Source organism: Natator depressus, chromosome 4, assembly GCF_965152275.1.
Source record: "Natator depressus isolate rNatDep1 chromosome 4, rNatDep2.hap1, whole genome shotgun sequence".
NCBI classification, from domain to species: domain Eukaryota; kingdom Metazoa; phylum Chordata; order Testudines; family Cheloniidae; genus Natator; species Natator depressus.
Genome location: NC_134237.1, coordinates 30,127,717 through 30,199,805, shown reverse-complemented (window position 1 = coordinate 30,199,805; position 72,089 = coordinate 30,127,717).

The window sequence follows — 72,089 nt, the reverse complement described above, 5'->3', positions numbered from 1 at the left end:
CCTCAACCTCTTCATCCCACACTAGGGCATCTCCTTCCTTTAGGGGTGGTGGCCAATTCTTGCTTGCAGGGCAAGTTTGAAGTGGCCATGTAGGCTGTACTCTGGGTCTGTCTTCCTGCCCAGAGAGCTCATGCTCTGGACTTGTTTAATAGCAGTGGCACATACCCCCTGCCTGATGCCCATGTATAGGGTGACCAGACAGCAAGTGTGAAAAATCGGGACAGGGGGTGGGGAGTAATTGGCACCTATATAAGAAAAAGCCCCAAATATCAGGACTGTCCCTATAAAATCGGGACATCTGGTCACCCTATCCATGTAGTGCAGTCTCTTCTAGTGTGGTATCCAATGGGAGGAGAGCTAGCTGCAGGAAAACAGGGGTGGGATTTCCTGCAAGTTCTCCAACCACTCTGAGCTCTGGTGGGCAGAGAGGCGGGCTCTTTCACAGTCATGCTGCTGACAAGTAGATCGGAGACGCCACAAAAGCTTTAAATTTAACTATGGAGAAATTAGTGGCGCACTAGAATAAACAGTTACACCTAAAAATCTGCCACTAGATGGCTACCTTTAGGCAGGATCTACTAGTTTCTGGACTTGTTAAAGGTCACCTCTAACATCACAAACACTTTCTGCTAAAGCTGCTCAAACACTCTGAATCAAAACAATGTTTTTAAATAAAAATGGCTTTTTCATTAAATGTAAGTTTTAGCCGAAAGTCTTCCAGCGTTTGAGAAATGTACAGGAAACAATCAGGTCTCTCTTCAAACAGGGAAAGGCATAAGTTCTGTCTGTCTCTTTTATCTCTCTTTCCTGCTTTTACAATCACGGTCTCCTGTCATGCACATGAAAAAAACCACCACCAACAAAACCCCATGCCCAACCCTGTTTTAATGCATATCCTTTTAACCTACTCACAACATATATGGAGAAACAGATTTGTGGCTGGAGAACAGCCTTCAGTCATCCAGGCTTCAATGGTTACCACGTAGTTTTAGCCATTAAAAATAACACAGAAAATATGATGCCACTGGTTTGATTGCAGGAAATAAACAAGCACCAAGCTCAGAAACTGCACTTCATAGAGCTCAGCACTCAGAGTGCACTATAGCAACTAAGGTATTAACATTCATTACAAACCCAGAGATAAACTCTAATATTGAAGGAGGCGGTGCTGAACCTATGGGACAGGACAGGTGCATCATCTTTGTCACCGCCACCCATTGAACTTGGGACCCCCGGAGCTGAAAGGATGAGCCTGTAGAGCTTGAGCTAAAGGACGGTCAGCTGCAGCAGATTCATACGCTTTGTGACTCAGACACAGAGGGGGATGCACAGCACAGACTGACGTGAACAGTGGAGTGCAGATGCATAGGTTCTGATTTTACATGCCCAATTTTGTACCAGTAAATAATTGCACCTGCAACTAAATGCAGTGACAGGACATAACAATTAGATATCTAGCTACCTGACTGAGGCCCCAGTTGAGCAAACTCAATGCAGCAGGCACTATTATTTGTGGGTGGAAAACTGTGTTCAGAATCAGAGGCCACGTCTCAGAACCAGGGCTTTATGCTAATGCAGTACTCTGTATGTTAAAGTTATCACTGCAATGTGTGTGTATATACACCATGTATAATAGCCAAGGAAGACTATCACTGTATATGGTGGTAGGTATTTTCCAGTCCCTGTCACATCAGCCACACTTTGATTTTACTACTGTACTCAGGTTGATATATTTTGGGCTTACTGGGATACTTTTTTCATTCAAGAAGCAATTTTTGCAACACTTTTTATAGTAGGAGATGGGTAAACAAGTTCCTTTTTCATCTGAACCAGTTATGGTTTGTAGTTATTTGGCTGTGAGTGCTGTTGTTTGCATGCACAAAAGTTACAAGTTCAGTGAACTGACAATTAAAACAGTAGTAAAACAATATTGTAGAGTGGGTGATATAGGCAAGGTCTCCTGTATATTTATTTGAAACAGCCACATGTGAAATGCAGGCCACGTGATACAGAGGTTGCCATGGCTAAAAACCATATTTGCTGAGTACTTGGTAAATAGTTGCACAACCTCCTGTGTAAATGCCAGAGAGCACATTAGAGTTTCTCCCGGGCAGTTTAACTTCAGCACAAGCCTTTTTTACAATTTCTCTAATTTTATTGATTTTGTTTCTATATGGAACCAGCATTCCATTTTTGAAAATCTCTCCTGCCTGTAGAAAAAACAGGAGGACTTGTGGCACCTTAGAGACTAACACATTTATTTGAGCTACAGCCCACTTCATCGGATGCATAGAATGGAACATATAGTAAGAAGATATATATACATACAGAGAACAAGAAAAGGTGGAAGTTGCCAGACCAGCTGTAAGAGGCTAATTAATTAAGATGAGCTATTATCAGCAGGAGAAAAAAACTTTTGTAGTGATAATCAAGATGGCCCATTTAGACAGTTGACAAGAAGGTGTGAGGATATTTAACATGGGGAAATAGATCCAATATGTGTAATGACCCAGCCACTCCCCGTCTCTATTCAAACCCAAGTTAATGGTATCTAGTTTGCATATTAATTCAAGATCAGCAGTTTCTCATTGGAGTCTGTTTTTGAAGCTTTTCTGTTGCAAAATTGCCACCTTTAAGTCTGTTACTGAGTGGCCAGAGAGGTTGAAGTGTTCTCCTACCAGTTTTTGACTGTTATGATTCCTGATGTCAAATTTGTGTCCATTTATTCTTTTGCATAGAGACTTCTGGTTTGGCCAATGTACATGGCAGAGGGGCATTGCTGGCACATGATGGCATATATCACATTGGTAGATGTGCAGGTGAATGAACCCCTGATGGCGTGGCTAATGTCTCCTGCTTGTCTCAGTTTCATGCCTCTCCAAGTGAGACAAGAAAGAACTTTGACATTTACTCAGAGGTGACGCTTGATCAAACAGCAAAAAGGGTATGGCAAAGAAGTCAATCAAGGGATGTGCTGTACTAAGGAGGACACTGTTTCTATCAGTTTACTATGGAGGGCCATTTAGGCATGGACCAGAACAAGGAGTGGTTCAGAGCTGCACTGCCCCTAGGGAAGCATGAGGCCTAAGAATACCTCCCAGAACTCCTGGTGTGCACAAAGGCTATGTGCCTACTAACATGCCTCTTTGTGGAACTTATTTTACCTTGCATGGCTGGCCAGTACAAGGTGGGGAGAAGCTATGTCTCTACCTCTAACCCATTTCCCTTGCCTATTTGAATACCATGCACGTGGGCCATTGTTCTGTCTGGCTCTGCAGAGGGCTGCTCAATGGGGAGAGGAATATTTACGCCCTCTCCACTGGCTGCACACCCCAGGAAGGCTTAGGCAAAATGTGGCCTCTAGCATTTAGTCCTTGTCCTTTGTCACATTCGTAATCCAGCATTTCTTTTTAATAACAAAAATCATCAATAATGATTTCACCTTCTTCCAAACCAACCAAAATGTGCTTTCATTTTCACTCATGTTGTATTTGCATTCCATCCTCCAGTTGTAAAGGAGACCCAAGGGGTCAGGCAGTACAGGCTTTCTATTTTTCACATCACTGCACGAGCAGAATGACAGAATTCCATGTCATTAACGTTATAAGAAAAAAAAAGTCTTTCCTATGCTTCCCATTTCCAAGAGCGTAGACTTCTTACAGTGACACTAAACAAGCCCTGCACCAAAACATCGTGCTCCAGGCCAAGACTCTGGTGCATTATGAATGAACATACTTCCCAATAACATGTTCTTTACTGTAAGATTAGAAATTGTGAATAGGAAAGCTGAAAGCGAGCGACCGGGGTACATACAACAGAACCATTTCACACATATATGACTGCTTCTTAACATGAAAGAGCTCACTGTTCCACTGTACGACTGGATATTTTCTTGTCTGTCACAACAACTACAGGACTTTCATAAATGCCATATGTAAAACAGCAACAAAATAAAATTATAAATAAATACATTACCAGCTCCTTGTGCCACATTTTTATGTGCTTAGATTGCACATCTTTGGGTGCTCTGTTAAGAAATATGTTACATTGTTACGCTGGGGGAAGCAAGCCACCTGAAGAGAGCTCTCTGCATCTTGTGTGACTACATATGCCTATGTACTCTCTCCGGTACTTATGTTATAAGTGTACTTGGACTTGGAATCAGATTGTTCTATTCAGAGTGGCTTTTAGAGCCAGCCCTTTTGTATGATGGTTGCCATCTTGTGCTCCAGAGTTTAAGCTTTCATTAAAAAAAATTGTAGCTGTTATGGTTGTGTATAAAAGTACGAAACAAATTTAAACAAATGCAGAGAGGTTCTGCAGCCTGGCACAAAAGCTCTGGAAGGCGTTAACTGTGCTCATTCATCTGAGTGTTTACTTTGATGCTTAATTACTACAATTTAAATGTTAAGAAGAGGGACAATTATATTATGAAAATCTGCATAATCTACTGTGATTGAAATTTAATTTTGGTGCCACAAGTAGGTGGAGTTTAGAGTAGTATTTGGTTTGCAAGAGGTGTCTGGGAGAACATCACTATTGCTGTATATCAATTCCACTCCAGTTCTTGGAAAGTCCTGCATTAGGGAGCCCATCTCTAGCATGCCTTGAGGTATAACACAGGCTGATAGGCATTTTGAATAAGGCAATGAATACTGCAGTAAGCAGTTTCGTCTCACTTCACTCCAGATCTCAGACCATTAAGAAAACAAAACAAAACGAAAAAAAAGCAAAAAGTGTTCCAAGGACCTTGAAGCATTTTGCAGTATTAATTATGTAAGCTTCACACCAGCCCTGTGGAGTGTTATTGCTGCGGGGAAACTCAGGCACAGAGAGGCTAATGGATTTTCCCCAGAGTCATACAGCAAACCAATGTCCCAGTAACGTCAAGTGGACAACTGAGCACAAGTCCTCCTTCTGCTAGACAATATGAATATTGAGAAGACAGTCCCTGCCTTTGAGAGCTTACAGGGAGCCAAACAAATTGAGACACAGAACAATACGCAACATATCAAAGGTTCTAGTAATTATCTGTAGTTGTAAATATCTGCATTGGAAAGAGTTATGCTCATCCAATCAGGGAGCAGAAAAATATCATGTGACCTACTTGCCCAATCAAAACAGTTCAGATTTTGAATATCAAATACGCTAAGCAATTATTCACAGTGAACAGCTTACCAGCAATTCAGTCTGGAATATGTTTGCATTACTTGTCAAATAATTTTGAGCAGTGGACAAATTCATGGAAATTGTGACCTCTTTAGGACAATTCACCAACAGGAAAAGGGCTAAATTAATCAATACATTCTTTGCTGTGAATAGCTCACCCAGAACTAGTCCCTGAGAATAAGGTATTGCATAGTTGTCAAATCAGACTCAAATGTACCTGCCATGCTTTTGCATGGTTTATTACTGGAAATTACTGATGTCATAAATACGGAATCTTGAAACTGAGGTTACAGAAAACTATTTTTGTTGACTCAATGAATCCCATGTCAGATCCCTTCCTCTAATATTTTCTTGCTGTCCCATGAAAATTCACAAAACCTCCGTCAGCTGGGCTCTGAGATTCTCTATAGATAAAGCAGGCCAAAATATGATGAACCTCTCCCTCATGTTTCTAGCAACCCATTCCCTGGGCCTGGGGCAGAGAGAGAAGGCCAGGGAGAGAAAGAAAACATGGATATGAGAGGAGAGAGAGAGAGAAAAGATGGGGCCATATCATTGCAGGGTGTGAGCCCCGCAAAATCCAAGAGTTAAGAACTGTAACTAACAATAGGGCAAAGAAAGAATTGAGACAATTGCTGAATGTTGCTCAACAAAAAATCCAGAGGTGAAATCTTGGCTCTATTGAAGTCAATGGGCATTTTGCCTTTGACTTCAGTCGGGTTAGGATTTTACCCCAGAAGTTTTTGTTCCGATACAATATCCAAAAGTCCAGGTCTTATCCCAAACTCTTTGCTCTAGAATTAGTGATAATGAGCTAATGATATGAGGCTTCATGGAATTTGCTGCACTGTGTTTTGAGCTGTGTCAGCAATCCCAGATGAATGTTTTTTCCCATGGTATTTATGCACTTCTATTTGTAGTCCTGGGTGAATTCAGGAACAGCTGAATGACAGGTAGGAAAAGTTAGCCAAGCCTTCTCAAAGGTTTACTTGAAAAGCTGGGGTATGTTTGAAAACTGCCACTTATTTTCTCCAGCTTGCCCATCCCTATTTTGTAGACAGTAAAAGGAACAGGAATTTCAAAATCCTTTGCTTCTGAGAACTGAAAACATATCTCCAGGACTATTTTATTTCCCTCCCGGCCCCCTTTCCCCCTGGCTCTCTAAATGTATAAGTGTCATTAAGACAAATGGCAAAGATTTCTCCTTTTCTTACATCTGTCAAAGCTTCAGAATCTACTTTCATGACATTTCACACAGAAAAAGAAATCTATATATTTTTTAACATACCATTCAAAGGATGCAGAATCTTAATTAGTTTTACTTTCATGATTTTCAATCTGCAGTGCGCTAGCGCCCTGCATAATAAATTAACAAAAGGGAATGGGGGAACAAGTGATATAAAGAGATACAGGGGGAAAAAAGAAAATGAGGACGGTACTCATGTAGGATTTGAAGACACTCTTTGAATTAAGAATCAATCTATTACAAAGAGGATATTTCTAGAGTACCTAGGCAGGGCACTTTTCAGCCTGCACCCCACAGGCAATGAATATGAGCTTCTTGATGGTAAATAAAATAGAATCAGCAAAGGAAAAGTCCTTCTGGCTTATGAGTAGTTTAGTGTTTCCAGCATTAGCAGAATGTCAAACACCTGAGGAATGCTTTAGTTTTTGTCTGTATTTTAAAAAATCCAATTTTTGTTCTTCTCTTGCCATCTCAGGTCTTGGCCTATATAATATTAACGGATGCACTTATTTTACTGCTTGTAAATGTATTACCCCCCTACATAATGGTTTCTAATAGGAGAATGAGAACACTATTTTTTCTTATCAAAAACATAAGGTAAATGCACCAAAAATTGTTTAAGTGACACCTTTATGGAGATAGAAAAGTGGACAACTATTTCTCTTAACTCAAAGCTGGAAAGTTGTCAGCTCTGGTTGGTCAGTTCTACCCTCCAGTCATTATAATACAAATAGCAGCTAGCTGGTCTCAGGCCTCTGTGCAAGGAGACGATCAGTTCATGTGGCCTGGCTGGCATGTAATCAGTTAAAAAGCTCAAATGTGGTTAACAAGATGCTGAACAAGCCCCTCTTAGCTTGTTAAATGCAGTGCATAAGACAAGGACCAGGCTACTCATAAGCATGAACCTGAACTGGGAAAAGCTTCTAGTTGTGGATATTTGAAAGTTTCTCCAAAAAGTTACATAGGCCCACATCATCTGCCAACTCCTCTACATGTAGATTGCCCCTTCTCCCTGCAGATAGAAGGCTTCGGTGTCTCCGCGGCACTGCCCCTAGTCTCCACTCCTCAGTACTCTCCACACGGTCCTCCAAGTGGTCTCGATTCCACGTGGAGGGAGGGGCTGGAGTCAGGGAGGGAAGAGATAGGAAGTTCTGGACCTGGGGTAGGGAGAGGCACAGCTCTCCTCTCTGGCCAGCAGTGTTTACTCAAAAATGTGAAGATAGCCCCAGGGTGAATTAATTCCTCCTGCCTCCACGTCCCCAGAAACTTCTCTCCCCAGAGTAGAGAACTGCTGCTTGGGTACTCCTCTTTGGAACCATTCTTCTAAGCAAACAGGGGGTCACTAGGTCCAGAACTATACTAGAGATTCAGAGCCTGTGAATGGTTGGCACTGGCCTCTTGTGGGTTCCAGGAGATTAGCCTGGCTAATTCCTTGTGGATTCCAGGCTAGATTAGCCTAGCCTGAAAAATTCCACCCTTTAGATTGGACAAGGAGGGAGAATCCCTGTAAAGTAATCCTTGAGGAGATCACATCACCTCCCATTCTTTTGTCACCAGAAAGGATAATCTGGGCCCCAACCCTTTTTGCTATACCCCCCATTTTAACAACCCAATAACAACCCACTCTCAGATGTTTGGTTGGCTTTATGTGTTAGGAATGCATGAAAACAGAGGTCCTGTGATTTTGTGGGTGACTAAACTTACTGTCACATGATATCTTTTCGTATGGGTCAATCATTGTAGTAGTTACTTTGTAGTAGTTTCATTTTTCAATAGAAGCTTCCATCCATTTAAGGTTAGATCCTGCCACCCTTAGTCACACAGAATTGTACCTTTCTCTTCAAGTAGTTCTATTGTCTTCAATGGGCATTCTCGAAGAGTAAGGTACAACTCACTGCAAGGGTGAAGGGATCTGGCCATTAGAGAGAGCATCTGGAGAGAAAACATCTCACCACAAATAAAGTGAGAAATCATATTCTGTCCAACTTGTTTTCTGTACAGGAAAACAGAGCTCTGACTTGCCTGTAAAAAGTGGCAGCTGGAAATAGGCTAGTTGTGAACAAAATGTTAAATAGAGAAAGAAAGAAAACTCAGCCTCAAAATGTCAAAGTAATGAAAAAAGGAAAACCATTAAGGAAGCAGCTGTTAAATATGAGATCAATCAGAGGGACTTGGACAAAGTGGATGTCAATAGATGAGCCAGCAAATGCTAATGTAGGCATGTGGGTAAAGCAGACTGTTGCTAGTAATGGCTTTTTACTGGACCTCTGTGAAGAGCTCTATAGTCTGGAAGGTAGAGCTGGCCAGAAAAGAGAATTCCCCTTCTGTGGAAAATTCTGAAATTAAAAAAAAAAATCCATTCTGAAACAGATGTTTCAGAATGGATTTTTTTTTTAATTTCAGAATTTTCCACAGAATGAAAAAAAAATCATTCCACAGAATGAAAAAAAAAATCAAAATTTCACGTGGAACAAAAATTCCAAAATTTTGTTTTGAAAAAGTAAAATCTATATTTTGTTTTGACCTTTTCAAAACATTTCCAAGGCTCTCTGAGCTGACCGTTGCTCCAGCAGCTAGCCAGGCAGGGGTCTGGGCAGCTCAGAGAACTTGGGAGCCAGGAACGACTACACCACAATCAAACAGCCCCTTAGCCCAACCCCCACGAGCCTGAGTCAGCTGGCATGGGCCAGTCTAATTGCAGTGTAGACCTATCCCTGCTGTGCTGGTGAGCCTGGAGCCTTAGCCTGGCAGGATGCCTCAGAGTTGAGCTGCCTGGAAGCTTGAGCTCCTCAGCAGCCCACCAGCCGAGCTGCTGAGGAGCAGGGAGCCCAGGAGCTGGGAATGATTTTCCATTGGAAAAATAATTTTTTTCAGAGAAATTTAAATTTTCCAAGGCAAATTTTGATTTTGTGGAAAGTGAATGAACGAACCACTGGAAAATCACTCTGATGGAAAATTCCCAACCAGCTCACCTGGAAAGCCATTTGCATAGCTTTATTCAGTGCAAGCTTCTGGGTGTGCAGCACTTTGAAAGTCAGTCTACACATTTAGGAGCCTAACTTTAGGCCCTCAATTTTTATAATCTTGGCCAAGATGTTTCTTTGATGCAATGTCCACTCAGTAACACTGAATCAAAGATCAAATTCAATTCCATCCTGATATCATCCTATGTTCAATAATCTCTCTTCCTATTACACACATGCAGGGCTATTTGCGAATATGATATTGCCTGCCAGTATTCATTTATCCAAAGTTCTGCATTCATGTCTATTAGCAGTCCCACGGTACAGCTAACAGTGATAAGCAACACCTTTACTACTAATTCATTACTGTGTAAATGGAAGTAAGCCCTTCACATGCATTCAGTATGCACCATATCCTTAAGGACAGGAACAGAAATTATTAAAATCATCAATATTTATATAACATGTGAAATTCATATTGTCCAACATGGTTTTGGATAGATGAAATTCACTTTGGATAAATGCTAGGGTAAAACATTGTGGTAAAAATAATCTAAACTTTTCTGTAAACTGAAGCTGATAGATTCTGAATGTAATATATTTTACAGTTATATGTTGCTTTTGGAGTTCTGTGTTTTATTCTAGTTGTTTCATCTTAAAAGAAAAAAACAACAACCCGCCCCTCAGATACTATGGTGATAGGAGCCATTTAAGTACCAATGTTAGATTATATAAAAGAAGTCGTAGCAGAAATTGGAAGAAACCCACAGATGGGCAACCAAGACATTCAGAGATATTGTAGGATTTACACAGGATGATAGATTATAAATAGGATTATTTAGCCTGATAAGGAGAAGATTTACAGGGGGCTTGATAGAAGTATTCAAAATTATTAAGGAATTAGTGAAAATTGGGCAATCTTCCCTTTTTCTCTGTTCTTATAGTTACACAAATGAAAAAACAAACAAATTGCCGTGTGAAAATGTTGCATAATACAGTGGTAATAAAATCAAAGAGGCGAGATACCCTGTTGGCCTCCTGAGGTACTACAGTGCTCATTCATAAAATTGTTTTTATCTTTGAGAGACATTTCTGCTGGTTTCCCTTTTCACTGCTGAGCTATTAAACACCTAAGAGTAAGAGCCAATTACCTGCTCTCCCCATGACATTGTCAAGGATGACAATCCATTTTAGGAATTTATTTCTAAATAGCTGCTGACCGTTTTGCAAAGTCATGGCAAAATTTGCTAAACAATATTACAGTTCAATGAAACTGGGAACATTTTCACACAGGAGCAAAAAGAAACAGGGGGAGGAGGTTGCAGCAGGGTCTGCTATAGATTTCAGTGTGTTAGTGCACCAGGCTTCCATTAAATCACAGTTCTCCGGGGACAGGCTTCCTTAAAGTCATCACACACTCAGATACAGATAAATAGGGAAAGTTGTCAGGCCAAAATGCAGCCCCCAGTTTAATGCAGACAACTCTATGGCCCTATATGGATGTCACTGGGGGCTGAACCTTGGCTGCTGCTGGCACTGTGAACTGTCACAGTGGGCCAGTTATGTCTAAAAGCAATGGCTTTCTGCAAGAGCTCTTCTTCAAAGTTTTTGTTCTCCTGAGTTGATATTAAATAGAAAATTGCTTAACAAATTTGACAATAATACAGGATTTTAAACAAACAGAAACTGAAAGGCCCTCTCATTCTACACAAAACCCAGCACTCCTCTGACTTGTCTGTCATTCAGCTGTCTCTAAGGCCCCTGGCTAGGTCTACTCCCTATTTACCTCAGCTCTCCCCATTTTGTCCTGCCGCTGACCCATTTTTTTAAATAGATGCCTCAGATATAAAGCCTTAGTTCACATATATCCTTGGTCAGCAACCCTCTTGCAATTCCCCAAGCCTTTCCACCTTTGTGGGAAGCCAGACACTGGCAAGAAAGAAGAAATACAATAGGACCCAGAGGTGTATGTTTTTAAATTCAGAAACAAATTATATTTCAGAATCTGGGGACACCTATGAGTGAAAAATCTGTGAACATAGTCCCCATCTCTTCTAATGAGTCTCAATTTACAAAGATTATTTTATTTGGAAAAATGCTCAGTGCTGTGTACTTTCTGCTTGTACTGTGCTACATCATTACAGGAACAGCTCTTTGTGCTCCACATCTTCAGATGGATGGCTTTTTCCATCATACATCACCAGCGTGACAGCAGACTGATGATCTACAACTCCAAGCACTGTAACTCTGATGATGTGGCTGTGGCTGTAGTAATAGCATGGGCCTACTCCAGGGAAAGGAACGCTGCATGTTTTCTTAAAGGTGAGCTGAAAAGCTTTAAAAAAAAAAAAACTGCTTAAGATCCCAAATCAGTAACAACAGACTATTCCGTTTTCAATGGACACAACTAAACTAGTGCAGGAAAGTGCATTGCTTAAGTTGCTCAATGAGATGTCAAGGAAAATGGAGATTTTGGCAGATACATAAAGGAGACACTGATTTTCAAATATTTTACTTTAAAATGGAAATACTGTAGCATCGGAGATATCCGAATGAGTGAACTGAGATAATTACGTTGTCCTAAAAATCGAACAGCTCTTCAGTGTGACTGCAATCTGTTCAACTCTCACACTTTGATCAGAGTCTCATGATATTTGGTGTTTTCATTAAAGCCCCAACTCCAGGAGTCAAGTGATTTCCTGGGAATCTCAGCTTTTGTTTTTTAAAACAAGTTTCTAACTATCAAGGCTGTGCAGAAAAGCTTGAAACCGTGACCTGAGGTAGCACCATCCCCCAAAAGACTAGAGTAGAAACTCAGAGTTACGAACACTTCGGGAATGGAGGTTGTTCGTAACTCTGAACAAAACATCATGGTTGTTCTTTCAAAAGTTCACAACTGAACATTGACTTCATATAGCTTTGAAACTTTACTATGTGGAAGAAAAATGCTTTAACCATCTTAATTTAAATGAAACAAGCACAGAAACAGTTTCCTTACCTTGTCAACTCTTTTTTTTTGTTAATTTTCTTTTTTTTTTTAGTAGTTTACATTTAACACAGTACTGTACTGTATTTGCCTTTTTTTTTTGGTCTCTGTTGCTGCCTGATTGAGTATTTTCAGTTCCAAATGAGGTGTGTGGTTGAGCGGCCAGTTTGTATCCCTGGTGTTTGTAACTCTGAGGTTCTACTGTACTTTGTTTTACTCTGCAACCACCTCTGCCTGCATTATGTTTGCAATTTTGAATAATCTACACAGAGATTCAATCACTGATTTGAGAGCCAAATTCTGGATCTTGCTCATAGACATGGCCATGGCCTAGTTAAAAATGGCTTACAAATGTTGCACTAGCATCCGTGCTACCCAGACCCTATGTCCCTGAATTCTCAATGTGCAGAGCCCAGAGATGGCATGATAAGAAATCATGGGATGAAATTTAGTGGTCTGGGGGTGCTGCCTGCCTATTTTTTTCTGTAGCCCCCAATCCCGTAGCCACGGCCATATTTAAGGGCAGGCAACCCAGGCAACCCGCTTTGGGGGTGGGACGCTGTGCTCAGGGTGCTGTTTTTGTTGTTAACAACAAAAAGGAAAATAGAATGTTTGAAGTAAAATGTTTCAGGTATTCCATATGTGAATTTATTTTACATTAAACTTCTAGAATATTCTGGACCTTTGTAGAATCTTCTGGAACCTTCAAGACTTTGAGAACTATATTTTCCTCGAACATCCTAGAATGTTGTTAGCCATGCCCTCGTGAGTGCATAAGGGATGGGGTGTGATCGGTCAGTCAGTGAGATGTAAGAACGTAGTGAAGTGAAAGCCCAGCTACAATATTGTGAACCTTGTTTTATTGTGAAAGTGCACTAGTGTTTTAAGACCTTGAAGAGTGTAAGTAGTGACTAATACATTTAATGAGATGTCATAGATAGCTATCGAACTGCTATCTACTCAACAATATAAAAGAAATACTGTTACTTCTTTGTCATGCTTAACACGTCATATTTGATCACTTTCTAAGATTGCGGAACATAAACTTTTGCTGTCCCTAATACTGTCTGTTTTCCCCTGTAGTAAATAAAAGTTGCCCCCCAAAGAAGCTGAGAAGGCAAGAAAAGCAATCTTCTGAACTAAAGGACTACGGTTAACATTCTACGGCTGTCACCTACTGTAACGCTCTTTAACACTGGTCTACCCAATGTTGGTGCGCAGTTCGATTTCTTGATGTTAGTACATTTCAGTTATTCTTAAAATTAAAAAGTTTCTATAAGCTTAGAGGAAACACTTTTTTATTTGCTTATATAAGGCAAGAATAAATACAGATTTACAGACCCAAGCATGCAAATGTATCATCTTATATGACAGGGATAAATCGTGCATGAAAACCATGCATCAAAGTCATGAAATGGGCTACAAATGCAATAAAAAATAAAGCATTCTAAAGTTTAACAAATGGAGGGGAGGGCACTGAAAATGCTCCTCACCTGGGGCGCCATTTGGTCTAGGGCCGGCCTTGCCCCTAGCAATCTCCGCCACTCATATTATTTGGCTGCAGCTGAATGCAAGAACATTCTTGTAGAGCCTTATCCAAAGCCCACTGAAGTCAATGGAAGGACTCCCATTGACTTCAATGGGATCTGGATTAAGCCATATCTTAGCGAGCCTCAGAACAACATTGCTTGAATAAATGGGGCAGCTGTCTTTTGCCCAACCACACCAGCTAACTGAGGAAATAGTAGAACACATTTTACCTGTTTGATTTAGTTTAAATTCATGTTTAAAATCACCTTACTTTGGTTGTAATACTTCCTTTAAAATATGACATAATTTCAGAATGTGTGGAAGTAAATTAATTCCACTTTTCCACTGAGAAACGAAGTGAAAACCATGTTTGCTGCTGTTCAACTGTTATTTGTTAATTAACCAGTATCGGTTACCATTTACATTGGATCATAGGTATGCATGGCGCTTTATAATAAATAAAAGGCCAGGGACCTTATCTTATAGTCATTTAACACTGATGTAGCTTCGCTGGGTCTTAACCTCAGCTGTAGCTGTGGAATGATCAAGCATCTTAGGAGGTGGGGCACAAGGGTGCCCGCTGCACTTTGTTGGTTGTGGACCATCCGGACACTACTCTGAGGCCTTCATGCTGCTTGAATGATGTTTGGAGGGGGCCATTACAGGGATCGAAGATTGCCAGCATACACAGATGCCCACCTAACCATGCTTCCTTTCCCTGAGCCATGCCTCCTGAGCTGTCCTGTAGGGAATGAAGGTAGGACAGAGGTCCACATCGTCAAAGGATCCCCACCTGCCATAGCCAGTAACTTGGCTTTGGGGCCACTTTATGTTAGTGATGTAAAATAATGGAGTCATTTGCTAAAAAGGAATTACCCCTACTTTACAGATCAGATCTTGAGATCAGACTCAGGCTCTGGTTCTCTGCCCCCAGGAACTAACAATAGTAGAGCCTAATCCTACACACATTTCAACACATGCATAACTCATCGATTTCAGTGAGACTACTCATGGGAGTAAACTTACTCACATGCATACTTTTCTTTTTGCAATATCATTCCCTAAATTAGATGGCACATACAGTACCAATGAAAGTCAATATGTAGAGGTGGTGGTGGTGGTAACTGAATGTCAGGATAGGATGGTGCTATGACAGTGAGAGGAACTTATTATTATATTCTGTACCCTATATGTTAGTTTTGTGTCTAAGTTAACATATTAGTGTTTGAGGATGAAAACGTTACAAATGGTAGCAAAACGCAGGGGTATTTTTTCCCACAGAAAACAAGCCGCATCTCATGAGTAATTTATTATTTTCGTAAACAGGCCTTCATTTTGACCAATTCTGTACCTTGAGAATGGAAAATATGGTACTGTGTGTTGGGTGCAGAAGAGTTAGCTTTCTTCTGTCCTGACTGTGCTTGACACCTCCATGACTGACTCCCTGTTCCGGTAGCAGATGCCAGCTTAGCCAGGTCCAAGGTATCCATGCATACTTCCAAAGAACAGTTGGCATTGTGATGGGACTCACTGGTCAGAACTGAAAAGGGCAGATTCACTACCCATGTGTGCTCTCTATGCGCTTCTGCTAGAGCAACATAAAAGGACTGTAAACTACATATATCTCAGATGGCAAATGGTCCTTTAGGGACTGTTTCTAGCTGGTGTATTTTAGAACAGCTCTTAGGCTGCCCCTACCTGTGCCAAAACTAGGACTAGGGGGAAGCCAAGCAGAGAATCAGGAAGTTATTAACCTGATGACTCCCATCTCTACTGCCCCAAGTGGATCAAGGCAGTAGCAGAGAGTCTACCCCATCACAAAGAACATTTTAGCTGAGTTGTATAGTATATGTTTCCTTGTTTCTATTCCTGCACTGATTGATTCCCTTTGGGCAGCGCTGATATCATAGTTACAGAACTATTTAGGTCAGAAGAGACCTCTAGCAGGTCATCTAATCCATCTCCCTGCATTGTGGCAGTCTGGATTGACAGCTTGCTCCACTGCCTAACTGTGCTTATAAAGTTTTTCCTGATCTTTAATCCAATTTTTCCGTGCTGCAGTTTAAACAAATTACTTCTTGGTCTGTCCTCATTGATTAATGAAAATTGGTCCCAATCCTCTTTATAAAAACCCTTAATATATTTGTAGACAGTTATCTAGCTCCTCAGTCTTCTTTTCTCCAGCCTGAACATGCCCAATTATTTTAGCCTTCCCTCACAGGTCTTATTTTCCAAAACTTTTATCACTTTGGTTGCTCTACTACGAACTCTCTCCAATCTGTCTTTTTTTTTTTTTTAAATGCAATGCTCCAAACTGAATGAAGCACTCCACTGGTTTTCCCTCCGTTGCTGATTAGAACAGTATAATTATCTTGCCTGTTTTCCCCACAACACTCTTACTGTGTCATCGTTATGGTGCCTACCCTGCCTCAAGTAGCACACAAGTCCAGTGCTCTCCAACGTACAAAATAAATTGGCTTTGAACTAGCTAATAATTTCTGCAGGGTGTTATTTTGTCAAGTCCCTTAAAACAGAGACAACGCATTTATACCGGAGTGCTGGATTGTGCCCTATGGCACAGCCCTGAACAAGGGGTGGTGTGTAAGATGCCTTACCTGAGGAATAGCCCTGGGGGTCATTATGCCTCAGAGAAACCCATCTCACAATTCCTCCCCTGCATTATCCTTGTTCCAAGGGGTAGTATAATTTGCTACAAGCCAAAGTTCTTACTCCTCTGGGTGGACATGTAGTCCAAATCACAATTTACCCCAGAGATTTCACCCGGATACCGCAGATTTTGCAGTCCCTACATTACAGTGTTCTTTGAAGTACTGATGTTTCATTGGAATGATACTAGTAACGGTGATGTGGTTGGAACAAGTTGAAGACAGCCATGCCAGCTCTGAAATGCTGACTTTTTCAGTGGAACATCAATACTTCAGAGTGCTGCAGTATAGCAGTGACTGTGCAGACCAGCAAAAACATAGCAATTTATTGAATACAGCAAATACAAAAGGGTTGCGTTGGTCACATTGATTTTACCATCTACTGCAACCCCCGCCCCCAACCATACTATAAAATCACGACCTGCAACTAGTATTTCCCTACTCTGCTTTACATTTGTGCATTTAATTATTGTTACCCAAACTACTTTACGTTGGTCTTTACTGAATCTCATTGTATTGGCTACAGTCTGTTTCTTTAATTTATCGACCACACATCATGCTGTATTTTAACCTTGTCCTTCCAGATATTTACATTTCCTCCTCACTTAGCCTCATCCACAAACCAGATTCTGCTTCTAAACGGTTAATAAAAACGCTGAGTAGAATTAGACACAAAATTGACACCTGTAGAACCCTGCTTAGCATCCCCTTTCAGCTTAACCATAGATCATTTGTATTTACTCACTACATTTGATTGTTTCAATACAGTTATTTTATATCTAACTTCTAGTAGCTTTCTTTCAACTTCAGGCCAGATTCTGCTACTCTTACTCGTGCTGCATTACACTGTGATGAAACTGACTCCACATGAGCAAGGGTGATAGAATCAGGCCTGAAGATTGTAAGCAGGAATTTCTTCTTACTCTTTGTCTGTAAATCTCTTTTGACTTGACAGTGCAGTATAAACGTTTTCTTAAAATAAAAATACATATTTTTCTAGCTTTTCTGAGTGAATGCCATGCCAAAGAGTTTCAAATGCCTTACAAACGCTTGCACACTGAAGTTGCACAGATTTAACTTAAATTGGATTAAAACCCAAATTAGTTAAACCAGCGCAAAACCCTTTTACTTTTAATTGAGTTTAAGAGTAGCTTAAATCACAGTTTAGCTTAAGATGGTAAGGAATTGCTTAAATCAGTGGAAGTTTCTGAGTAGACAATCTTACTTCAGTGAAGAGTGGTTTGTATCAATTTAGATAACGATATCAGTTTAGAAATACACTTTTAGTTAAACTGATGTGTGAGCCCACACGATGTGTTTCCTTTATCCAATAAATTGGTTTTCCTGTCAAAGTGCTAAATAGTGGAAATTAGCCCCAGGCTCGCATTGGTAGTGGTTTGGAGCCGGGCCTCCTCAGAGTGCACACTAGGAGCCATTTTAGCTCAGGCAGGCACAAGGCTTGCCAGAGCTCCAGTGGGGCAGCAGGAGGAAGCAAACTGCTACTCATGCTTTCTTCTGCATGGCTTGCCCACTCTGCGGGCTGGCGCATAGGGGCAGCAGAGTCATGGCTGTGCTCTTTTGAGTGAGTTACTCGTCAGAGCTAGTTTACAGCTATGTGTTGGTGAGGGGGCATCATCTTTTTACAAGGTAGTGATAATGATAAAAACCCTAGAATGGAGACAGTTAGCTGGCTTATACTGGTACATTTATTCCCCTTCCTGGATGGAACTAGCCATCTGTATAATAAGATTTCCAGGATTGTCACTCTGTCTGTGTGTTGCACTGAAGCCGAGGATGTCTGTTGAGACAATGTGAAGCAGGGTACCTGCAGGGTTGAGAGCTCTTTTTACTTAGAATATCACCAGGCTCAATCATCACTGGGATTCACGGTCTGTTGTCATCCCATTTTTAATTTCTCAGCCATTTTTGGATTTTTTATACTTTATAAATTATACCCATATGGCAGCATGGGCTTTCATCTAATACCAGTATAAAGAACCTTTCTACCATCACAGCTGTGCCCACACTAGTGGATTGTAGTACTGCTATAACTATACCGGTATAATTAAAGCAGTACAACTTTCTGGTGTAGACAAAGGTGTAAGGGAGAACAAGTTGGGTAGCATCAACGATAATAGGACAGGCTGCAGTTCTTGATGTCCCTTCTTTGGCCATCAGAAGCTTGGGCAGAGGCTCCTTGGTGTACATCTACGATTTAGGCTGAAGGTGTAATTCCCAGCTCAAGGAGACACATTAAAAATGGGATGTAATTGCGGCAGCGTGAACAGTGGCAAGGGCTAGCTGCCCTGAGTACGTGCCTAGTGATTTGGACAGGATTGTACTTGGGGTGGCTAGCCACTCCCACCATTTGCCCTGCTGCCACTACACTCTGCTTTTAGCATGTTAGCTCAATTATGTCTCCTCAAGCTGGGATTTATACCCCTAGCTCCAAGGGTAGACATACTCTTAAGTCTCTATCCCCTGCAGAGCCACATAAGAGCCGGTCGAAGTCTATTCTAAAGAATTCTCCTAAATCAGTTTAGGATCAAACCATGCTTTCTAGTATTTATCAGCTTACTTCCCTCTAGATATTTATAGACTGAATCCCTTTATGAAGTGTACTAACATTAACCCTTTATGAAGTGTACTATTTTATCATCTACAGAAAATAAATGCACAGACCTGAGACTCTCTAGGTATCTTTTTCTCCCCTTCACATACATAAAGAATGTTTAAAAAGTTAGCCATTTCCCAGTTCCCAGGTACTTTACCTAGCCATCTGATCCATTAGTAGCAGCTCTGATACCACTTCTGCTAACTCCTTTTACAATTTGGGTGACTATCCATGGGACTGTGATTATTTAAATACTAGATCTAGTAAAGAATGTCAAAATTCTAAATTTTTCAGTGTAAAACCGGGACAAATTTTTCATGAACGTTTTCATGAAAAATGTGTCCTCGTTTTCAGTCTTCTTTATAAAATATATCCCATGTTATTGACAGAGGGACAGATTCTGTTGCAAGTTTCACCAGAGAAAATCTACTGCAAATCCACTGACTTGTCTGAAGTTTCTCTGATTCTCTGGAGTAACAGAGCAGAAACTGGCCCATAATCTTTCACCTGATCCTTCCTAACTCTCCTATGTGACATCTCACTTTCTTTATTATCTCTTTATCTTCTTTATCATCTCACTTTCTTTAGGGAGAACTGGAGGTCCTGGTGATGTCAGGGAATTATGACGTGATTGGAATAACAGAGACTTGGTGGGATAACTCACATGACTGGAGTACTGTCATGGATGGTTATAAACTGTTCAGGAAGGACAGACAGGGCAGAAAAGGTGGGGGAGTAGCACTGTATGTAAGGGAGCAGTATGACTGCTCAGAGCTCTGGTACAAAACTGCAGAAGAACCTGAGTGTCTCTGGATTAAGTTTAGAAGTGTGAGTAATAAGAGTGATGTAGTGGTGGGAGTCTGCTATAGACCACCGGACCAGGGGGATGAGGTGGATGAGGCTTTCTTCCGGCAACTCGCAGAAGCTACTAGATTGCACGCCCTGGTTCTCATGGGTGACTTTAATTTTCCTGATATTTGCTGGGAGAGCAATACAGCGGTGCATAGACAATCCAGGAAGTTTTTGGAAAGCGTAGGGGACAATTTCCTGGTGCAAGCGCTAGACGAGCCAACTAGGGGGGGAGCTTTTCTTGACCTGCTGCTCACAAACAGGGAAGAGTTAGTGGGGGAAGCAAAAGTGGATGGGAATCTGGGAGGCAGTGACCATGAGATGGTCGAGTTCAGGATCCTGACACAGGGAAGAAAGGTAAGCAGCAGGATACGGACCCTGGACTTCAGGAAAGCAGACTTCGACTCCCTCAGGGAGCGGATGGGTAGGATCCCCTGGGGGACTAACATGAAGGGGAAAGGAGTCCAGGAGAGCTGGCTGTATTTCAAGGAATCCCTGTTGAGGTTACAGGGACAAACCATCCCGATGAGTCGAAAGAATAGTAAATACGGCAGGCGACCAGCTTGGCTTAATGGTGAAATCCTAGCAGATCTTAAACATAAAAAAGAAGCTCACAAGAAGTGGAAGGTTGGACATATGACCAGGGAAGAGTGTAAAAATATTGCTCGGGCATGTAGGAATGAAATCAGGAGGGCCAAATCGCACCTGGAGCTGCAGCTAGCAAGAGATGTCAAGAGTAACAAGAAGGGTTTCTTCAGGTATGTTGGCAACAAGAAGAAAGCCAAGGAAAGTGTGGGCCCCTTACTGAATGAGGGAGGCAACCTAGTGACAGAGGATGTGGAAAAAGCTAATGTGCTCAATGCTTTTTTTGCCTCTGTCTTCACTAACAAGGACAGCTCCCAGACTGCTGCGCTGGGCATCGCAACATGGGGAGTAGATGGCCAGCCCTCTGTGGAGAAAGAGGTGGTTAGGGACTATTTAGAAAAGCTGGACGTGCACAAGTCCATGGGGCCGGACGAGTTGCATCCGAGAGTGCTAAAGGAATTGGCGGATTGCAGAGCCATTGGCCATTATCTTTGAAAACTCGTGGTGAACGGGGGAAGTCCCAGATGACTGGAAAAAGGCTAATGTAGTGCCAATCTTTAAAAAAGGGAAGAAGGAGGATCCTGGGAACTACAGGCCAGTCAGCCTCACCTCAGTCCCCGGAAAAATCATGGAGCAGGTCCTCAAGGAATCAATCCTGAAGCACTTACACGAGAGTAAAGAGATCAGGAACAGTCAGCATGGATTCACCAAGGGAAGGTCATGCCTGACTAATCTAATCGCCTTCTATGATGAGATTACTGATTCTGTGGATGAAGGGAAAGCAGTGGATGTATTGTTTCTTGACTTTAGCAAAGCTTTTGACACGGTCTCCCACAGTATTCTTGTCAGCAAGTTAAAGAAGTATGGGCTGGATGAATGTACTATAAGGTGGGTAGAAAGTTGGCTAGATTGTCGGGCTCAACGGGTAGTGATCAATGGCTCCATGTCTAGTTGGCAGCCGGTGTCAAGTGGAGTGCCCCAGGGGTCGGTCCTGGGGCCGGTTTTGTTCAATATCTTCATAAATGATCTGGAGGATGGTGTGGATTGCACCCTCAGCAAATTTGCGGATGATACTAAACTGGGAGGAGTGGTAGATACGTTGGAGGGCAGAGATAGGATACAGAGGGACCTAGACAAATTGGAGGATTGGGCCAAAAGAAACCTGATGAGGTTCAATAAGGATAAGTGCAGGGTCCTGCACTTAGGACGGAAGAACCCAATGCACTGCTACAGACTAGGGACGGAATGGCTAGGCAGCAGTTCTGCGGAAAAGGACCTAGGGGTTACAGTGGACGAGAAGCTGGATATGAGTCAGCAGTGTGCCCTTGTTGCCAAGAAGGCCAATGGCATTTTGGGATGTATAAGTAGGGGCATAGCGAGCAGATCGAGGGACGTGATCGTTCCCCTCTATTCGACATTGGTGAGGCCTCATCTGGAGTACTGTGTCCAGTTTTGGGCCCCACACTACAAGAAGGATGTGGATAAATTGGAGAGAGTCCAGCGAAGGGCAACAAAAATGATTAGGGGTCTGGAACACATGACTTATGAGGAGAGGCTGAGGGAACTGGGATTGTTTAGTCTGCAGAAGAGAAGAATGAGGGGGGATTTGATAGCTGCTTTCAACTACCTGAGAGGTGGTTCCAAAGAGGATGGTTCTAGACTATTCTCAGTGGTAGAAGAGGACAGGACAAGGAGTCATGGTCTCAAGTTGCAGTGGGGGAGGTTTAGGTTGGATATTAGGAAAAACTTTTTCACTAGGAGGGTGGTGAAACACTGGAATGCGTTACCTAGGGAGGTGGTAGAATCTCCTTCCTTAGAAGTTTTTAAGGTCAGGCTTGACAAAGCCCTGGCTGGGATGATTTAATTGGGGATTGGTCCTGCTTTGAGCAGGGGGTTGGACTAGATGACCTCCTGAGGTCTCTTCCAACCCTGATATTCTATGATTCTATGATTTATTAACTGTTAGACTGTATTAAGCTTCCTGTCCCTATTATCATTTATAGTAAATACTCTTTCAGGTATTTTTCCTTGTAATCTCGTATTTGGCTCCCTCTCTGCTAAGCAGCAGAACTCCACTTCCCCTTGTCACCAAGTTTACTTTTATGTGATTATAAAACTTGTTTAGTTCTTATTTACACACTTTGCTAATGATACTTCCTGTATGTGCTATATAATTTCTCCTTATGGCCTCATGTTGTGTGCTATTCTTTTTCAGGACTTCACAAATTGTCTAAGGCAAACATAATTGTTCAATTACTTCTGTTCCCATTTTACTGATAGGGATTGTTTTCTGCTGTGGCTTTAATATTATGTCCTTCAGAAGCTTCCATTTACTATACTTTTCTTAAGTTTTTCATCCATGAGACCTACTCCCAAAAAACCCCTCATTTCTTGAACCATGCCTCTTTTGAATTCCACCATCCTTGAATTATAGTGTCCGGAAGGTTTCCCCTTAGACGCATAAGTATTTGGCAGTTTTCTCTTCATGACCAGGCTTTTGGAAGGTTTCCTTGAACCTGATTCAATGGCTGGCTGTTGATGACCTCTCTGGGGTTAATTCTGGACCTTTATTGGGCTAACAGCTTCTTCACTCACTCCCTAATTAGGATCTCACAACAAACTGCCTACCTATGTCTTTCATTTACTTTGTGATACAGGTACTTTCTTTAAAAAAAAGTGGTTAATGACTTTTTCCAAGATAATGAAACACACTGGTTTCATTTAAGAATTATTTCCTTGAGCCTTATATCTAATTATACAGGTGTACAAAGTAAACTATGTCTGCCATATGTAAATGTGAGTAGTTCCTAGTTTCACCGCTCATTTTAATAACACAACTCGATTCTAAGTGCTTTTCCTGAACTCTCATTTTTTAAAAACTCATACCCTGGACCATTTGGCCTACCTGCCCCCCTCCACACATACATAGGTACACAATATGCCCCACCTCTGTCACTACATCTGGATTTTCTCTCTCTGCTCTTTGTATTTCCTGTCTCTTCCCTTTGTACATTATAATTCCTGGTACTTGATCAGCCCACTAGTTGTGCACGCAAAACTCCCACTGATCTCCAGGGGTATTATATCCAGGCAATTGATGAGACAATTAGGTCCTTTAAATTCTCCAGAGAAATAATCTGTTTAGATCATCTTGTCTCCTTAGTCCTGTGATCTGCTTCATAATAATTACCACTATGACATAGTTCTAAGGCCCCAGTTTTCCAGCAAGCTCACTTGCAGAAGCTTATCCATATTGGCCTCAAAATCTGGACTTATCTGCCATACCAAAGAGCATCTCTTTATATATTCAGAGGTTCCATTGTCTCTTGTGTTGCAGAGTGCGCATTACTGGTGAACGATGTAGTCTAAAGAAATCATGTTGAAGAATGAAATGTGTCTGTACTCTGAAAAGTGACTATGGTAACAATGGCAGATCTCTTCCCTGTGTATCCAGAGTCATATCTTCTGATTTTAGGCCCTGAAAATAATTTCTAACTGCATTTTACTAATGTTGGTTCGGTCCACCCAACACAGACAAAGAGGGTACTGCATTCCATCCCTCTTCCTACATCGTCTATGCAAATTTCTGCACAAATGTTTGTACCTTCATCCAATCGCAGAATGGAAGCTATACCATGTGACTTTTCTAACCAGTTACAACTAAGCAATGCAACTCAAATTTAGAATACTTGTGATCAAGCCATATAATTTGTTTATTTATTTGAAAAGACTTTCACCAAAACATTTGAAGAACAAATAAACCCCAGAAATGGCAACCTGCTTGTGGATTTTCCGCAGGAAGAAACTCAGGCTAACTGTGCTAAGTAATTGTTTGCTACCAGTTATTTGCTCAGTCGTGAGTTCCAAAGTATCCTCTTTTTGCAACTTGCATTGGGCCCGTACCCAGCCTATTCCTCTCTTGCATCCACTGGTGTTCGTGCCCCTTTCCTATCTTTCACTGCTAGGAAGTGACTATGATCTGAATGCATTTTTCAGGATAATTTCAGCTACTGCTTGTTTTGTTAAGATACCTCTATAGCTCTGGTGCCAGGTATACAAATCAGGTTAAAGTTTCTGAAGGACTATGACAGCATTTTGAATCATTTAGCCTGAGGTAAGAAAAGGACTAAACCACTCATTGTTATTTCCTTAAAATTACCTATATAATTGTTTTTAAAATACAAAACAATGAAGCAGAAAGCAGCCATTTTGGTGCATTGTATCAAGACAGAAAGATGAGAGGTGTACTCAGAGGTATGGGGAACAGCAGGAAATTTCCAGTTCTTTTTCAGTAAGGTCTATATATTCAGGTTTTGCTTTTGTATCCACAGAGTGCCAGGTTTCCAAATGCTCAGCACCACAGTTGGGGTCAGATTTTCAAAGAGCTCAGCTCCCATTTAGGCACCCACGTAAGACTTTCAGAAGTGCTCAGCACCCAGCAGTTCCTGTGGGGACACTTAGGTCTAGCTGTTCAAAAACAAGCTCAGCATGTCAGTGAGCTCTTTTGACAAGGTGGCCACTTATTTTGGTGCTTAAATGGAAGCTACGTTCTTTTGAAATACCCTGACAGTGGGTGATGTCTACAGCTCTCGTCTTTACTGGTGGGGCAGGTCCCAACCTCAGCTTCTTGGGGAGCTGATGTTTCATGTTGTCATTATTCATTATTTGCATTATGGTAGCACCTAGGAGCCCCTGTCATGGATCAGGGCTCCACTGTGTTAGGTGCTGTACAAACATGCGGCAAAAACATGTTCACTGGCCTCAAAGTGCTTATCTGGCATGGCCTTGGGCAAGTCATTTCTTTTCTGTGTCTCATTTGCGCTGACTGTGACATGGGAATGAGAACAAATGATACTATTACTTACTGCCCTAACAGAGACGTGGTGAAGATTTTTTTAGTGAATTTTTGGCCACAGATTTGAACACAGAAATGGCTGTACAATTGCAAAGCCCTGGAATGATTTTCACAGCCTCCCCTGACCGAGGAAGATAGGCAGGGACTGTGGCTGCTGTGATCATTTGCAGGAGAAAGATGATACATATTGCCATGAACACTCAGAAAAAAAATTCTGCCAAAACCTGGTCTCGTTATCAGAAATAGGAGGAAAATCATAAAATATTAGGAAATCCCCAAGTTAAGTCTCCGACAGCAATGTTAACAGGATCACATTACATTGTGCAGTATTTCCATTCCTGTGCTTTTGGTTAAGTGCATAACTTAATATATATATTACTGTTTATTAGGTACAAACTTACGTTTTTAAAAACAGCCTCCAATATTACAGGTGTAATGTTGCACTCTCAGTTAACTACAGGCTGAATTAAGTGCGCTCATATTTGCATCCATAAAGAAACCTAATGACCTGGATGCACCCGGAATACAAATAGTTCAGTATGTAACTGAGTGAAATCGTAGGCCCAATTAATTGCAATATTTAAGGATGGGCACCAAATTGTGGCAGCAGTGTTGGAGCTGGGTTCAGGCATGGCTAATAATCAGGACCAAAATGTACACCATAAAATATAAAAGATGTGAACCATGGCCAAATGGTGGCACAGTATGTGATAGCAGAGATTTTGGTGTTTGCCTTGCCCTGAATTTACATTTTTGAGCCAGATCCACAGCTGATATAACACAGCATATTTCCATTTAAGTCACTGGAGCCATGCTTATTTAGACCAGATAAGGCTCTAGCCCAGCATTCCCTTTTCTGGATAAAGTAGTTGTTATTAATTCAAACAATACATGAATTGCCAACACGAAATCCAGTCCATTAAGTGGAATGAGCATATGGATTGTCGACAAACACACAGATCACTATTGTCACGGCAAAGAATGTCCTAACAGTGTGGTCTCCTAAACTGCGGAAAAATCTCCTTAAGGAAGTGGTGCAAGCCTCATATCACAAATCATTTAAAATTAAAATGGACAAAGCATTCAAAATTATCCTGGAGGGAACAGTCCTTATGGGCCTTATCAGAAAGTAGATGATTTCTGTGACTTTCTTGTTGACTATATGCAGGTTAATTTGTGTTGACCAACTCATCATTGGAAGGTTCTGTTTAAGTCAAAGAGCCAGATTTTGATCTCAGCAACACTGTCATGAAACTGCCTTGAAGCCAATTCCATTGAATCCAATGAAGTTACTGCAGATTTACAGCTAGGCTTTGGAATTCAGAAACTGCCCCATGGTATCTTGAGCATTCTGGATTGCCAATTCAGTTACCTTCTAGATTGGTATAAACCATTCCATTCTAATCTTTTCCATAGCTGCAATGGTAGAATTAACCTCTTTTTCTCACTTATTAGCTGTTGCATACATGTATTGTACCATACCAAATTGATACCTTTCATGTATAACCTGATGTTAGTTAGATGCTTGCGAGTCGTTCAATCTGCAGGTTAGGCTATTTTCATAGATAGCATTTCTACCATAATGAAACATATTTTTTTTCCACAGCTGCCTAATTTGTTCTGGATGCTCTTTAAATATTGCTGGCCCCGAGAGTTAGTTTGCTGCAGGCAGCACTGTCTGTGTACTAAACGATGTGAGACACCATGCAGGACTGTGGACCATTGTCTTCTGTGAGTACCTTTTTCCTCCAGTTTACTATTGCTTTCCATAGGTTACTGCTGTCACTTTGTGCCTTTGTCAGTAGTTTCTTGTAATATTGACAGCTGCTCCTACAGTCCTTGCCTTTGAACTGGCTGTGAAGGGGAGAAGATGTATCATATTCAAATTCTGATGATGCAGCAAACTGCAAATTCCCCATTGGCAAAATGAAGTCCATTTCTGGTGATTACAGAATTCCAGAATGGCCAAAGTTGGCATTGCAATATTATAGGAGAGCAGATGCTGGTATTGCTTATAAAGGTTCCATTTCCACAGTGGTAAAGGTCATCAGCCATAGCAAAGCACTAGTGATTGCCCACGGTAGACAAACATGTGCCTCTCTACTCCAAGAAATGCTTGTTATTTCATATGTCCTGAGTAGTATATCAGTTGTCTGCAAAAGAATTCCATGGCAGATAAAGCATTCACTTCTGAAATCCCTGAAATTTCTCTCAATGTTTGACATATACAGTGGACTTCAGTCTATACATATCAAATTAATTGTAGTTGCTTACATCAAGGGATGAATTTAGTCCTATATGCATTGCACAGTACATGCAAGTGACACTGTATTAGTGTTATTCATGAACTTTACATTTAAAACCTAAATGGAGGCCTTACTGTTTGTAAGATACTGATGCTCTGGAAGAAACAACTAACCATCTGAGAATCTATTTTGCATTATGTGTCCAGCGTATCTTGAATTTTCTGTTTCCAGTTAGGATTAATTTTTGCATTGTTATCAGAAGTTTTGTGAATAAAGTGAATTGTTTGTGATCTGTGTTCAGATGAATATAATCGTGCATCACAACCAAAATGTATAGGCAATGACAATAACAACAATAACAGTCTGAGGATATGTGTGTTGACTTCTGTAACGAGAAATCAGGCAGGAGAGGATGGAGAAGGTTCTAGGCAGAAGTTCCACAGTAAATAATAAGGTTCCTTGTTCAGTGTTGGAAGAAAGATACTTTTTATGTGATTCTTTACTATTGTCAGATAGTCAGAGAGAATCTATATTTAGGCCAGAGATGGTCTTTATTATATGTTTGTAAAGTGCTTAGCACACTTTTATGTGGGTGCTATATAAATTATAATTATTAACAATAATAAAACCTTGCTTCCTTAGAGAAGATATTTCAGAGGCAAGTGTTACTGAACTGTCTGTTTTGATGCTGCAAATTGCTCTGGAAAAATTAAGAGCCCCTAAATCTTACTGTTGACATGAACCTTTTCAGAGTTTCAGTAAAGTTCAGTATGGCAGATTGTCCCTCTCCCAATCATGCTGCGGGAGGCATTCCTCCTTCCTTTTATTCCTGCCACATCAGGGAGTTTTACCAGAATGAAGGAAAGGGGGTCAAACAATTGGGGTTTCTGCAGTTCACTGGAGTAATCTGGTAGCACACTTCTTGGGCAGAGCAGTGGAACCCTCTGAAGAATCTAAGTCAACGGAATGGGTGAGAGAGCTGCCCTAGCTGATGGTATCAGGGTATGTCATCACTGCACAGTAAGCCCAGACTTGGCTAGCCATGATGGAACGTCCCCACTGCTAAACTATACCTATGCCAGAGCAGTAGAGAGCAAGAAAATACAGCCCAGATGGAATTGTGGGAAGGCTCTGGAGGACTATCAGCACTTGGTCTTCATTAGCAGGCATCCTCACTGCAAAGTAGGCACATTTGCAGTCCGGGCTGAGACAAAACCTGGGTTCAAGCATAGACACTAGCCCAGGTTAAAGCATCCTCAACCCCGGGTTAACGTTTTTTCTGCGTGTCCAACAGGGGAGTTAGAGGCAACACCGGGGTGAGAGCCCAGGCTATATATCTCTGCAGTAAAGCTATGCCTAATGAATGGCAAAGTGGGAATGACTGGCCATCCCTCAAAGACAGCAGGCACTGGAGTTCAGTGCCTCCTGGAGAAGAGAGCTGTGGCTGTGTGTGGGAGATGGAAGGTCAAATGCGCTGGTAGTGAGCCTCAAGTGTCTGGATGATTCAGATAAGCACTAGACATTTAGACGGCTATCCAAACTCAAAATCTGAATGGCTTGTGGTTGGCCCTGTGAGCTGGCAAACCAGGTGCCAGCTTATGCCAAGGTCCCCAGGCCTCTCTTGACAAACACATAGCTGGAATCAGTCTGGTTAGCCTGAGTGTTAGCCTTGGTAAAATAGGTATTAGAGTTATAAAAATGTGCTTAATGTTTAGGCTGTATTGAATGCTTGTGAGTTGCTGCCTGCATTAATCTCACTTATAACGTCTGTATCCCATATTAGAAGGTAATATTTGAGCATTTGCATTGTAAGTGTCTGTAACCAGACAGGAGGGAAGCAGTAACTAGGAAAGCAGGTATTATGTCCTGCCCGACAAAGAAGGCCCATCAACACTAGGTGAACTATTGTGGAACATCAGAGAACAAAAGACTTTATTGATTGTTCTCCCCCTCACACTCTCATGAAGAGAGGATGTGCAAGTGAATTTCTTCCATCAGCTGAGTTTGCAACACAAAGCAGAAAGGGGAAAGAATAAAAATCTCTAACCAGAAGGAACTGTCTCTTTGCTGCTTAGACTCTCCGGGGGCAAGAAGTCTAGACATAAACAAGTGATCCCCAGCTGCTTAGCCCTATGGGGCATATAGCGCTTGCTTATTATAGAAATTTCTATTACCTTTTGAAACTTAAGACTGCAACTCATGTGTGGGTGCGTACGGTTACCTGCTTTAACCTTGTAAATAACTATTTCCTTTTCTGAGTTAATAAATCTTTAGATAGTTTATTATAGGGTTGGTTACAAGTGTTGTGTCTGATGTAAGATCTAAGGAGCAATTGACCTGGGGTAAGTGCCTAGTCCTTTGGGACTGGGAGTAACTGGAATATTGTTGTGATGTTTGGTGTAAGGGATCATCTATCACAAAGGTAGGCTTACCTGGGTGGCAAGATAGATTAGAGTATCCCAGGGGACTGCCTGTGACTCCGCGGTTAGGCTGTGGAGTTTATATTCAATAAATGGTTGGTGAAAACTAATTATAGAACTCACAACCAATTTGGGGTTTGTGCCCTGCTTCTCAACAGTCTGTCCTGAGGTTAAAAGAAAAGGAGTACTTGTGGCACCTTAGAAACTAACAAATTTATTTGAGCATGGGTCTCATAACTAGTTAGCATGCCATGCTCTAATAAATTTGTTAGTCTCTAAGATGCCACAAGTACTCCTTTTCTTTTTGCGGATACAGACTAACACGGCTGCTACTCTGAAACCTGTCCTGAGGTTGGTACTCTTGCTCTTGATTCAACCCAGACTGCTCGACAGGCCCATCGCTATGTCATTTTGCGGTACTGCTGCTCTAAGAGATCTTATTGTGGGTATTCCCAGCACCATCTGCCACCTTTTTTATGTCTAGAAATGGTTTTGCAGAAGAGGAATTTGGATACAGTTGACACAAATCCCTGAAAACATTTGTCTGTTTGTCTTAGACTCTAATTAGTGTGGGCTCGGTCAAAACTGTTCTGAACTTTCATTTATTTATTTTTACTCATTTCTGTAGTGCCTATCACCTTCTCAGCAATGTGCTTCAATTACAGGAAATTAAAACACAAAACACAAGCAATTAATCAAATGCTAAACCAAATAAATGCATCTTGCATAGTGCCCTGAATGTCACTGGGATCCTGCTTTCCTGGGCAGCAGAGTTTTTCTTTTTAAAGAAATACTGTCTGTTTGTTGTTTCAAGTTTCACATCTCCTTTGGAAGCTTAAACCTGAAATCACTTTCTTTCTCCATTGATATGTCCTGTTTATTTTCCTGCTAGCAACTGTGAAAATGCAGGGCATTTAATTATATCCTGGGTTCAATCCACGGTTTTCATACTGCAGCTTGGTGATTGCAGTATGTGTAGCTACGTAACTGGTATGAACTTAATTGTACCATTTAGGCACAGTTCTGAGTTAGTAGTGGGGTGGAGCCACATTGCCCCAGGCTCTCCTTGAGCTTTCAGATGCACAAGTGAAGTGTGCAGGCTACACCATCCTTAAAGGTAGTTAGTTCATCCCGCTCCCCAGATGCACCTGACCTGTATGTGGGGTGAGGGATAATCCTGTGTCAACCCTACCCCCCCTTTGGAGTGAATTGTATCCTGATGGGCGATTCCCCCAAGAGATCAGTCATAGACTGCAGCAGTAGAACCAGGGGATAAGATCAAATTCCTAGAAGCATGAAAAGGAGAATTAACATTCACAGAAGGCTCCAGTATGGAGCCCAGAAAAATGAAAACAGGACTGTTTATAAAAGACCAAGTTTGGCCCTAACTTAGTATCAGAATTAGTAAAAAAAACCAGAAACACAATTTTGCCAAAAGTTTCAAAATTTTGAAAAATGTTTCCATTTCCTGGGGTCCAAAATGGACACATTTTCTGGTGTTAGTGAAACATCTGGTGGCATCTTTTACCAGCATTTGAACGGAAATGTTTTTGCCATTTTTATCAGCATCGTTATTGAAGATTTTCTGGTTTTGAAAAATAGTATTTTCTTACTGAAGACTGGGAAGCAATTTTTTTGGTAAGCACATTGTTTGATAATGATTTTGATGACATGCTGATAAAAATAGGTCACAGAAAATATCATGGAAATGGCAAATTTCAAGAATGGTGATAATTTTTTAAGAAAAAAGGCCATACTTAGAAGAAGAGTACTTGTGGCACCTTAGAGACTAACCAATTTATTTGAGCATAAGCTTTCCTGAGCTATAGCTCATGTAGCTCACGAAAGCTTATGCTCAAATAAATTGGTTAGTCTCTAAGGTGCCACAAGTACTCCTTTTCTTTTTGCGAATACAGACTAACACGGCTGCTACTCTGAAACTTAGAAGAAGGAAATTTTTCATGTGAAAAATTTCAACCAGCTCTATTCAATAAGTCCCACCAGCCACTTCTCTCATGATAGTCAGGACAGCATGGTTCCGTCACCATCTGTCCGATCCATCAAAATAATAGGCTCTGTGCACATCATGCTCCCTTACTCACCAGCCATGATCTTCGTTCTGAGAAGGCTCTAGCCCAGCCTTTCCAAACTGCCCTCTGAAATATTGCATCTGCCCAGAAACCTTGCCTTGGCCCACTGGAGACTGCTGGAAATGGAGGGTGGACAATCAAGGCTCAATACTGAATCCTGAGACTCACTAGGTACTCCTAATTTCCCATGATCCTTCTTGACCCCCTGCCTTCCTTCCTTTGCCACATCCCATCCAGTCCTTAGCTCTGCCCAGTGTCCCTTCCTGCTCCCAGTTAGGGTGACCAGACAGCAAATGTGAAAAATTGGGACGGGGGGCTGGGATAATAGGAGCCTATATAAAAAAAAAGACCCCAAAATTGGGACTGTCCCTATAAAACTGGGACATCTGATCACCCTACTCACAGTGCACCCTTCTGGACCCCAAGCTCTCCTCCAAGTCCAGATTGCCTCTTGCTTTCTATCCAGCCTATGGCAATAATGAATAACACCACCACTCTTTATTAGAGAATCTTTCGTCCACGGATCTCAAAGTCCTTTATAGACACTAAAAACTGAGGCCCAGTGAGGGTTCAGGCACTTGTCCAAAGTCACACAGCAATGACAGAGCTAAGAATAAAACTCAGCAGCTCTGACTCCCAGCCCTAACCCCTAGACCATGCTCACTCTCCAGCCCAAGTTTCACTCTCCTGTTATGAAGACATCAGTCTGTGGTGAGACTAAACATTAATGAACGTTCACACTGCTGTTGGATACACAGCACATTTGTGTGAGCCTGAGAATGGGGTGTGCTTTGGATTTTACTGGGCTGCGCAGGACTCAAGGGACGTGGCTTTTTAGTTTGTTTTACAAGGAAACTGTTTGGAATTTTTTTTATGTAAAAAAAGAAATCTCTAGGAAACAAGCAATAAGGCATACCTAAGATAGCAGAAACTATCTTTAAAAGCTAAGTCATGTTGGGGCCTTTTCACCTTGACAATGTCCCTTTAAGCTTTTTGCTATCAAAAGTTATCCAGCATATGGCACGGCTGACAGGCAGAGTCTCATCTCTTTCCTATTCAATTAGAGGTCTGCTTACCCCAGCTCTCTGGAACAGTTTTATCAAATTGTGATCTGTGATAGATTCTTTGGAGGATTTTTTCTTCTAAATGCTAAAATATCCTCTGCAATAACATCCATGTTGCTGAGGCTCCCCTTCTAGTTCATGCTGATGTTATTTGTATTCTTCTGGGGCTGGCCAACTGAATGAACATCTACTTACATCTGCCAAAGAGTTTCCTAACAGTAGTTGGTTTCCTCATAAGCCATCTTTGCTAGCTAAAACTGAAATGACTTTTGCTATGATCAGTCTTGGTAAAATGTCTTCAGTACTAGTAATGGATAATACATGTGTTTGAGAGCTTCACTGAATGTAATGGATCTATGCAGATGCAGAATTTTTCAGGTTAGAATCACCAAACTGCAAGATTGTCAGTTCATTTTTCCAGTTCCCTGTTGATCCACTATATGTATAGACTCACACACCATCTTGAGTTGTGATCTTACAAACTAAACTTCAGTGGGCGTGGACATTATTTGGATGAAAACCTTCCCAAGAAAATGTAGCTATTACAGGAAGTGGGATTAAGAATTCATTAGGTGGTACTCTTGTCTCTGAGTCACTACCAAACCAACATACGAGGTAGTTTTGACACAACTATGCTGTTAAAGGTGCCATCTTGTAGATTAAATGTAAAATTGAGGCCCTGATCACCTGTGGCCATTAAGTAACCCACACCATTATGGTAAGGGTGTTTGTTAACCCCAGCATCCTAACCAAATTCCATTTAGAATAATTATTCTGTAGTTTCAAAAGAAATTACATTCTTCTTCACGACTTGTCATAAATGGTTGGTTAGCATTGCAGTATGCTGTTAAAGAGGTGTGGTGTTCCACCCCAGAAATGACTGATATGGTTCAAGTTGTAATCTTCAGGCTGAAAGGTATGTTAAAAATATAAGATATTCGTTATTTTCATTATCTGACCAGAATAAAATAATATTTGTCAGAAGAGTAACCTGTGTGTTTTTTTTCAGCCAACTGCTGAATAAATTATACACTAACATTTTTTTGCATTCTCCAAGCAGTTCATCGAGAGGCATTTATAGGACATTAATTACTGAAAATACAAAGTAGTAGTTTGCGGTGGAGTGTGCCTGTTTATAAAACAAGTAAATTTCTTGACGAAAAGGGCAGAGCTGGGCTAAATATAGAACTTCACTTGAAGTGATTTCTGAGCTACATGTCACGGAAATGTCTGAGGCCATCATTAGAGTCACTCTGAATCTACAATCAAAATGAGTACGTTGACTGTCTGGGTAATTCTTGGAGATAGTTGTTGAAAGCACTTTTCCCCTTTGCCTTTGGTAACTACACACTTGGTTAGTGATGCTGCAGATTATTTCATCTGAAGATGTCATAGCAAAACGTTCACTACTGTATACAGTACAGGCTGTCTCTGCTTTTCTTTGCAAAATCAATCCATTAGTCAATCAATTGCTTTCTTCGATATATATATATATGCAGATCCTTGTCTATAGCTTTTTGTTTGTTTTGCTATAAAATGCAATTTGGGGTATGGTGGATCTTTAAAAGGACAATGTGAAGTACACTGGGTGCAGACTCAGTATTGACCATCTTGAGAACCTGCAGTAATCATGCTATCTATACCACTGTCTCTGTGGAGTAGCAAATGTTGGCACTTTAATGGCTTTCATTCTTGTTCAGCTTCAGAATATGACCTACCTTAGCTTTGTTAAAATGTTTTGGGGGCTATTCTCTGATCTTTAGATATCTACATTCTTACTCTTTAATAAAACTAATATCCATTATTGTGTCACAAAAATTTTTAAAAGTCCACAAAATAGCCATTTGCTAAATGACCTCGTGCACGATGTTAGGTTTGTTCTGTTGTCATCTATCCTGAAGAGAAAGAACAATTTCACAAATCCTATACCGGCTACTGCACTGAAATCAGTATGAAAACAATCAGGTGCCAGTTAATAAAACAAAGAATTCACAAAAGATTTGTACTTCATAAAAAACAGAACAGGGGAGCTGACAAAGTCTGAAGAGAAAAGGACATAGGTGTCAATTCTGTGCTTGGGTATATGGGTGTAATGCCCATTGACCTGAGCCCAGATGCCTTAGCAAACTGCTATATTTAAAAGCTTCTGAGAAAGTATGACTCAGAATGGAGACTAGAAAAGAATCAAAAATTCAAAGAAAAGTGTTTCAAAGAAAAGTATCTCTTCAACTGCTTGGGACTGATTCATTTTAGTATTTGTGTCCTGGACTTAACCGCTGCTGCACCATATCTGAATGGTTTAACTAAGTCCTAGTTCTTGTTGATGCCGCATATGGGAACAGCATCCATTATCTTTCATTCCCAGGGCTATATAATGTCTAATAAGCTCTGCAGCAAGAATGCCAGATTTGTGCGGCACAGCCGGCTGGTGTAGCCTTGTTGTCTATTAAGCTATGTTTTTACTTTCATTAATGACAGGGAGAACTGAATGTCTAACTTTCACAAATAATGTTTCTTGCAGATCTGAAGTATTTTTCCAGAGCATTTGTGTTGTTGGCAGTGTCTATCCTAGTGGGAAATGAAAACCCTTTAGAAAGCAGTGCTTACTACTCACAGGGTGAAAAGTCCTACCTTACCTGGGTTACTCCCATATAGGAAAGTAGGATGTCCATGAAACTGTGCTCATGGAATTCCCACTTGAACACTCATGGAGATTTGGGGGTGGGGTGTTGGGGGGACACACACCAGGATTGTGCCCAGAAGAACAGGAAATGGATTTGGCTCTGAAAACTAAGGATCTCTATCAAGATTCATGCATGGTTTAGGAAATGAGCAGGAAAGATTGTGCACCCACACCACATCCTGGCCTATCCTTGAGCTTGATTTGCCACTCCATCTGAGCCAAACTCAAAGCGAGTGGAGAGTGAAGGCCGTGGGCATCAGGTTGTAGATCCAAGATTCAGAGCTGTCAGGTCCTGACACAGGAGTGGCCCTAAGCTAAACCAGGAGAGAATAGGTTGTAGTAGAGCTCCAGTCAACCTCCCTTGCCTGTCTGTGCCCTGCCTCCTCCCTGTGAAAGGGAGGGTCTGGAGCAGGAAGCAGTGGAAAGACCTTCCTGAGATTTTCAGCAGCAGAGAATTCCTTACCCTGGGGTACTCTTCACTGGCTATCTCCAGAGGCCTGGCCTCGATGGCAGTGCGGCTGCTATGAATACCCCAGCAGCCACTACTCCTCAGAACCCCTCTGAGGGAAGGGTTCACACTGCAGTGGGGGAAATTCAGCATAAAGTAACACTGACACGATCTATAGTAATTCATGAAGGGAAACCCTATGGGCCTGAAGAAGGGAGACTGCTATGGAAAATGGATGTGCCTCATCCCCATCCCAAGTCATGAAGTTTGATAACATAGAGCCCCCATGAAGGGACTTCCATGGGGAAAAAGACTAGTATGTAATAGAGCCAGCACACCCTTTTTCTGCATTACCCCCCCCCAACCCGGCTGGATCTGTTATAGTTCGCCCCCCTGCCCCCAAGGTACTATGCTAACACAAAGCATTATGGTCCCAAATACACATATAGATCATATTACACATCACCTCTGAATTTGGTTCTATGTTTGATTCTATTCTATAAAGCGGCTATGGGAAAATATTGGTTAGTGACCAATATTAGGGTTTTTTTTAAAATAGAAAACTGATATGACCTATGGGCAAAATTTTCAAACTCTAGTGTCTCAGATTAAGCACTGTGACGGGGCAAGGCCAGATGGCTATGGAAAAGTAGTGGGAGATAGATATATTAGCTCCAGGCTAAACAAATTCCAGGTTAAGTGAAATGGAAGCTGCTCCAGGTCAATTAAGACACCTGGGGCCAATTAAGAACTTCCAGAAGGCAGGGAGAAGGCTAGGTTGATTGGGACACCTGAAGCCAATCAGGGGCTGGCTGAAACTAGTTAAAAGCCTCCCAGTTAGTCAGGTGGGTGTGCATGTCAGGAGCTGTGGAAGGAAGTTGTGCTGTTGGAGAGGCTGAGTAGTACACATCATATCAGGCACAAGGAAGGAGGCCCTGAGGTAAGGGTGAAGTGGAGCTTGAGGAAGTGAGGGCTGCTGTGGGGGAAGTAGCCCAGGGAATTGTACATGTCATGTTTCTAAAAGGTCAGCTACCATAGCTGATACTATTAGGGTCCCTGGGCTGGAGCCTGGAGTAGAGGGTGGGCCTGGGCTCCCCCCTCCCCCACACCTTTGCCACCTGATTAATCACTGAGACTGGGAGACAACAGAGACTGTGCAAGGAAGGATAACTTCTCCTCAGCCCCCTTGCTGGCTTATGATGAAAATGGCTCAGTAGACTGTGACCCTTGTCCCTAGAGAGAGAAGGGTTACGTGGAGGGTCACAGTGAGCCTCTGAGGCTAGTGAAATCCGCCAGGAAATGCGGGACCCACGGAGGCCAGGACAGAGCTTTGTCACAGAACTTAAAATTATTGTTGGGCACCTAAATAAAAGTGATTTTCAGAGGAGTCAAGCACCCACAATTTGCACTTATGCTACTAGGTAATGCAGGTGTTCAACACTTTTGAACATCAAACAGCTTTTATCTAGGTGCTTTAATATGGATTTATGTACCTAACTTTAGGTACCCAATTTTGAAAATATTGGCCTCAATTCCAGCTTCAATGTCAAATTTTGCCCTCAGTTACACCTGTGCAATCATAGAATATCAGGGTTGGAAGGGACCTCAGGAGGTCATCTGGTCCAGCCCCCTGCTCAAAGCAGGACCAATCCCCAACTAAATCATCCCAGCCAAGGCTTTGTCAAGCCTGACCTTAAAAACTTCTAAGGAAGGAGATTCCACCACCTCCCTAGGTAACACATTCCAATATTTCACCACCCTCCTAGTGAAAAAGTTTTTCCTAATATCCAACCTAAACCTCCCCCACTGCAACTTGAGACCATTAGATGTGTGTGGATATAAATTATATGTGTATACACATATGGGGCAGGGTGTGTGTGTGTCTCTGGCTGTACCCCCGAGAGACTCCAGCCCCTGGGCTGGAGAATCCCAGGCTTTAGAGACTGCTCCAGCTGCTAGGCCTGAAGCAGTGCAACTTCGAAGAGTGGGGCAAATGCAGATGAAAGCAAAATTTGCCTTGTGGAACTTTTAGTGCTGGTGAAGCTGCGGAGGAGGAAAGAATCCAGCTTGGCTCTCAGATCCTGGGCTAAGTCTATAGGTTTGGAAGTTAGCAAAACCATTGTTACACTTGTAAATTGAGGACATTTTCTGTGCAGTGCCACCTGGACTCCCCTCCTCCCACATCCTCCCTGGTTGGTGAAGACAGAACTCATCAGACAGAGGAATTTCTGGGCTCCCAGCCTTTGCCACTAATAGCTGGAACAGCAGGAAGATCTGCTAAAGGCAGATCTGTTGCCAGCACTTCTCCAAGTAGGGAAAGGAAGGAGGAGCCCCACCTTCTGGGGGGAATAATATTAAGTAATGCATAATACATGGCTGAATGCAAAAGCATCTCCGTAAAATGTACGCAGTCTTTTAAAATGACTGGATATTTCAAGTTTCAAAGGGGTAGCCGTGTTAGTCTGTATCAGCAAAAACAATGAAGAGGCCTTGTGGCACCTTAGAGATGTTTTAGCCAAACACAAGTTATTAGGCTCAATACAGGGGTAACACAGTGAAAATTAGTGGCCTGTGATATACAGGAGATCAGACTAGAAGTCTAATGGTCCCTTCTAGCATTAAACTCTATGCATCCGTACAGGTTTTTATAGCTATCAGGGATTGCAAAACATTAAAAGTAAACAAAATGTGGGGCCAGATCCTCAGCTCGTTTAAATCAAGATATCAATGAAGTCAAGGGAACTACACCAATTTACACCAGCTGAGGATCTGGCCCAACTATCCAAAAAGGAAAAAAATATGTATGTGCTGTACTGGTGTCTATCCACTGACTTCAGTGGGCTTTGGATTAGGGCCAGAGTTGGCTGTAAGTATGGTTTTTTCCTGAACAACACATAGTTGATATTTGATTAGTAACAAGGGCACCTAAGAGTTTTGTTCCTGCCAGTTGCCTAGTTTGGCACATAGCTGTCTTCCTGTAACTTATTCAGCATGCTGCTTTTGTGTGTGTTTGGGTTTTTTTTTATTTTTTATTTTATTTTATTTTTTTTGCTGCCTAGACAGGAACCCCTGACCATTTCTATGTCACTAGTTTCGCTGGTTCCAGTGACTGAAGCAGATCCAAATAAGAGAGGCAACGTGTCAATTTTGGAGCCTGTTATCAGAGGTCTTGAAATTATGTTGTGATGTGGTGGTGCATCTTCGTGGGTGATGGGCCAGAGAAAAGAGAAGGGGGACAAGAAAAGAATTGTATCAAAGGACTTCCTTTGGGCAAGCCCATGGCTAAACAAGCAAACTTGTGAGGTATGTGTAAATGCATAGGGGAACATCCATTATGCTCCCTCCCTTATTTCCATAAACGTCTTCATTTAAACTTGACCCAGATGGAAAATCTACATGGATATAAATATAGATTAAAATAGAAGACTTAGGGGCTCTCCCCCAGAAAATTTTGAAATATACATAAACAATGAGGAGTCCTTGTGGCACCTTAGAGACTAACAAATTTATTTGGGCATAAACTTTCATGGGCTATAACCCACTTCATCAGATGCATGGAGTGGAAAATACAGTAGGCAGGTATAAATACACAGCACGTGAAAAGATGGGAGTTGCCTTACCTAGTGGGGGGTCAGTGCTAACAAGGCCAATTCAATTAGGGTGGCTGTGGCCCATTCCCAACAGCTGACAAGAAGGGCAGAGGTGAAAGTAAGCCGATACGCCCCGGTACGGCATACCGGCAGAACCGGTGCACCATACTCGGGCAGCCTGGCTTCCCCAGGGGGCAATTTAAAGGGTGTGGGGCTCCCAGCAGTGGCTGGAGCCCCAGGCCCTTTAAATTGCCTCCAGAGCCCTGCTGCTGGAGCTCTGGGGTAGCAGCTGCGGGGCTCCGGTCACTATTTAAAGGGCCCGGGGCTCCCCTGCTTCTACCGCCCGGGCCCTTTAAATAGACGCCAGAGCCCCGCTGCTGCTATTTCAGGGTTCCGGGGGCTATTTAAAGGACCGGGGCAGTAGAAGCAGGGAAGCCACGGGCTCTTTAAATAGCCCCCAGAGCCCTGGGGTAGCAGGGGTTCCAGGGGCTGTTTAAAGGGCCGGGGCTCCAGCTGCCTCTGCTGCCCCGGTCCTTTAAATAGCCCCTAGAGCCCTGGGCTGCTGCTGCTACCCCTGTGGGGGAGAGGAGGAGAAGGAGTAGGGGAACTTACCTTAGAGGGTGCGCTGGGGCTGGCTCTGACCCCCTCAGCCCCGCCCCTTCCAGTGGCCAGAGCTGGCCCCAGCATACCGGTAAATCCCTCTACTTACTTTCACCCCTGAAGAAGGGGTGAATAAAAACAGAGGGAAAATTACTTTTGTAGTGCTAACCACCCTAATTGAATTGGCCTCGTTAGCACTGACCCCCCCACTAGGTAAGGCAACTCCCATCTTTTCACGTGCTGTGTATTTTCTGGGGAAGAGCCCCTAACTCTTCTATTTTAATCTATATTTGTGTCGAAATAGATTTTTCCATCTGGGTCAAGTTTAAATGAAGACTGAGGATCTGGCCTCACATTTTGTTTACTTTTAATATTTTGCATTCCCTGATATCTATAAAAACCTGTAGGGATGCATAGAGTTTAATGCTAGAAGGGACCATTAGTGGCCTGTGATATACAGGAGATCAGACTAGATGTCTAATTTTCACTGTGTTACTCCTATATTGAGCCTAATAACTTGTGTTTGGCTAAAACATATCTTCTAGACAGGCATTCAGTTTTGAAGACTCCAATTGATGGAGAATTTACCACTTCCCTTGGTAGTTTGTTCCAGGGATTCATCACTGACACTTAAAAATGTGTGCCTTATTTCTAATCTGAATGTGTTTGGCTTCAGCTTCCAGCCATTGGTTCTTGTTATACCTTTCTCTTCTACATTAAATAGCTCCTTAGTAGCTGATGTTTTCCCCCAGTGATGATACTTATACACTGTAATCAAGTAACCTCTTAATCTTCTTCCTGATAAGACAAACAGACTGAGCTCTTTAAGTCTGTCACTGTACGGCATTTTCTCCAACCCTCAAATAATTTTTGTGGCTTTTTTCTGCACTGTCTCAAATTTTTCAGCATCCTTTTTAAAATCTGAACACCAGGATTGACTATGGTATTCCAGTCTCAGTCTCCCCAGTGCCATATTCAAAGATAAAATCACCTCCATACTCCTACTCACTACTCCCCTGTCTATACAGCCAGGACTGCATTCGCACTTTTTGCTCCAGTATCATACTGGGAATGCATATTCAGTTTCTTGAAGAAGCCTAAAATCCTTTTCAGAGTCACTGCTTTCAAGGATACAGTCCCCCATTCAGAAGGTCTGGCCTGCATTCCTTGTTCCTAGATGTATAACTTTGCATTTAGTTACATTAAACACATTTTGTTGGAATGGGCCCGCTTACCAAGCGATCCATATCATTCCGTATGACTGCCCTGTCCTCATCATTATTTACTACTCCACCGAACTTTGTGTCATCCGCAAATTTTATCAGCAGTGATTTTATATTTAGCTCCAGATCACTGATAAAAATGTGGAGCAGCATCGGGCCTAGTACCGATCCTTGTGAAACCCCACCAGTAACACCCCTATTCAATAATGATTCGTCATTGATAACTCCTTTTTGAGATCTGTTAGCCAATTCTTAATCCATTGAACATGTGCTTTATTGATATTGTACAGGGCTATTTTTAATCAGAATTTTGTGTGATACTAAGTCAAACATTTTGCAAAAGTTTAAGTATATTACAACTGCACAATTATCTTTATCAACCAAACTTGTAATCTCATCAAAGAATGAAATTTGGCAAGACCTATTGTCCATACAAAACACATTTTGTTATGTCCTACCCTTTAATTCTTTATCAGCTGAATCCAATATCAGGTTTTCCATTATTTTTCCTGAAATTGATGTTGGGCTAACTGGCTTATACCCAGATCATTCCAGTTGCCCTTCTAGAATATTGACACAACATTAGCACTCTTTCAGTCTTCTGGAATTTCCCAGGTATTCTGAGATTATTAAAAATTAATGTCAGGGGGCCAAAGATCTCCTCAGCCAACTCTTTTAGGATTCTTAAGTGCAAACTATCAGAGCCTACTGATTTAAAAATGTTTATCCCTAGTAGATGTTGTCTAACATTCACAGTGGGGTCCTGGTCCATGATGGAGACACCGAGGCACTATAATAATACAAACAAAATAATAATAATAAAATAATAATAATTAATAAGCTCCTCATATGATGTGACTATATCATTCTGCTTCTTTCCAAATACAGAACAGAAATATTTATTAAACACTTCTGCCTTTTCTACACTATTATTAACAATTTTACCATCTCCATCTAATAATCGGCGTACCCCATTGCTAGGATTTCTTTTGTTCTTAATATACTTAAAAACTCCTTCTTATTATCCTTAGTCCTGCCAATCATGGATTTCCCCCTGACGTCTTCAGCTTCTCTGATCAATTTTCTTCATAACTTCTAATGTATATAGTTGGCTATCTATTTTCCCTTTTTCCATTTGTTATATATTGCTTTTTATTTCTAATTACTGCCTTCACTTCACCACAGAACCAGGATGTGCTTTTAGCTACAGTTGTCCTCTTTGCTGGCTGTGGAATCATGGGTTTTTTGGCCATCTATAAATGCTTCTTAAAGAACTCCCAATTTTCATTGACATTTTTCTGTCAAAATTTTTCTTCCCAATCAATTTTGCTCACAATTTTTCTCATCTTTGGAAAATTAGTCCTTTTGAAGCACCAATTATATCTATGGCCTTCTATTTGCCCATATTGAATGCAAACAGACCATGAACACTGGTCCCTAAGCAATCACCAACTTCAGTCCAGTGATTAATTCATGTTTATCCATCAAAATGTGGACTAATATAATAATTCATTTTGTGTGCAATTCCTTTTCAAAAGAAAATCATTATAAATAATTTTTAGAAAATGTAATGATGTTTTACTACTAGCTGCATGAAACAACTAGCATACATCTTCCAAACTGAAGTCCCATGTAACAACACACATTTTCTTTCCATACATTACAGACAGATGTTTAAGGGCTCATCCTGTTCTCTGGTTTAATTCAGTGGTCTGTAACGGACCCCAAACAATACCCCTTCCTGGACTTTGTTATTGAGCAAAATACATTCAAGAACTTGTGGTTCTGAATTGTCAGTAACCCTAAAACAGGTAATGGTGCCTCTAATGTACAATGCCACCCCATGCACATTTCTTTTACACACTTTGCATAAACAGATCAGAACCAGTGATATCGACATTCCAATCATGAAAATCTTCCCACTGAGTAATGTCAATTATAACACATTTCTTGCCATCAGTAAAAATTTCCAATTCTTCTTGTTATCCAGACTTCTAGCATTGCTATATAAGCAACTGAAAAGGTGTCCTCTACATGTTCTTTGTCACATTGGTTCAATTTGTTCATGACATGCTGAGTTTGAGTTTGTACAGTATTTGTTTTCTTAGCTTCCACCCTTTGAATTGCTAGTTTAAGGCACTACTCCAGCTAGTCTCCACCAAGGAGATTAGCCCCGGCACCTGTGAGATGTAGTCATCCTGTTCAAACAGCTTTCCCGCCCACTGAAATGTCACACAATGGTCCACAAAACAAAACCCTTCAGCTTCACAACAGTCATTCAGCCAATGCTTCTCATTAATTGATTGTCTTTACCCATCTCTCGCTCGAGACTGAAAGGATCGCCAACAATATCTTTTGGATTTTCCTTTTCTTCAGCCTCCTTCCAAGGTTCTTGAAGTCTTCTGTGTTGTTCCAGGTGATGCTGAGTCATTGGTTCCAAAATGTATTATCACAGTGGAGATTTGCCAGACAACTACTTGATTCTGTCCAATCTTGCTGGTATATCTTGTATTTTCATTCTGGGGAGACAGTACACCATCTTTCTGTCCTTGTGTTCCTTGCTGAATTCTCTGTCCATTTTTCTTAACATGGAGTCACCAATGATGGTTGAAGAGCCTCTTTTAGAAGCTGCTTGCTTCCTGCTGCAAGGATGCCCATCAGGTATGTCTCCTCTAGTTTTCTGATCTGTTTCTCAGTAGACAGATTCCTCACCAGTTCGACTTGCTGAGTGTAATGACTCGATACTTCTACCCATATTGCATGTTTCTTGCCTCTATTTTCCCCTCTTGATCATAAATCACTAGTCCACTTTTTCAGTTTCTTCTCTCTGGCATTCCCTTATCACTGATCCTTCCCCTTGTGCCATCTGTGGCTGTGGCAACAACTTCTGAATGTGGTTGTTCAAGAACTCTTTATTCTCAGATGCTGCACAGTGTTGAAACTTATGCTTCCCAACCACATATCTTCTCTTCCAGCATGGCCACCCACTTGCACCTCATGTGCCAGAAACATTTCCTGTTTTCTGGCAGAAAGGAAAACACACAAGGCGGATCAGAGCAGTTGTTTTCTCCTCGTCCATATCTTCTACCTGGTGTACAGTCATATCTAAACCAGAAGGCACTACACTCTCTTTCTAAACTCCCTCCAAAATTCCTGTTTGCTGCTCCTGACGGTCTGCTCAGGAGTTTGCCTGGCAACTGATTTATATACTAAGTATTGCTACTCAGTTCTACCCCCTCACTACGAGGGAGGGATTAACTTCCCAGAGACTTCGAACACTAGGTCTGTTCAAAGACCCAAGGGACTCAGCCATATAACCTTCATGAAGAACCAACCAACAAACAGTGGACATCCCAGTCACACCACTCACTAAGTCTCTCTGAGGTAATGAAGTAGCTATCTGTATTACAGGTGGTTGTAGTTGAATAAGGCACTTGTCCATTAAAATGTTTTCAGAAGTTTGTTGTAATGACTTAAGGGTTTTCGCTTTTCCAAGCAGGGTTTTCATAGGTGCCATCTGCCTTCTTGAATGATTTGCCGTCTGACACTTGCCATTATTTTTTCCATGTCTCAAATTTCTTGAAGCTTTGTAATCCATGCTTTATACCTCAGTGGCTTGCAGTAAAGCCAGGCCAGAGTTATACCATTTCCCCCAGCACAATCATTATTTTAAAGCAGAGCAGTTTCCAGGATAAATAACCTGTCGCTTCCCTGCCCCAAAATGAGAAACCAAAGAGTAAAATAAAGCTTAGTGAGAATAAAAATCCAGCAATAACAAGCTGGTTCCTAAGCTTTCAACACAGCTTAAAGTGATCTGAAAGAAGAGCTGGGTTTGTCATTACTTGCTAATGGAATTTCATTAGTTTGTAGCAAAAAGGTTATCTGTATATTGTTCTAATGCCAATAAGCACCAATACACACATACAAATTGAGAATAGTGCATTGCTATTTACAATTGCTGCACCATTTATCTGAATAGTAGAATTCACTACTATTAATTTGTGCTCTTGTTAGCAGCCCCCAATCTAATAAAAAAACCAGATCATAAAAACCCCAAGGGCCTGATTCTCTGCTCAAATATGGTCACCTAGCACTGCTCTGTAAAGCCAACTGTGCCGGTTGGGAGGGGACTTTTAACATCAAGTTATAAACTCTTAAAAAAGGAAAGATAATTGAAACGTTGCTGCAACCATGGACTAAAATAACTCTTAACAAGGTACACTATCTTCTTAATGCAAAAGTGAGTTCCATTCATTGTAGTGCTATATCTGATGAGGACACTTAGCTGTGATAAAGTGGAATAATGGTGGAGCAGAGTGGAATAATAGGATAGTGGTTTACTATCCTAAAGTGAACCACATTGAGTATTAGAGTATTGTTAATGCAAATACATAGGAAATTATGCTGTTTGTTTTGATTTTCTGATTTCTTCTAATGGACACACAGTCTACAATCCAAACTCTCTTAGAGTTTTATTCTATTCCATTTTGTCAAATTATTAGCTGTATTTTCACAGTTGAATATCCAGCAATGACAGAATCATTCACAAACCAAGTCTTTAATGCTTGAAATTTGAAGAACCAACACCCTAATTTTAATAACTATCCTTTAATTTCAATGTAACCTTATTTCCACCATCATTCCCCTTTTAGTTTGTTAATTGATGTCATTTGTACGCAGGAAAAAAAATATAATCCAGAAACATCAGAGGCGCAATACGTTTTGTCTTACCTGTCCTGTGTGTTTTGTTAATGCAGTGCTCATCCTATGGCCCCTGCTATTTAAATCCCTCTATCAGTCACCTTAACTCCCCATCTAGATGCTTCATTGATACATGCACAAGTTTCTGTCAGAATTTCCGAAAGGCTGGACTGTGGATCAACACAGACAGATTCCATCTGTTTCTGTCTGAAGAATACTTTGAATAGTCTGGCTGCTGTTGGTGAGTAGTAGTAGAATCCCACAGGGAAGACGCCCCCTGGTGGATTCAATTAGAGGGCTACCCAATAAATCTTTATATAAATATGCACTTTTTATTTCTGTGCCGGTATTATTGTTTTCTTGAACTCTCTGGACCAGACTGATACCTGGGGAAACAGGTGTTGCTCCAATGGAATTCTTAGAGGCAAATTTAATGCTGCTGTATTTTACACATCAAGCACAAGCTGCTCAGAAATTTCTATAAGTGCGCTGGTGAGCTGCTTCTTATTAGTATCCCTCTTAGTGTTTTCCTGTTACATTCCCCCATTTTTGTCACGTGACTTTGAAAACCTACTGAATGCCAAACTGGTATAAATTATTCTATTTTACTACTTACATCTATTTTCTGACCAGCTTGCACCTCTGTTTACTTTGCTACTGAGTCTGGCTTTTTGTTGAACTGAATTATGGTAACATTCTGACTTCAAATTTGTCTTGGTCTTGTCCAGGCGACCAGGAAATTCATGCAAAAGTAGTCTCCTAGGAGAACTGACCATGGAAAATTCAGCTTAAAGAGCAATAAAAGAATTTACTGCTGTCACATAGAAACCCACAGGAGAATTTACATCTCTCAGAGAATGTCCCCTCTCGAGGAATTTTCATCTTGGGCAAAGGAGAGAGCAATTTTAAACACACTTACTGTGAATCTCCCCACACCTCAACGGACCGGTTAACTCCCTATGGTACAAGTTGTGTCCTCTCTTATTGACTTATGATGATTCTACAACACAGACCATGAAATTCCTGTGAATGTGCAGTGAGCTTTGCAAAACCCTACTGGCTTGGCAAACTCCCTTTAAAGGAGTAACGTGTGGCTTTGCTATAAAAACCTTGAAATTGAACTGTTCCAGGAGCAGACCAGAAACCAGATAGGGGTTCCTAGTTCCCTGCCTTTGCTCTGTGGGGAAAGTAATCTACACTAGCCATATACCTGGCACACATTACATTTCCTGGCATGCAGGCTCAGCTACACTGCTGGCACTTTGGGGACACAGAGTCAACACTCTTCCCAATCTACCCTCCTAGCCACTGGCATGTGCAGAAAAGGAAGTAACAGACAAACAGAGGCTACTCGCTTCCCTTCACTATTACCCGTAATATGGATAGCTACTAGGTAAACTGCGCATGGAGAGTAAGAGGGCTTCGTATGTCCCCTTATTCCCTTGAGAAGGACTGTAGCTAATTACCATCTGGTCAAAAGAATTTAACTTTCCAAATCCTCAAATCCTGCACACTTTTCCTTTATGCTAATTTTTGTTCCAGCAGTCACCTGGTTCAATTCCCTGTGGCTTTCCTCCCACTTTCCCATCTGTAGTGAGGCGGTGTGACTCCCCGCCACCCCAGAGAGGGTCGAGCCCATCCGGGTGCTGGAGTGGGCAGAGCTAGGGAGCTCTGAGCTCGCCCCTCAGAGGGTCAGGCGGCAACATAGAAGTATAAAGGCTCGCCCTCAGAGCTCACTGGGGGCCCAGACGCCTCCAGCCTGGCCCGCGACTGGGAGGCCCCCACGGCCCAAGATGCATGCCAGGACTGGCCCGACTTGTCCTGTGGTCACTACCCAGAGGAGTTGCCAGACCTGCCCTGTGGCCACTACCTGGAGGAACCCATGATGCTGGATGCCCTGGAGAACACCGCCTGGACCCAGGTACCCCAAGAGGGGGAATCAGGAAGTAGCCCAGGGGCAGCCAGCTATAGTCTGGCTGAGGCACTGCCAGAGCCTATGACAGTGTGTTGTGGCCAGGATCCCCACTGACGCAGCAGCGGGTCTTCTACCAGCTGCTAGGGCCCCGGGCTGGGACGCAGTGGAGTGGGAGGGCCTGCGTCTCCCCCTCTTCCAGGTCCTCTAGAGGCCTGGGCCTGCTACTACTGAACTGTTTGCTCAGCCTCTGCCTGAGGGCCTGAGCTACCGACTTGGTTGCTCTGGGCCTATTTCTATATACTGTTTGCTACTGCTCAGCCCCTGCCGGAGGGCCTGAGCACCTGACTATTGTTGCCCCATGCTGACCTAGGGCCCAGGCTTACGGTATTTGTTTCAGTTGCCGCAAGGGCCGCCGAGGGAGACTCCTGCGGCCAGACTAATTTCCCTGAACATTATCTGTGTGTCGTGAGCCGGTGTGGCTCCCCGCTGCCCCGGAGAGGGTCAAGCCCCGGCTAGCTGCTTTACACCATCATCTCAAGAGCAGTATTCGCAGTTGTTCGTTTTCAGTAATTTCCTTTTTTCACTATTCTCACTCATTTTCTATGTGTCTACTGCTTTCCCACATGCCCTTCCTTGGATATTTTATTTTTCTTCCTCTTCATGCATCTGCCACTCCACTCTTGTATGCAACCTCTCTCCCCCACCTCGGAAACGCTTCAACATTAAAATGTGACTCACAGACTGGGATTTGCACTTTTGTACTGGCTGAGATGACCCGACAAAGTCATGATCTCAACTAGAGTAATTTTCTATTGCACGTAGACCTTTATAATTCATAGCTCGCAGAAAAGACTGGCCGTGAACTACCCTAATTTTTAGGAAACACAAAGATAGTTTTGTCAAAATATGACAAAGTCCAGTATATTTGATATACAAAGTTAGAGACCCACATTCTTCTCTTTATTGTGGCTGCTTTATGCTACACTGCTGGAGCAAAGCAGCCCTAGAGCTGGTAGATAGCCACATGATAAACACCCTAATGTCGGGGAATCCTCCAGTGACATAGATCAGCATAGCAGCTCCTAATCCTGTCCCTGTATGCTGGTATAGTGGATGTGACTGGGGAAAAGGGGCCAGGGCCAGGAGATCCCTATAATTTACTGATTCTTGGCTGCCTGATTGGCATCTTGAGGTTACAGCTTGGTGTAACTTAGAGCAGTCTTCTGGGTATTCTAAATTATGCAAGGGGATTGGCCTAACACACATCAGGCCCATGATAAGAGTGCAAAGGCAACCTCCTGAGATGTACTGTGCCCTTCTTTGCTGTAGCTGATGATCTGGGTCAGAGAGTTTAATTTCAATGGGGTGACTTGTGTGCACAAAGTTAGGCATATCTGTAAACTTTTGCAGGTTGGGACTATGGGGAAAAAGAGGTGGCTGCTTATAATATGAGTATAAAATGAAGGATTTCTGAACAAAAAGTAATGCTTGGAAGGGTGTTGCTGTTTATACATCATTCTTAGATTACCAGGCCTTTGTAAAATCCTTTGCGATCTAAGGAGGAAAAGTGCTACACAAGCCCTATATATTAGTTGTATAAAGTATTACTATCGTTGTTAGGACATAGCCATTCTAGTGGGTGGCCACTGCTGCATCCCCAGAATACCAGACATTCTGGTATTTCCAGGAATGGTGTGGGCCCGCTCCCAGCTGCAGGACTCCACCCCTACTGGTGTGACCTCGCAGACTTCATGTGAGTTCACCCTGGTGGGGGCAGAGCTACGTGCTCTTCAAAGTGTTGTCCTCCATCCATAATACTGGACCAAACCATATTGTTTTGTCTCAGTACCGGACAGGGGACAAAATCAGAGGAAAAAGGCCTCTGGCTTGAAACCGGACAAACCTTCTGCCTACGTTTACATGGGAGACTTATACAGGCATGTTTTCCTAAGTTAGTCATTCAGTTATTTCTTTTTTTTACTTGTAGCTTTAATAATTTTAATCTAAGTTCTTTTTCCCTAAGTAGCATGTAAAGTAAGGAAAAGGCCCTTCCATTTTACAGATGTCAGGTATTCTGAGATAAGCTGACAGCATCTGAAGGAATACAGAGTTGGCGAGAACCATTTTAATGAGGCTAACTCTACTGGATAGTGAAAGCTATGCCTTGACAACCCTCTAGATCTTTTTTCTCCTTACAAAGTAATATTGAGATCATAAGATTCCTCATACAAACAGGACAATATAATACCCAAGGTGAATTTTCATTGGTGGCCATTAAAAAAGGAAGAACATAACTGATAATCAAATAAGTCCCTTGAAGAGATGGCCATGACTAGAGAGATCAACATGGATTTGTCCTTGGGAAATGGACTAAAGTTTTGCCGACTAAATGAGTTGCTATTATCTGTTCAGGATTCGCTACACACACAGCAGTTTTTGAAGGCACCGTGGAGCTTCTCTGTTCTGTAATGCCTTCATTAAAGCAAACAGCAGAAATCATAGGTGAAGAGCAAATTGCAGCTGGGCTAGAGTGTTAGGGTCCTTGCAAATAAGTGTAGACATCCATATATAAATATTATAATGACATTTAACTAACAATTTCTTAAGGAGACCACTGATAAGGCCCTTCGCTACTGGTACAAACTTTTGATCTGGCCTGTGTATGGATTTCAGACCGCCCTACCCAGCATTGATTAAAGATGGTTCACTCCACCTTATTGAAGGTGTTTTGGTGTGCGGTGAAACAAGAAGAGTCTTAGTGATCGTGGGGCCTTGATCCCTTTAACATGGTTTATAAACAGGGAGGATAAAGCTCAGAGCCTGGAGAAATGGAGAATGAGGAGGCCCATGATGAGCAAGAGATATCACTGAAATATTCTTCCTGTCATCTTTGTTTCTGAAAATTATTTCTTTTTTCTGTGGCAGCTTGGAGACATCATTATCATCTATGGATAAAGCTGATACGATGAAGAGCTGGAGTCAAGATGGAAAGAAACCACAAGAACTGGTACCATACCATTGCCATTTTACATGATATTTTTGTTTTTAAAATGTGTGGCATGTTGGCAGGTAAGATAATACAATAACATCCTCCCATGGATTTCAGTACTGCAGTCATTTTCTGCTTTACTGCAGCAGGAACCAGAGATTTATGAAATTCTACCCTGTAGCCATCAGACCTTTAAAATCTTCATTGAGGCAATGAATAAAGGTCAGCTGTTCATGTTGATGCAACTAGTTCTATCAGTGGCCATCAGCTTGTTCCATACAATATATAACCCAGTTGTGGGACCTGGAAGTGGTGGATAGAATTGCCCTAAAGTAGCTCTGCTTTTTCCTTCCAGAGTGATTAGTGAGGGAAGTGCTGGGCAATGCATCTCCAAAGTCTCTCACAGCTGTGGTATCCTATAGCTAGGATGCTGTATATGACACACCCACTGGTTGCAGAACAGTGCTCCAGAATCTCAGCTTCCATTTTTATAAAAATATGTTTCTAGCCCTAATTGTTACAGCGATAACCTTGAAAACAGGAACTGAGCATAAATGGATACAGTAGTGTCATCTGGAATTTGCAGGAAGCCTGAAACAACAGTTCTGAAGTGCTGGCTCTGCCCCCTTCATCTCAGTCAGGGTCCTATGGATTCTGATTCTGTGGCAGTGAAATTTGGCATGTTTTGAAGGTGGCACACAATTCAGCCATTTTGCCAAAGAACTGATCATTTTGCTGTAGTCAGGCATTCAGAATTTTGTGTTCTGGTCCCTTGCCTGGCCTCTTGATCTCCAACTTCCCCCAAAAGGCAGACTTAACTGGATTTCAGTGTACGCCCCCTACACTGCTGAACGGAGCCAGACATCATGGTTCAAGGAGTCAGAGTTGGCATCTGGCTTGCAGCCAGGAAGCAGGGGGAGCCAGAAGTATAGGCTGAGAGCTGGGCTGCCTGAGCAGTCAAGGCAGATAGATATAAACTGCTGAAGCCAGCTGTAAACTCCCCACTTCCCTGCGACATCTCGGGGTAGGAGGTTCTGCTTTCTTCTGGACAACATCACAATAGCCAAGACCCAGGGTATAGAGCCAGGCCACTTGCACAGCCTAGAGAAAATACCATCCTGGAAAAGAATCATCCTCCTCCCCCAAAATAACCATTGATGAATTTACCATTGATGAGTATTTTAAATATCAGCCACAGCTGTGAGTTTGGGTGAAGGGATGGGGGGATGGGAATAAAGGGCAATAGAATACATGAACATGGGGCCACAGAATTTAGGGGAGCTTGCTGCGCTGTACACAGGACTCTGCCTGCCTCCTGCATTCAATCTTCTCACTCCCTTTTTCAGGATAGATGTGAAACTGCCGAGGGAGCTACAATACCAGCAATATGCTGATGATAAGCAGTTCTCGACCTCCCTCCTAGCAGAACTGCAAAAATCAAACCAATGCACAAACATTTTCCTACCTCTCCCAGGATCCATTGGAGGAGGCAGCTGGATGGACATCTTGGGGGCAATCTAGAGAAGATGGAAGTGATGCTGGTTATTGGGAGGAATCCTTCTGAGGAACTTGCACAGTCTCTGACTGCTCTACTAATAGTCAAAATGTGATACAGTCATGGTGGGCTATCAGGCACCTTGCTGCGACTGGACTCTCCAAACAGTGGTCGGTAGGGTGACCAGATGTCCTGATTTTATAGGGACAGTCGTGATATTTGGGGCTTTGCTTTATATAGGCACCTATTATCCCGAATCCCCAGTCCTGATTTTTCACACTTGCTATCTGGCCACCCTAGTGGTTGGAAACATCTTCTGTCTTTGGGCAGTTGAGTGATTTTTACATTCCTCTGAGATGCAGACCATGCCCAGGTAAATCAGTGCTCACCTATACCTCCTATGTAGAATGCTACAATAGTCTCTACCCGAAGCCACTTGTATAAAATATGAACGTCAGCTTTATAGGTAAGGCAGACCATATTACATCTGTGCTTCACACTCTGTGGTGGCTGCCAATTTATTCTGGATAAAATTCAAGGTAGAGGTTACAATCTAGCTGGTCCAGGCCCCAGGTATCTCAGACTCTCTCTCCCCCAAGGCTTGCTACGACTACTGCACTTGGAAGAAATGTTTCTGCTATCTGTGTCAATGTTGAAGATTGCAGGAATCAAGGAAAAAGATGGCGGGCCTTTACGCCTCGAATTTGATAACCTTGGACATACGCTTAAACCCAAACCTGGCCACTTACAAATTTGACTAGCATTGTAATATTCTCCAAAAAAAGGATCTTGATAACATCAGACAATTTATCCTTTGCAGTGAATGATTTCTAGCAGATGGAAAAAAAAACAACCAAAAAACCCCTAGGCTAATTCTTTTTCCATCAAGCACTTTTTTATTCTATTTATCTTTAATAAGCTATTTTATGTACTGGGGACAATGTAACCTTTAATACATGAATTCTCATAGTTTCCTGGACAGCTTTGGTAAAACAAATAAACAAATGAATGGGGGATATGTATTATTATATAGGCAATACTATTATAAATACAAGATATGTAGAGTAGCAATTTTGAGCCTCTGTGTATAAATATGATTTAGTGCAATATGATTTCCTCTAATTCTGGGCATATTTGGTTGTGCAGTCTAGTTTAAAAAAAATCTCCCAAGGGCACTGATCTTTATATGCAATATTAACTAGGCCTGAATGTGCTTTTTTGCATTTTGTCAAATGCATTTGCATTTAGGCTTGGACTATTTCCCCAATGAAACCAAGTTCTACTCTTGAATTTGGCCCTTGTCTTTAAAACTCAGATTTAATTTAAATAGATATTGGGAATTCCAGCTCACTAATGACAGGAGGATATAAACACCAGCTTTTAAAGGGCTGAGCAGAACAGGGGCAAGAAGGAGGTCAATATAAAACACATTATGGTTCCAAGTGGTAATGCGGGCAGTTGGGATTTCAGAAATGTGACATAGCAAAATGGGTTCCTGAATGGGGATTGTGAATCTTATTTTTTTTAAAATGTATAATTCTAGAAAACAGATGCAGGGCTTTTTAGATCTCTGTGAGTGTCCAATCTTTACATATCTGATCGATAGCCTTAGCAGTGGGACATGGGTGTGATTTATTCACTTTCAAATCTATGTAAAGGAGGCAACAAAACAATATTAAGATCTCCTGTTGTGAGTCTGTGGCTAGATCTTATTCATAGTGCGAAGAGTAGTAATGTAGGCTTGCAAAGGTACCAACTGCTGTATCGAAGGGTGGATTTTTAGAGTTAAGATGAATGGAATAAGGTGATTTCCACCCACCATGACAGCAAGCAAGCAAACAAAATTAAATACACCAAGTCATCAACCCTCAAAAAAAATCTGCAACACTGTTGTGCTAAAGTAATTCAGAGAAACAGAAAGGATTATCCATAATCACACACTGTGTATTGGGGTCAGATTGTGAACCAGTTGTCTAGCTTGGAAACTGCCTTCTTCTGTGTGACCACTACAGCACATCTTTGCAACCAGGCCCCTGATGACTTCAAGAATAGTCACACAAATAGCTCAGGGTTGCACCATTTGTCAGTAGGAGCAGCATTCGTGCATGATCTCACACACTTCCCTGATCTGCATTTGATGTTGCTGGTGAAAGTTGCAGGATTTCAACTGGGCACATACTGATGCAAATGAGCCTGAGGGGCCACCACGTGGCAATAGCAACCCTGATGAATTGTCAGACTATGTCTACACTAGGCCTTTTGTCAAATATTTCTCATGGTTGTTACCATCACTTCTGCCCCTCTAGCGGTGGCATTTAGCGAGTGGGCTCCTTTGGTCATTAGCAGCCTTACCCCCTTGTTCTTTAATCCTACTGAGATTAAGTAGAGAGAGCAAGGTGGTAAAACCCCTGGTGCTGTGTCTGTACTAGTGCTCCTGCCACAGCTACCTCTACTGGAGCGGAGCCAGTGTTAGCAGTGGTTGGAAACTTCTGGCAAATAACGTCTTGTATAGACAAGGCCTCTGTGCGCTGCCGATCTCAGCTATGACCTTGACCAGGAGAAAAGCACAGAGGCAGTGTGGAGTGCTGGCTGCCTGTGGTGACTGGTTATTGCCCATCACCAACTCCAAATAGTAGACACTGTAATTGGTTAGTGACTTTGGAAACCAGTAAGTGTGCTCACAGCAACGTGTTTGCTCTGCCTCCCTGAGGCGGTGTTGGTGCTGCTGGTGCTGAGAGAGAGACTTTCAAACCTCACAATTTTTGGTGCCTAATTTGTTTGCAACAACAACAGATGATTTGTTATCTCTTTTAAGGCTAAGTCACGCAGTGCTTATAATTTCAACTATTTTTAAAAAGTATCATTGTGGGTGGGTTTTGGGTTCCTGTGCACCTCATTACTCTGTCCTCCTGATGAAGCCTCAGCCAAATCCACCCATAACGACAGCTGATCTGACAAGTATTAGCAGCATAAAGATTACAAAAAGGGATTTTCTTCTCAAAGAGTCCCCTAGAAACTATTTAAAAAATGGACCCTAAGCATCTTTGATGGGTCTGGTGCTCAAATAAGGACATCTCTGTGCTTTGCTGCTGCTACAGCCCCTGTGATGAGATGCAAAGGAGGAATAAAACATCTGAACAGCCCAATCTGGACTGAACTGCATGCATTCATTATTGGAGAGAGGGATTTCCTCTGTAAATTCCTCCTCCCCTCCTTCCTTCCTAAGTGAGAATCTTGACATTCCAATTACAGTATATTCATGTTAAATAGAAAGAAAGAGGGAGAGAGAGTCTGTGGCAAACATTTAGAATACTATATGCAAGGATCCAGGCAGATAGTGAAAACTTGGTGGGACAGACAGCTGTAACCAGGATCAGAGTCTAAGGGCCCACTTCATCAAAACACTTAACCCTGTGCTTAAAGTAATAATCCCATAGAAGTCAATGTGACCTCTAATGTGCTTAAAATTAAGCATGCATATAAGCATGCTTTGCAGAATCAGGGCCTAAATGCAGTGACTTCACAGAAGTTAACCAAGTTACTGTGGATTCACACAGGTGTTCCTAAGGTTAAAATATTGGCCTGTTCAGTTCAATTACTATTTTAGCATGATTCGCTCCGCTCAGCTATATCATAACTAAGCATGCATTTTCTTTTACAGCCCCTCTTCCCCACAGGTTTGTATCTTGGCTGTAAGCAGTACCTCATCTGTGAGATTCACCACATTAAAGTCTCAGACCAGGAGCATTGTTTGCTTTACCTGTTCACAAAACAGTATTCAGCAGCATGTACACAAATTGTTGCCGTTTCTAGCTTAGATGCTTTGTCCTCCCAAACGTCAGAAAAAGGTTTTGCTCTTTTCTCAAATGGAAATAATTCTGCAGGCTAGAAAAAATGCCATTCATAATACAAACTATGAGGCCTCTGGGAAAGAATTTGAAACCAATGGATTTATTTTAGTTTTGAAAAGTAAATACTCTGCATGGGCATTAAGGGCCTTCAAACTTTATTTTAATTTTCTTGACTTTTCCACATACACATGCCTCTCTCTTCTGCCCGATGCTACTGAAACCAAACCACACAGGGCCCTTTCTCTTAACTAATTAGGGGATAATTAAGGAACAAGTACCTAGAATGGAAGCAAGAAAGACACTTATCTGGTCCTTAGGGATTTCTAGTAGAAAGGAGACACTTTCCCCTCCAGAGTTTTACCCCAGAATTTGTTTTGTTTTTAATTTTTATTTTTCATTCAGAGGTTTACTTCTTTAGTTTCTTTGCATGATTTCATTAAGTAAATTAATGCTTTGATGTGAGAGTCCCTCCAGCATTTACAGCAGTGTAGACATGCAAAAAGAGAGTTTGAGATATGGATGGAGAAGGGGGAGGCTGCCAAAAATCAGAATGAAAAACAGAATTAAAAATCAGACGTGTGTGTTCAGACAGCACCATTGTAGACAGACACCCAGTACAGGATACAGCTACAGAAGGCCTTTCTTAAGACTGACAGGCCACTAATATAAATCCCCATCACACTCAGAAACAACAGTCCTATTTTTTTAATCTAAAGATCGATCATGGCCAATTCTCTGCAAGTATCCACAGCTCAATATTTGAAATTCAAGCTGTCTCGGTAGCTGCGATTATCATGTGATTTACAGAATATGACCAATGTTTCTGTTTCTTGACTGGATGAGCGTAAACATAATAATCAGGAAAAGGCCTAGAAGAAGCCACTGTGGCTTTAAATCAGGAGCAGTTTACTGAGAAGCTGCAGATAAAGTGGATTAGGGAATCTTAGAAAATTTAAACCTGCTCCTTCCTGGGCCACACAGGCATCATTCCTAGGAAAATTAGGCTGCCGTGAAATCTATTGCCTGGGTGCAGAATTTACATTTCGTTTTCTCTTGTCACAGTCACACAGAGTAATTGCACATGTGTGCGTGGTCCTAACAGTGCGGTCAGAGCTGAGCCTGGCTTGTTTAACTGCTTCTGTGCTGGCCTAGGTGAGGAGATTTGTGAATACTGTTCCCCTGCTTCAGAGTAACAGCCGTGTTAGTCTCTAAGGTGCCACAAGTACTCCTTTTCTTTTTGCGAATACAGACTAACCAATTTATTTGAGCTTAAGCTTTCGTGAGCTACAGCTCACTTCATCGGATGCATGTTCCCCTGCTATGTCGGACAGTGTCCTATCCCATGTAAAACATACCACTCCCAATGCAAATACTCCTGCACACCCAAGCTTCACATTTGCTTTCTGGGAGTACCTGTGTGAGTAAAAGCCGATCGCTGGAAAAGTGCAGAAAGCAACCCCAAAAGAGATGGGAGCGTGGCTAAAGTGAACTCATTTTAAACTTCAAGTAGTCCGCACAGAGATGTTTTATGGTACTATTGCCCCCTTGGTCAAGCAGTAACTGATATTTGGGGCCTTGCAGATCAGTTTCCTGTGGAGCAGAAATTGTTGAGAGGGAGTGAAGTATTGGTATAACTTGTTTACTTTAAAATGTTTACCTGGAAAGGGATAGGAGCAAGCTGCACACAGGCAGCTCCCTTTTGCAGGAATTCAAGGTAAGGGGAATCCCTGTCCTGGTTCCAGAAAGCAGCTATTCTCAGCCTCTACCTCTCTCCAGGGCCTCACACAGACTCAGAGCCACATGTGGACCACTTCCTTTTAGGGACCTCACCAGACTGGATATCCTGGTTGTTTAAAACACAACTCTATTCCAGCCTTGAACTCCTGAAGTTGAAACCAAGGAAACCCTGTTAGTTCCACATTTTGGATTGCACCAGCCCCCTCCCTTGGGTGTGGTTGTTCCAACGGTTGCAAACGAACAGTGGCTCCGCATGCCCAGTCTCCTTTGCAAGGCCTGTGATTGCCTGTATATCAAGACACCCAACTGTAGCCACACCGTCTTTGCTGATGGGCTTCTGGGAAGAAGAGTGCTTTGAGGAAGAAGTGGAAGGCAGAGAGGGTGGGTGCCTAGTACACTGGGTGAAGGATGGAGATCCAAATGTAGGGGGAAATCTGGAAGATGGCATGAAATGAGTGCTGGGTGAAGGAAGAAGTGAGGAGAACAAAGTGGCAGAACAAAGGGATGAGGTAAATAATGGTGAGAAATGAGCAGAACTGGGAAAATACTGCATAAAAGCAACTCCTGAGAATATTTTTTTGAAGTTTTTAAACACATTTTCTGTACCTTTTGTTCCCACCCCTCTTGTGCTCGCCTTCTGTTACTTTTCCAGTGAATGAGTTCACTGGTTGGCATGCTTGCAGAAACAGTGCATATTAAATGAATATGCCAAATCATCAATATTTGTGCAGAATCATAGTCATAACATTTTTTAATGCCAGAAGGGATCACCAGACCATCTAGTCTGCCCTCTTGTACATCACAGACCTGCAATGCCACCCAGCACCCCGGAGAGGTTCTAAAGAGTTACACTCATCCAGTCGCAGCATGGAAACAAATAGGTGACTTGTAAGTCCAACTAGACCTCACCAACACCACCTGAAATTTGAAAACTTACAATGAACTCCTTCTGAATCATCTACAGACTGAGGGTTATTTGCTGAAATTTTTCAGCCAATGTTTTGGAATAATGAATAAATTTGACAAAAGCATGATTAGCTCACAGATTTTGGCAAAAAACACAAAAAACAAAGCAAAATTCATTGTACAAATTATTGACTATGATGAGTTATTGTTAGTATCAATATTATGGTATCATCTAGGGTTGCCAACTTTCTAATCGCACAAAACCGAACACACTTGTCCCTCCCCCTTCCCGCCCCTTCCCCTTCTGAGGTTATGCTCCCTGCTCACTCCATCCCCCCTCCCTCCATCACTCGCTCTCCCCCACCCTCACTCACTTTCACCAGGCTGGGGCAAGGGGGTGGGGTTCATGAGGGGGTGAGGGCTCTGGCTGCGGGTATGGGCTCTAGGGTGGGGCCAGGGATGAGGGGTCTGGGGTGCACAAGGGGGTGCGGGCTCTGGGAGGAAGTTTGTGTGTGGGGGGGTGTCAGTGCTGGAGCAGAGGGTTTGGGTGAGGGAGGGGGTGTAGGCTATGGGGTAGGATGAGGATGAGGAGTTTGGGGTGCAGGAGTGGGTGCTGTACTGCGGCTGAGGGTTCGGAGTGTGCTCAGGGCTGGAGCAGAGGGTTAGGAAGCAAGAGAGGGAGCGGGCTCCATCTGGGGGTGTGGAGTCTGGGGTGGGGCCAGGGATGAGGGGTTTGAGGTGCAGGAGGGGACTCAGGGCTGGGGCAGGGAGTTGGGGTGCAGGAGGGAATTTGGGGTTTGGCCTTCGGCCCAGCAGCACTTATCTCAGGCGGCTCCCGGTCCGTGGCAGAGCAGGGCTACGGCAGGCTCCCTGTCTACCCTGGCTCCACGCGGTTCCTGGAAGTGGCCAGCATGTCTCTGCAGCCCCTGGGCGGAGGGGCCAGGGGGCTCTGCACACTGGCTGTGCCCGCAGCTCCCATTGGCTGCAGTTCCTGCAGGGGCCGCAGGGACATGCCGCTGTTTCCGGGAGCTGCACAGAGCTAGGGCAGGCCGGGAGCCTGCCTTAGCCGTGCTGTGCTGCCGACTGGACTTTTAGCGGCCTGGTCAGCAGTGCTGACCAGAGTTGCCAGGGTCCCTTTTCGACCGGGCATTCCGGTTGAAAACTGGACACCTGGCAACCCTAGTATCATCTAGAGACCCCTGACAGAAATCAGGGCCTCACTGTGCTAGGTCCTATACATATTAAAAGACTGTCTGTCTTAAAGACTTCACAACCTCAATGAGCAAGACAGCCAAAATGAGTATTATTAGTCCCATTTTACAGATTGGAACCTGAGGCACAGAAAGATTAAGTGATCTGTCCAGGTCACATAGTAAGTCTGGGGCAGAACCAGGAAGAGGATCTTAGCCTAGTATCACAACTACCAAACCATCTTGCCTAAAACTCAGAGCAGAGGCACAGGTGGGGGTGGAATTATGCAGGGTTGAAGGCAAGGAGAAGGAATTGAACTTGGTGTGGAAGGTTAAAGAATAAGAGAATAAGAAGCGCTGCTGACTTTTCTGTAAAGAGACTCTGAAAATTCCACAATCTTCTTCAGAAGCAGCTTACGATGATTATTGCTGATATCAGAAGGCATCTCCAGAGTCTGTCCTTTAAAAAATATTTCCCTAGTGCTGCTTGAAAACATATGGGTTGGGAACAGAAGTGAAAAACGGACGTTTTACTAAGTCTCCTGACATGACGGAGGCTCAGAAAATGGTGTGCCTGCTATTAGAGCTGCATTTTTAACAGTAAATGAAACCAGACTGCATAAAAATTCAAACGACTGAAGTGTTAGAAGAAGAAGAAGAAGGAATGAAAAAATCGGATTGATTAACGAACCAAAGGAGAAAAGGTGGGTCAGAGCTTCTGCTGGAGTAAATCAGTATGGTCCCCTTGATTTCAATGGATCTATGCTGATTTATACTAGCTGGGGTCTGCTCCACACATTAAAGGCATAACCAAAGGGTCTGGATAAAAGAAGTCTATGGGAGACCGAGCTAAAACAAAGAAGAAAAAACTAAGGACTATGATTTCACCAGGGCTGTGTTAATCAACAGGCGGACAGGGCTTAGGCTTAGGGCACCTCAATGTAAAGAGGAAAAACAGGCAGACAGATGGGAGAGCACTAACAGCACAGCGAGCAGGATTAGAGTGAGGAGCGGCAGGCTGGTCAGCATGGTTTTATCAGCTGTAGCTAGAGGGGGAGCTGCGGCTGCCAGAAATGCACCGCGGAGAAGTGGCCTGTCAAAGTGAAGTGGAGCTGCAGAGGCTTACTGAGGAGAGCTGGATCTTGGAAGAGAAAGGGTTGTACAATGGTAGGAGGACTACATTCCTTTGCTCTCTGAGCTGTTCCATGCATGTTAGTGTCTGCAAGGGAAAGTTTACCAGTTATACCAGTATAGTTATACAAGTAAGCCTCCCCTCTCCCCTCTCCCCACCCCCGCCCATGTGTGGACACTTCATTCCAGTATTGAGTGTCTTTTTTTGATTTACCTTAAACTACATTCTAAGTGACATAAGCTAAACCAAAAAAGGCACTCTTATAGTGGAATAAGAGTATCCACATGGGGGTTATACTGGTCTAACTATATTGGTTTTTAAAGTCACATCTGAAGTTATACCAAACATCTTTTCCACATGTAGACAAGGCCCAAAGGGTTAAGAATATGAGTGGACAGTAACAGTTTAGGGCACTCCATAGAAGACCCTCTGGCAAAGGTTGTGTTCCCAAGTTGCTCATAGACTCGTAACTTTAAAGTCCGAAGAGACCATTGTGATCATCTAGTCTGACCTCCTGCACATTACAGGCCACAGAATCAAACTCCTGAAATAGATGCTTAATCTCTGGCTGAGTTACTGAAGGCCTCAAATCATGGTTTAAAGACTTCAAGTTACAGAAAATTCACCATTTATACTAGTTTTAACCCACAAGTCACCTATGCCACATTAGTAGGGTGACCAGACAGCAAGTGTGAAAAATCGGGACAGAGGGTGGGAGGTAATAGGATCCTACATAAGAAAAAGACCCAAAAATCGGGACTGTCCCTATAAAAATCGGGACATCTGGTCACCCTACACATAAGAACGGCCATACTGGTCAGACCAAAGGTCCATCTACCCAATATCCTATCTTCTCACAGTGGCCAATGCCAGGTGATCCATCCCCTGTCGCCCATTCCCAGCTTCTGGCAAACAGAGGCTAGGGACACCATTCCTGTCCATCTTGGCTAATAGCCATTGATGGACCTATCCTCCATGAACTTACCTAGTTCTTTTTTGAACCCTGTTATAGTCTTGGCCTTCACACCATCCCCGGCAAGGAGTTCCACAGGTTGACTGTGCGTTGTGTGAAAAAAATGCTGCAGAGGAAGGTGAAAAACCCCTATGGTCTCAGCCAATCTGACCTGGGATAAAATTCCTTCCCAACCCCAAATATGGCGATTTATACTGAAATATGCTGAATCAGTGTGTGTCTGCCAACTGGCCTGGCAGTAACCTCACCCAAGCCAGGCAGTAACTAATTCTGTAAACTTACCAAAGGGAAAGGGGAAAACATTTTCTGTAGTGGTTTTCTGCTTGTTTTCTCTTCCTTTTCTCTCTCTCACATACAGTAAGTCCGCAGGAAATTACCCTCAAAAGTCCAGCAAGTTTCAAGGGGGATGCTACTGAATCCCCCCACCCTTAATCCCTCCAAGACAATGGATCCTGAACTCCACAGAACCCCTTTAATGAGATTTTTACGTGGTTGTAAGAAGAAGGAAATGATGCTGTAGAAGTGGCTTCCTTTCATATCCCCAGGCAGGATCAACTGCCTCTCTATATCGCCTCCATTTCTGTGAGCAAAGCAGAGCCTTAGAAAATGATTTAAAAGGTAATATGAGTATGTATATTTTGTGGCTAAAATATCAGGTGAGTTTGGGAGGTTCTGATGTATTTTAAGGAAATGGTAGGCACAAAGGAAATCTTTTGTTTGCCATTATCAGTGAACAGAATCTATTTTTCAATTTTCCTAGGCTTTTTTTTAAACCACACAGTCTGTAGCTAGAAGCTCTACCACTGTGCCAGAGACCAGCTAAAAATACATTTAACACTGCTTGTATTCCTTTCCTTGGATCAGAACGAGGCTTCGCATTTGGCAACACAATGAAGTTTTACTTCAGTGACTTTGAGTAGTAGTTTTTTCCAGATGTGATTCAAGCCATTATTTCGCACTGAAAGATATTTTTAACCTTTTTCCATGAGATCAATCATATTGAGAGAATTAAAATTATTTTATCCTTGCCTATCTCAAAATTAAATGGGACAATAAAGTATTTATTTTTTATGACCCCAGCCAATTAGTTGACCTAATGACCAGGAATTAAGTCAGTCAGTCAGTCTTCTTCCTTAGGAATGGCGCCTGGAGAATGGATGTACTGTGCATTTCTTTTTGGTATGTAATTCCAATGTCTTCTGTCTGTGCTTGGGGGAAAAGGTGGAGAAGTAGTTTTAGACATTCAGTGAAATCCTGGTCCTACTGAAGTCAATGGTAAACATCCCACTGACTTTGATGAGGCCAGGATTTCACCCATTGTGTCTAATAACTCACAATTATACATTGGGTAATGGCTTCAGAAGAAATAGTTTTCTTCTACAGTAATTTGTAATCTTCCACAGGTTACTTACCAAAGTCTTTTTTGTGTTTGCATTATTACCTCTCTTTTTTCAATGCCATTTACACAGAGTAAAGATGACCGAGTGGAAACAAGATACGTTCAGGGATCTCTCCTTCTGGTTTATATGTTCACGGAGGAATTTTAAGTGTGAATGAATGTGTAACTGAAACACAATGCCATCAGCATTGTGCATCAGCAATGGGGATTGAAACAAGGACCTCTAGATCTAAAAGCATGAGCCTGTACTGCCTGAGCTAAAAGAGTTAGTTCTGTTATCCAATGATGGAGCAAAGTCCTCAACCTCTACATGCAACTCAGCCATGAGCAAAGAGGGACAGAGCATCACACCGAGTGCTTGTCTACATGGAACATTTTACCAGTCATAGCAGTGTAATTATACGGGTATAATTAAATTGATATAATTATACCACTATAACTACCTGGGGATACTCTTATTTGGGAATAAGAGTGGCTATTTTCTGGTTAATTTAAACCCCTTCCAAGGAGACACAAGCTAAACTGGTTCTCTTATACCAGAATAAGCATGTCCACACATGGAGAGTTATACCAGTATTACTATACTTGTTTAAATTAACGTCTTACACACCAAGTCTGAACTATGGGCACTATAATGGCATAGCTACTGCTGCCACGGAACTTAAGACACAGGCTACAGTGATGAAGAGCTTTTTTCTGTCACTGTAGTAACTCTCCCACCCATTCTTCCATTGACCTAGCTGTGTATACACCAACTGTTAGGTTGGCATAGCTGCAGCGCTCAGGGGAGTAGATTTATCACAATCCTGAGCACCATAGGTATGTCGATTTAAGTTTTAAGTGTAAACCAGGCCTAAGCAGAAAAGCCCTGCGTGGATGTAGGTTACATAACCACAATGCGTGGTAAGAGTGCACATGTATTGCACATGTATTTGTCGGCTGTCTGAAAAACAGAAAAATTACCTACATAACAATGACCTAACCTTCCCCCCCCCTTAAAAATGAGTCAGATAGTTCTAAATGGACAAACAACATGTTCCTAACTGGTGCCATTCCAGTTGCTCTCTCTCTTCCTTTGTCAACAAACTTCTGACCTGCAATGATAAAAGATGGTGAGTTTTGCTTCCCAAACTCCCCAAACTGCCAGAGCTGCAGTCCCACTGACTGGCTTTCTTTGAAAAGGAAAAAATCCCTCTCAACTCTCCCTCATTATGTGGCAGAGTCCATCTGGAACAAAGGAAAGGAGTACTTGTGGCATCTTAGAGACTAACAAATTTATTAGAGCATAAGCTTTCGTGAGCTACAGCTCACTTAAGGTGCCACAAGTACTCCTTTTCTTTTTACGGATACAGACTAACATGGCTGCTACTCTGAAACCCATCTGGAACAAAGTTTCTGTTAGGCCCACATAGATTTGGTGTCGTTTTTAATTTCCATGAATGGAAAATAATGAAACCGAAAGCAAGAGAGCTAGACATTCTTATGCAGAGGATGCTCGCACAGTAGCTGACTGTTCCCTGATTCACTAGGTATCTTTATAGCTCTCATTTTGGGCTTGTCTTTTCCAAGGACACTGGTAGAATTAATAAGTACGACATGGAGTAAACCTCACATTGCAAAGAAGTGAAAATCTTTGCCTTCTAAAACCATCCAAGCTGTCATCTCCTAGAGCTCGAGCTGCAGCGCCAAAAAATGTGAGCAAAAATCTCGTCTCCATAGATAATTTTGGGGGTTATTTTATTTATTTAATTGTATAATCATGACAAAGACACACATCTGAGGCTTTAGGTGCCCTAGCACATCATTATTGGCACAATGAAATCCCAGCAGCATTACAGTCATAATTTCAACAGGAACTTATCCAGCTAGACACCTACAGTGACTCCAGTTGTGGGAAGCACACCCTCTGCTCTCTCCAAAAACCCTACCAAAGAGGTTTCTTTTGCAGCATGTCTGAAAGGTCACCAAATTCAGACTATTTCAGACCAATGGGGTGTATGTGTGCGTATGAATTCCAAAGTCTGGGTGCCCTTCCAGAGAGCACCTTACCAGCCACCCACTCTCTTTTATAACAACGGGGCTCCCGCTCAAGGGACCCAGCTGACCACAGCAGTGGCAGTATGGCACATGGAGAGAGAGAGGTCCCTTAGATAGGATGGTCTCAGGCCATTTATGACTTTGTTGCTCATAATAAACACCTTAAACTCCACCCAGGAACCAACAGGCAGCCAGTGCAGCTCCTGGAGCACTGGTGTCATATGCACTCAGTGAGATGCCCCACTAAGCAAGCAAGCCACTGTGTTCTGATTCCATCTCCAAATGGTTTTAAGCGGTAGCCCCATGAACAGCATGTTGCCGTAGTCTAATCTTGAGGTAACAAAACCAGGGATAACAGCAGCAAGATTCACTTCTGAAAAGAAAGGTTGCAATCTCCTAGTCAGAAATAGATGGCAATAAGATAACTGGGCCATTGCTGTACTATGATTGTCAAAGAGCAGCCAATCCAATTGCCTGATTTATAATCCCAGTCTAAAAATCAGATCCAAAGTTGGACCAGCTGTATGAGTTGTTTCAGTAACTACCTGGAATAGGCCCATGATCATCATGGTGGCCAGGAAATCCGAAACGGGCTCAAAATATTCATCATCGACATGCAGAATGCAATCACCAAGAACAATCAGCCTCAACATTTCCAGTGCCTGTGTAGTGAGGATTTGAGTTCGCTCACAAAGTGACTCGGCAGTGCAGCGGGGTGAGCGGTACGTTGAGTCCAGCCCCATCTTAATCCCATCCCAGAGCTCACATTCCATCACATTCCAGTTTTGGAAAGGAAACCCTATGCTTCCAGCCTGAAGTAATCAGCATGACCACACGGTCCACACCTCCTCCCCACTGATCTCCTCATTAGCTTATGATGTATTGAATACTCAGCTAGTGACAATTGTAACAAGACTAGGCCATTTTAAAATTCCTCTCTTGTCTTTTTTGGCTATGTCAAAGGGGATTGATAAAGGGACAGTCCACAGTAGGGTCACAGGTTCAAATCCAGTCAGAGATTGTCAGTAACTGAAACCAGATAATCATGCCCTATGTAAAATGAGCTGGTGGTGGGAAAGTGTCCTGGTCCAGTTTCTAATGGACATGTCCCAATCACAAAAGTCACCTTTACAAGTTGACATTGACGGGCATCCTTGTTGACAAGACTCTTCAGTGTCCACTGTATGCTGGCTAAAAGAGTTCAGCAGGACTGCCAGAGAGATACTGATGAGGGGTTGTCACTAGAGTTTTGATCTGCTATGAAGGACATGGAGACACTAGCTAGAAAGGGACTATCTCCCAGTTAATATCAGTCCTATTGGTCTCATCTCTGGCTCCCAGGTTACTGACTGAAAAGAACCCTACTCTGTGGTTCATGCTGTTAAATGAAAAATTACTGAATAAAACGGTTATGATTACCTATGCTGTCTTCTCATGTATTACTGAGACCTAGCTGTATGGACTATAACAGATGATTACTGTCAGCTCAATTGCCTCAGGATGGGTACTAAGCCTGCATGAGTAAAAAGGGATTCAGGAGAGAAGGGCATAGCCATGTCGGCTATATCTGACCTCAGATGTAGGAGGGTCTTACACATCAAAATTGGGTTTATCTAAGTGAGTCTACCTGGTGTGTGAGTTGTGTGCTAGGGTTTAAAAACCTACCTGTTTTCTTCCATGTTACCAGAAACTCTCACTTGAGCTACTATTGGACCCATGCTCAAGACAGCGGTTTTTGAGGCAGTTCACCAATTATTGTGCTGTCTTTAAATCTTCTATTTTAAGAGAAGGTCACTGTGACCTTTGTGGTAAGATAGCTGTAAAGTTTTCAGCCCTGCTTGGCCCTGTTCCATTGGGTTTTAGACTTGAATATATTATGTGGGCTGTGCTTTTCACTGAAGTATTTTTAATGAGGCAGAGGCAGGTGGGGAGGCATTTAAGTACTTTGGAGGATCCAGAGGATGCTACTGGGCAGTTGCCTGTGTACTTTAAAGTTTCACTTGTGGACATTCCAAAGATTCTTTTATGCCTCTATTATGTCACTTCTAATTTGTTTCTCCCCATTGGTCTGACAGAGCTTGATACTGTTGCACTTCAGGTCACTTTGCAAAGCCTGTCTTTGTTCAGTGTTTTGCCAAGCAGAGTGATTTGAAGGGGGTCTGAATTTTTGTGCATTTAAGGTCTGTTGAATTGACTTTTCTGACAGTTTAGGTATGTTTTCCTTTATGTAGGTTTCAGCACTGATGAAAATGTGCTTATAGCCTATGATATACACATTCTATAAATACAATGTTAAATAAATAGAATGATTCAGAAAATTAAGAATCATTGAAAAGTTTAAAAAAATATAAATATCTGGATTTAATCACCTAAAATACTCATTGTTTTATTTTTGGCAAAAACTATATAGAGAAAAAAATGTAATTTAATTTGCTCCTTTGTATTAGTCTCAGTATTTGCCAGTAATGGCAACACTATGATTTGTAGAATTAATTAATGATCTGGCATCTGATTTTGACGCATTAATGCTTAAGCCAGCTAAGTCTCAATTATCCTCTCTAGACTATTTATTCCTTAACAAGCTTTGAGTTAATATGATTTTAAAAATATAAAAATAAGTCTTAACTTGCCTTTAAAAGGTGACAATATTTTTAACACTCCACTTTAAAATAATAATAAATAAATAATAATAATAAAACCCTGCATACCCATGGCTCTATTATTGCTATTTACAAATGTAGACTTAGGGAATTTCAGTGTTTCCACTAAATAAATATTTTGTGTGTGTGTATACTGTGGCAAATTGCCAGCACAATTATGATGGGTCCCACACTTCCTCTTCTTGTGTGTATGTTGGGGCGGGGGGGGGCGGGGAAGGAAGAGATTCAGGGCACAGTTTCCTGACCCTGAACTAGGGTATCTATTGTCCCATTAGTAACCCAGAGAATGGTAGTGGAGAGGGACCCGGGCCCGCCCTCTACTCCAGGTCCCAGCCCAGGGGCCCTAGGGATAGTGGTAAACCACTTGAACTAGTGCTTCCTTCCCCTGGGCTACTTCCCTCTCCTGCTCTTCAGCTTGTGGGGCTTCCTGCCCGCTCTCTGCACAAGCCAGGTGTCTCTTTACCTAGGGTCTTAGTCTTCTAGCCAGCCACAGCACTTCTCCAAACTCTCCTCTGCTCCAACTCCTTCCCCCAGCTGATTGAAGCAGGGGGGTTTCATCAGGTGACTGTCTTCAGGTGCTCTAATTGGCTTCAGGTGCTTTTAATTAATCTATCCTCTAGCAACCTTTCTTCCCTCTTCAGGGAATAAGGCTTCTCCTCATCCTGGGGCTTACATATCTCTCCTATATCACTCTCCTGCTGCCTTCTGGCCATGCTGTATCACAATAAACACACACACACAGACAATATTTATTTAGTGGAAATATATATATATATATATATATATATATATATATATATATATATATATATATATACACAGACACCTGGAACCCTGCTTCAATTTAGTCTTGATTAAAAAATGTACTGAATTGGAAACTGTGTAATAAAGGACGTCTAAATCATGCTGACCCAGAATAGCTCACTCAGTCAGACAGTTAGTAAATAAGAGCACAAGCAAGCAGAATTTACAAGAATTCAAAATTAATTTTATTCTCCAAGGATACATAACCTACTACTGAGGGCTAGATACTGATCTCAGTCACTGTGGTGTAAATCTTACTTAATTCCTGTAATGTGAATGGTGCTACAATTGATTTCAGTGTAACTGAAATCAGAATCTGACCCGGACGCTCCTGCATTATCGGAGAAGGGCCTGAGGTTGGATTAAATTGGATGAAATTTCCAATATTACTCAGAGACATTTTTACGACCAAACTGGAAATATTTACCAATTACCAAGCATTTGCCATTTTCCTATAGTAATAATTAATCAATTTACCAGAATAACTAAGGACTTCAGATTTCCCACCTCCCCCCCCTCAATTACTGAAGTTTAAGCAAGTTCAGCTACTGCATGCTTTAGGAAAATTTGCTCCAGGGTCTCATCATTTGTGCTTTGGATATAATGACACAAGGAGTCTCAGAAAGTTCAGAGGTTTGGTTTGGATAATCATGCAACAATTCCAATACCTTATAGAAGCTGACCTGAACATATCTAGAGCAGATGCATTCTGCCACTGAGCATTGGTGTTCTCTCCCCACCTTAGGCTTCTTCACATGAAAATAGTAATAAAAATCATTATAAAAAGAACACAGATGTGTAAGAAAATAAATGGTGATATTTGAGTAAATTAATGTACCTGTTTTGGTCATTTAGATTTGTTTTTAAAGCACATAGCCAAGGCTCTTAGCATTTGTACAAACATTAAAAGATGCACTAAGAAATCAGTGTCATAATACATAAAATATTGCATCTTCTCCTCCAACCACTTCTCTTTCTCCCAGTAAGTCACCCACTGGGCCTGATTCTGATTTCACTCACACGGATGTACATTGAGTGTAACACCATTGGCTTCAGTAGAGTTACTCTTGATTTACACCACTGTGACTTCAGTTGGAATCAGACCTATTTACTCCACCCTGAACAGAAAAACATTCTTCCTCCACAAGCCTTCCCAAACTGTCCACCAAGCAAAATCAGAGAAGAACCCTGAAGTGTATTGTAAAGGTTCACCAAAGCTGGCCTCTTTCAGACCAAGAGTGGAAGTCAGTTCCTGACTCTAGGGGTATGTCTACACAGGGATAAAAGAGCTGTGGCTGGCCTGAGTCAGCTGACTTGGGCTCACAGGGCTAAAAATCACTGGGTAGAGTTCAGGCTCAGGCTGGAGCATGGGTTCTGGGACCCTCCATCCTCTCAGGTCCAGCCAAGACCCTGAATGTCTACATGGCGATTTTTCAGCCATGGAGCCGGAGCCCTGCGAGCCTGAGTCAGCTGACCCAGCCCGGCTGCAGGTTCTTTATCCCTGTGTAGACATACCCTAGAACTCCTCATAGACAAAGCCCTGGTGCCAGTCTCCTCCCTTTTTAAACCAGGCAGTTGTTAGCTCACGCAATCCCATTGATCACAACTGCAACAGTATCACACAGGGATGGGCGGCATTTCTCAAATCCCAAACCACTTAGGGCTTTAGAAGTCAAAACCAACATTTCAGACTCCCCAAGTCAGATTCTCTGGCCCATTAAATCTGCTTTGCACTGCTCTGGAGACATAAAGCAAATTTAAACTCAGTTTAACTGGCCAGTGGAGAATTCTTTTTACAGGGCCAAGAAATCTCCTATTTTAGGGCATAGATAAGAGGCAGGGAACAGTTTATTGCATCTGCATCTGCTGAAGCCTGAGGAGAGGTCAAGGTATGTGGGTGACTATAATAAGAGTATATGTTTACCAAGAAGCAAATAGAGGAACGAGTACTCAGTCTCTGTGGATAGCTCTGGCCTGCTGCAAGCCTACCTTTTCCATATTGTGCAGAGGAAGGGTCAGTTAAAAAATTATGATCATTTGTAATCAGTTGAATAAGTAGTAAATGTCAGTGTGAGGGTTGTTCAGTAACAAAAGTATGCAAAGCGTAAAAGTTACAGCTGCTATTCTGTAATGGAGTGTTCCTGGTGAATGGTGGAATAGTTAGGCCATCTGGTGGCAAGTGGCAAACTGGCAACCTTTGCAATTTCCAAGCAGAAATAAACATGCTGAAGGTTTGGGTTTTTTTGAGGACTGGATGGCTCAGGGAAATGATAATAGGCTATAGAGCCCTTCATTTCAAAGTGGCTGGTTTGGAGCCACCTCTGTATAACAGCAACTAAGAATTGTTACAGTCCAGTAGCTCTTTAGTTGTCTATGTGAAATGGAGCTCTTGATTGGCCAGTTTCTGCTGGAAAGGTATCCATCATTAAGCTGGCAATCTCAGCAGAGACGCAGAGGAGTGACTGGAAACTGA